At 41.4% G+C, this 69770-nt stretch overlaps 7 protein-coding genes across 9 annotated transcripts in view; 3 read left to right on the forward strand and 4 right to left on the reverse strand.

The window, feature by feature from the left end:
- The first annotated feature begins 828 nt into the window (after positions 1–828).
- cdcp1a (CUB domain containing protein 1a) lies at positions 829–13755 on the forward strand. Its single transcript, XM_036539441.1, has 9 exons — positions 829–984; positions 6012–6224; positions 6595–6951; positions 7190–7555; positions 8865–9056; positions 9394–9765; positions 11179–11535; positions 12212–12299; positions 12715–13755. The coding sequence occupies exons 1-9, from the start codon at positions 912–914 to the stop codon at positions 13217–13219; spliced, it is 2523 nt and encodes an 840-aa protein (XP_036395334.1). The 5' UTR covers positions 829–911; the 3' UTR covers positions 13220–13755.
- A 3336-nt stretch (positions 13756–17091) lies between these two features.
- clec3ba (C-type lectin domain family 3, member Ba) lies at positions 17092–19967 on the reverse strand. Its single transcript, XM_036539647.1, has 3 exons — positions 19684–19967; positions 18875–18973; positions 17092–18043 (listed from the first exon to the last, which is right to left on the reverse strand). Exons 1-3 carry the CDS (start codon positions 19778–19780, stop codon positions 17643–17645), a joined length of 597 nt encoding a protein of 198 aa, XP_036395540.1. The 5' UTR covers positions 19781–19967; the 3' UTR covers positions 17092–17642.
- A 3057-nt stretch (positions 19968–23024) lies between these two features.
- LOC118784820 (palmitoyltransferase ZDHHC3) lies at positions 23025–41175 on the forward strand. Of its 3 annotated transcripts, none has more exons than XM_036539256.1 (7): positions 23025–23080; positions 27053–27381; positions 27889–28013; positions 28970–29066; positions 29430–29511; positions 30993–31123; positions 40745–41175. In XM_036539256.1, exons 2-7 carry the CDS (start codon positions 27079–27081, stop codon positions 40955–40957), a joined length of 951 nt encoding a protein of 316 aa, XP_036395149.1. In that variant the 5' UTR covers positions 23025–23080; positions 27053–27078; the 3' UTR covers positions 40958–41175. The 3 variants fall into 3 exon arrangements, with proteins under 3 accessions (XP_036395149.1, XP_036395147.1, XP_036395150.1); XM_036539254.1 differs by having other exon boundaries at positions 23046–23364; XM_036539257.1 differs by lacking the exon at positions 40745–41175 and adding an exon at positions 34181–34874 and having other exon boundaries at positions 23046–23364.
- A 2578-nt stretch (positions 41176–43753) lies between these two features.
- Positions 43754–52183, reverse strand: LOC118785029 (protein-glutamine gamma-glutamyltransferase 4-like). Its single transcript, XM_036539554.1, has 15 exons — positions 52171–52183; positions 51752–51925; positions 51480–51496; positions 50668–50800; positions 50159–50277; positions 49372–49479; positions 48846–49020; positions 48287–48425; positions 47638–47741; positions 47193–47447; positions 46980–47047; positions 46646–46853; positions 45899–46068; positions 44653–44789; positions 43754–43892 (listed from the first exon to the last, which is right to left on the reverse strand). Exons 1-15 carry the CDS (start codon positions 52181–52183, stop codon positions 43754–43756), a joined length of 1959 nt encoding a protein of 652 aa, XP_036395447.1.
- A 3656-nt stretch (positions 52184–55839) lies between these two features.
- On the reverse strand, positions 55840–60734 carry LOC118784854 (transmembrane protein 42-like). The gene is made up of 3 exons (XM_036539303.1): positions 60445–60734; positions 58801–58947; positions 55840–57580 (listed from the first exon to the last, which is right to left on the reverse strand). Exons 1-3 carry the CDS (start codon positions 60622–60624, stop codon positions 57437–57439), a joined length of 471 nt encoding a protein of 156 aa, XP_036395196.1. The 5' UTR covers positions 60625–60734; the 3' UTR covers positions 55840–57436.
- A 2107-nt stretch (positions 60735–62841) lies between these two features.
- Positions 62842–64125, forward strand: kiaa1143 (KIAA1143 ortholog). The gene is made up of 3 exons (XM_036539739.1): positions 62842–63038; positions 63428–63572; positions 63822–64125. Exons 1-3 carry the CDS (start codon positions 62931–62933, stop codon positions 64040–64042), a joined length of 474 nt encoding a protein of 157 aa, XP_036395632.1. The 5' UTR covers positions 62842–62930; the 3' UTR covers positions 64043–64125.
- Positions 64126–69203: 5078 nt separating this feature from the next.
- gpd1l (glycerol-3-phosphate dehydrogenase 1 like) overlaps positions 69204–69770 on the reverse strand; it is a 13652-nt gene continuing 13085 nt past the window's right edge. The window contains exon 8 of the mRNA XM_036539014.1: positions 69204–69770. This exon is cut by the window's right edge and continues 177 nt beyond it. The gene's annotated coding sequence lies outside the window, so the exon portion shown is untranslated.

Here is a 69770-nt window from a genome sequence, read left to right on the forward strand (position 1 = left end):
ACTTAATTGTTTTGCAACCTGAAACATTACCACCTAAAGGAATTTCTTATGTCTTAAACTTTGTTGCCTTCATTTTAAAAAATAGAATTTGTATTATTTGGTTATGGTTTAATAATGGTTTAATGCACTTTTATCTCCAGCAGCTAGCTGGTACCTTGTCTGGCCAACTATTGAACCCTGGTTATACAGTAATTCTAATATTGTTAACTCTTGTATGGCTTTTTTGCATGTGTTGTACTCTGCCTCATTTGTAAGTCACCATGGATAAAAGCATCGGCCAGATTGAATAAATGTAGATGTAAATGTAAATGTAAATTGTTTTGCCAAGTACATCACAGTTACAGTAAAGCCTTTTGCTGAGAGAGATAGGGATGTCTTAAATGCATTGACTATTTTACTCATTATTGACCATACACAAGAGAGTTAACAAATGCTTTCACCCGAAAAAGCTTATTTTAAAAAAGTTAAACTAAAAGTCATAGATAAAACTTAACTAAATACAAAAGCGAGAAAGGGTAGTCGTTGGAGATTTCATTCAAATGTGTGGGTCTCATACAACGTTGACCTTCTCTCTCTTTGCTCCTCAAGATGTGTCTCTTAAAGAAATTATGTAATGGTTTTAGTGCTGTTTTTCAGCGGAAAACACCTCTCTGGGTGGAATTAATACGTTTACAATGCCAGCGCCTAGTCAATCTCCTTCGGGCAGGTAAAGAGACACGCCCTTCTCCACCTCTTCACCTGAAAGCGAAATACGACGAACCAGGAAGTTGGACGAACCCACTGTGTCTCATAGGCATACGACTGTGGTAGTCGGGCATAATACTTAGGCCGTGAGTTGGACGTGTGCCACTGCATTTTCGTGAGTCAAGAAGATTTTCTTCACTGTGCCTCCTTGGGATCTGGAATTAAATATGCCATTTTCGATTTCGCACAGCGCTCTGAAGGTTTTCGGAATAGTCCTTTCAGTGCTTTTGCATACTTCAGGTAAGGAAAACTCAACGGCAGATACTAGACAGTGGGCTCGCGTGGTCAGACCTTTCTTGCCACTCTTTGCGCTTTGGCTAAATAATGTAGTATATTTCCGGTTTGAAACCGAAAACTTTTAAAGGATGCAAAAGGGTTGAATGTCCTATTACTATTCGAAAATATTGGTTATTGAGTGCCCAGAAAATTTAGCGATGATACGTAGGCTATGCTCGTTTATTTATTCCTTAAACATAAACGTTTTGCAAATAGTTATTTACACATCCTTAATATTTGGGAATTGTCAGTAAGACGTTGTGTACGCGTGTTTATTGGAAAATATCTCACGGTAGTGTATGTACTAATTTGAGTTTCTCATATGTTTACAGTTTTCTTTATTACACTTGTGGTAAATTTGGACCCAAGAACTTGATATTAAAATAGATTTGAGACTAAACACATGGATAGATATTAAAGAGATTCAGTTTGTGGTGTGTTCACAGAAGGTTGGGAGGTTACAGCTAGCCTACTGAGGAAGCGGGTCTGTTTTATTAATCACTTTTTATTTCCCTGCTAAGACTCTCATATAATGCGACCCAAGGGAAGTGGAATCTGTTCAAAGGCAAACTGTTGATCATGAGCTGTTTAACTCAATGGCCTGGTATTTTATTGTTATTTATTTACAGACTTACAGTGCTTACCACTGCTGCACAGATTTTTATGGTGTTGAGATAATGTACTGGAGTCAATGAGATTATTAAAATATCAGTGAACATGTATAGCATTTACTGATTGTGAGTAAGGGATACGATCATTTTGAAGTCCACGTATTTTCTGGATTTTACAATCTCTGAAATGAGAGCTGCGAAATTTGGGCAGCGCTTTTCAAACAGACAAAAATGCCATGTCTGAACGAGCAGCGAACAGCGGCCAAGACCTCGACAGCATGCGTCAACAACGGTTGGCATTTCTTGTTTGAGGACGGGATGCTCATTGCTTTTTTTTGCTCAGAAACTGGAGCATTCTGACAGAGTTGCTCAAATCAGACTGAAGCTTTGAATTTGATTCATTGACTTTGATCTCATTTACAGATGAAAATGTTTTTGTGTCACCATTGCAAAAATGACAGCAATCGAGAGTCACACAAATATAGTTTTTTGTGGGCTGATGTCTTGTTTGTTTGTGTATAAGGGTACTGCTGGCATAGTGTTACTGTGTCCAAACAGAGACTTGGTGAGTTAACTTAATGCACCTCCAATCAACAAGCATGTCATGTGTGCGTTTTGTACAACTGAACCTACTGTATATTTGTACACATACCTGGCAAAAACCAATAAAAGTATTATTTAACAAATCTCCAATCAGGAATATCCAAAATAGCTTTATGTGGAAGAATATTGTGAGTGTGAATGTTGTTCATGGGAACCTACTATTGTTATAATTATAATAACTAATGTTATAGTGCACAATGCTGAAATAAGCAAGAGGCCTCTCCCACAATGATAGTTAGCTGCTTGCTCCTGTAGTCTTTGGGTCACCGTGCCTTACCACAAGGACACCTGCGAACCAGAACCCTCTCTGAGTGGTTCTGTAAAGTCAAAACAGAAAGATAAAGAGAGAAGTCACGTTGGGTGTGTGTCCCCCGAGTCATGTATGCACTAAAAGGAAAACCCTATATAAGGGAATGTTTCTAACTTTATAACAGAGTTGACTGCACTGCCTGTCCAGCGTGCATGTGTTGACTCTCCCTGTATGGGCACGAGAATAAAGCTTTGCTCCTCTGAATCAGAACAACTGCTCTGCCTGAATTATTTTCTCAACACTTTATGAATAGGGGACATAGTTTCGCATATCATGTTACCACACTCTCTAGTATCAGATGGTGCTATAACCTTAAGGGCCATTAGCTTTGTAGATCTGCTATGTAGGAGTAAATGGCAACTGTAGTCCTTTGGCCTGCTGACAAAGAAAATATTTAAAACCATGGCTAAATTTGTTGAATCATTCATGCCTACTCATATTGTTTGCTGGAGAAAAGCATTAGAGCAGTGTATAATCCAGGTCACTGAAAGTAACCAAGTTCACTGGAGAACAGACTAATTTGGGCAGGCCCTGTTTCCAGTGTAAACGTTGAAAGGAGTGTTTTAATCCCTCCCATGTCATCATGGGGTGCTGTGGTGTTTACTTCTCATTGTTAGGTCAGCCATGTGGGTGTCTGCTGTGGCTTTGTCCTCTTACCTGTTGGTTGGAGAAAACAGAGAAACTAGAAATATGTGGATGCTCTGTGTCCACTGTGTGAGGTTAGTAATGGTTCCCTGCTGTAGGCAATGAACCTTTACATGGTTGTAGCTAGAGTGCAGTTACTTTAGCTTTAATTATAAAACTCGTTTCAATATGAAAACCAGCCATAATTGGTTTTTGACTCATTACTGATAGTTTACAGAGAGAGCGTGTAACTCATTCAAAACTGTTGGAAGGAATGGGCTAAAAACTGTAACTGTACTTCATAACAGTATCCGTTGTGAAGATGTGGCTCAGTCTGAATACAGTTGCATACTCATGCTTAGTCCTGCTGGTGTCTTGTAGAAACAGTAGTGTGTGTGTGTGTGTGTGTGTTTGATTACTACACACGATCTCCTGTCCAATTAATATAAGGTTTGTGATCGTCTGAGACATTCAATATTCTTGAATGTAGTGTATCAGGGTGAAGCAATTATTTGATATCCTACAGTGCTAATAAGAATTAAAAAATCATCCGCAGAAGTTAATTAGCCCCATGTGTGCATCTTGACATACACTCTGATTTGTAGATTCTCGATTTTTAGTAAAAACTGTGGAATGCCGGTTGGCCTGAAGCCTCTGAACTTTATGAACTCCACCACAATCAGGGATGCAGATGTGAAATCTTAAGGTAGGGAGTTCAAAATTGTCAGCTGCCCAGGTGGTCACTGAAGGCCAGGATTCACATCTCTGACTGTTTCTCTAATAGGTTAATGTCTGGAAATGCTCTTCACAGTGAATGGGGATGTGGTCAAAAGCTGGTAGTTCCGTGTTTGATTATATGGTATTATAAATTACAAATGAAAGGACTTCATTTTTCATATGTGACACAGTTGGGGGGAAGAAGAAAAAGTGGAAGACTTTCAAGATTATTGAATAATTTAAAACTGGAAAAATGAGGTAATTCATTTTGTAGAATGGGATAATAGGGGTGCATCCTAAATTAAGCCACATATACATAATTTTCCTGTGCGTCAGTATGTTTTTGAACAAAGCTGACAAACTGGAATGTTGACCTCAGTAAAGGTGTCTCATCAGTCTGGTTTCTGAATTTGGAATAAGGTAATGAAACCTTGGAAAAGATTTGAAGTGTTCACATGTTCTGGTGTTGAGTCTGGCTCTGTCTGTGTGATGAACTATGTTTTCATGTGGGTGTTCTCCATATGCTCAGTTTCCCCCTTACATTCTAAAGGCTGTCTAGGTGAACATCTCTAATTGTCCCCTGAATATGTGTGTGTGTGTGTGTGTGTGTGTGTGTGTGTTGATGGCTTTGTGTCCCCTTCAAGGTTTGGTCCTGTTGTCTTATCCTCTGTTTTTTCAAGTAACAATTTGGTTATATGTGACTTGGACAACAGGTCTGTGTTTGAATCCCTTTGCATACAGGCCATGGCTTTGAGGAAGTCTGAATAAGCTGGTATGATAAGATTCTGTTTTAATGTCAAGATAGGAGGTCTGTATATGTATTTGCATCAGAGGTGTAGTTATTTCATTCTTGCTTCATTTTGCAGAAATATGTCTGTCTGATTTACTATCCAGCCAGGAAGCTCCAGAGTCATTGATTACGCAAATGCGCCTCTTGCATGACTAACCAGCATTACTCAGTTGGCATGGTTCAGACTTGCATGATAGCTTTACCACAGGTTTAGTACAGTTTTTCTGTGGAAATAAAGATAAGATCACAATTTTTGTGGAAATATAAAGGGAAGCCCCTGTTTATTTTCTGAGACTCACATGGACCTCTGCTGCTAGCGGCATTGACTAGGTGAAAGGTATCAGTCCTAAAAAGTCATCAGTTGATGTTCTATGAGAAAGTAAAACCAAGGGAAAATGTTTAGGCTGGACATACCAAGCATTCATAGATCATACTTCACTTGATGTGTGCTTAATATATCCAGTCCCTTTCCCCTCATTTATTTTCAGATATGCATGGAATGATTCAAGGACAATTAATTTTAAACTGCAATAATATATATGAATAGGTCTAAATGAAAAATAAGCTTCTGATGCTTTTGCAGATAACGGGCCTGTGTGCCCCTTAAGCTGCTTGTATTACAGTGCACCAGCACTCCTGGTCTGTTCTCCTTCAGAGCGTCAGCCAAAGATCATCCAGCCTGAGCCAGAACTCCCAGGGAAAGAAGTGGTGAACTCTAGCATATATTTAAAAAATCGCACCTAAATCCCTGGACATTTTCTCGAGTCTTCTTCCTGAGTGCGCTGAGCTATGCCAGCTGATACATGAAAATATTCCTATTCATTTCACACCAAAGTACAATTTTGCAAAGTAGAATTCTGGCCTGGAGAAATGCTCCTCTTGTTCTGAAAATCTTGAGGATGGCACGGGAATCTCCCCATGCCAGATGTCATTTATTGAAATGATGCAATGCAGACAGACAGGCAGCACTTTACAATCTTCAGCAGTGGTCACAGAATATTCTCATCTTTCTGAAGTTGTGTTCATCCAATCAAGTGAAATGGCATGCAGATGCATTTTTAGGCCTTCGGCTGTTGGTGTTATCTAATCCTACTTTCCATTTCCTGGTGCCTCTTTACAGCCTACACAGTGTCTCATCTGTTTTTCCATCGAGAATGATTGGAAAAGCAGAATGGTCATCTGAGGGAAGTGATTCAGAGAGATGTATTTTTGCCTGCACAGAGTGGATGTTATGGTACAAGTGACAGCAATATTGTGACCAAGGCATGTTTGATAATCTTGCTGAGAGAAATGATGAACAACTTAGCTTTGCTGTTTTTTTCTTCCCTTTGTTCAGAGAGCAGAACTCTGATCCTTGCTCCTGACCAGGGGACCACCATCACCATCAGCAGGAGGGTTTCGGGGTCAAACTGCACAGTGTGTACCATAGAGGGCCCCAAGCAGCAGTGCTTCACGGCGGTGACCCTGACCGGCACCCGCAAAACAACTGTGGAATTTAAATGCTCCCACCCAGAGCAGCTCTTCACAGTGGACATCCATGTGGACATTGGTGAGAGCTCCCGCCAGCAGCACAGATGTGGCTACATGGACACATACTGCTTAGGGCACTGGTGTGGTGAGCAGAGGGGCATGGGTTCAGATCTCCTGTGTCACCATCTCCAGTATGTTGGAGTAAAGACACAGCTAAATGAGTGGTCTAAGGAATATGCTTATGATGCAAAATATCAGCCAATCACAGTGTTAATCTTTTGCTTTCTTGTGATACCATGTAATGCTTTCTAATGTATGCATAGTGTTCGTACTGCACTATACTGTACCTCTGTGAGAAATGTAGCTTACAGGATGCACTGTGAAACACATTAGTATATTATGTAATGTATGGTTGAACACATAATTGACTCATACTCCTCCCTCCCCAGCCTGCACAGAGAAATCCTGCAGTAGAGACATTGTCCAGAGGGAATCCTTGCCCTTCCTGGAATTCAACCGCACCTTCACCTGGGACCTGAAAACTGATCATTCCCAGTCCTTTGAGGTGGCCTTCTCTGAGGTGGGAATGAAGCAGATCCTACCATCTGAGAAGTGCCCAGACCAGCACACCTACACCTTCACCGTTTACCAGGCAACCGGGCCAGCCACCATCGGGACCTTCTGCCGAAATGGCTCCATCACCACCATCCTAGCGCTCTCCAAGGCCAGGCTGTTACTGGAGGTGCCGGGGGGGAGGAAGTTGGACCCTGCAGTCTACAACGTCTCCGTTGGGCCAGAGATCAAAAGTGAGCCACAGGGATTGCTCAGGTGTAGCTGATGGGAACTTTGACCAGGAGTGCTCCACAAAGTCACACTTTACAGAGCTGCGTGTGATAGTTTACTCCTCGTTTATTTGTCTCTGTGCACAAGTATTGAGTTTTTTATTTTTTGCAGGAGAGGTCCCAGTTTTTGCTCTTTCCATGTAGGTTCCCCAATTTGCCCTTATTTAACACTCACCCCCACACCACTCTTTTTGTTTTACAGCGTTTGCCGTAGTTGAAGTTGCGCTGCCTCACGGGTCATCAGCGTCCGAGTTCTTCTCTCCCAACTACCCCAACAGTTTCCCTGATGATGACCTGATGTCTTGGGACTTTGAGGTCCCGCCAAAGCACTTTGCAACTGTGCGCTTCCTGAATTACACAAAGCCGGAGTGCATGAAGAAGGATGCGGTGGTGGAGTACCACAGACCCGGAAAGTTCGCCATTGTGAAGGAGCTGGAGGACCCACAGCCCAGCGGCAGGCAGGGGGACTTCTCCCTATTCCTGAGGAACTGCGAGATGGAGAGGGGGACCAATGCGTCAGGCCTGTCCCTGCATTTCCAGGTCTCTGTGGCCAGGGGCAGCCGCCCAGGTATTTATAACAGTGCTGAAATGTGCTGTTGTGGAATGTTGATTTAGTATCTATATAGTTACATTCCTGACCCAATGAATACATGTCAACATAAATGTGCTGCTGTGATGCAAGAAAAATTTCATACTTGTCTGACAATAAAATATCATCATCATCATCATCATCATCATGTAACTGTTTGCTTGTGTGTCCCTCACATATCAAGAAAAAAACTGTTGAGTCATTGTTTTACATTTACTGGATGTAATTACTAAGAAATCAAAACAACCCCTATCCCTGTCTCTTAGTAAAGTGCAGTGCTGAATGTAATGGTCAGAGAATGAGATCAGTAACCAAAAGAATACTCTAATCTCAAATCTAAGATAGGGCACTGCTGTTTTATCTATGAGCAAGGTGTGTGATTTGCTATGTTTCAGTAATAATGGACAATATGCTCAGTGGTGTATAGGTAGTGAAATTAAATACAGTATGTCATAAATAATTCATTAAAGAGCACCCAGGGCGGTTCTCTGAAAATGGGTCCGCATTTAACTTCACTGCAATCCTTCTATGTCAGTTGGAAAATAAACCTCAAACAAAGTGCTGTCTTGGATGTTCCAGACGCACATGAAGGGAATGACCCTTATAGGATGGATATGAGAGTGGTCAGCCGAGTGCTCTAGGTTCTGCCTCGTCATGAATACTACGTGAGGATTTGCACTTTTGCTTTGTGAGTACACTCCAAATCCCGGAAGGCCCACAGAGGTGTGACTCATCTGTTAAGTGAAGGATTGTAGTTCCTAGGTCTCCTATTCATGTCCTGGGGGAGTTCCCAGAGTTGAGCCATCACAGAGTCAGTGGGTGGTTTTTTTTTTTCCTAAACTTTTACAGAGATCTTGTAAGGAAGCACATCCGCTCTAACTTGATGGCATCACATTTGCTCTTCCCCCTCTTTCCTCTGCAGCATGTGACAAGCCTTAGCTAGTGCTTAGCCACACAGGATTCCCCCTGAAGAGACATGACACTAAGAACATTTCAATATATCCATCTGCCTTTGATGGACAGATTCAAATAAAAATGTTATTTTCATGTTCCCTGATAGAGCAGATAGAAATTGAGGATATGTTCAACTCAAAGCCCAGAGAGCAGACAGTAATTCAGACCCTGATTTACAGTTGGAGCACAGTATTTCCAAAGCAAGACATGCATGTATGTTCACCATGTGTAATTCGGTACATGTGTGAGCATGTGTGTGTTTTGCTGCATGTGTGTGTGCATTTGTTCACTGTGTCTGTAGTTGACTGTCTGCATGTTTGCATGTCGTTTCCAGAGTTTTGCACGGTAGACCTGCAGAAGGAGAAAGGCCTCGTGCTCCACATTGAGAAAGACGCCAAGTCAAAATGCGAGTTGAAACAAGACTCAGTCATCCAAGAGAAGATCACTGTGTCTTCTGGGAAGGTGACTCTCTCTTTCCAGGACTGTCTGAGCAAAGACCTGAATTTAACCATCAGCAAAACCATAGGTAACTATCTTTTCTGTATTGAGTGTGTTTAAACCCACACATCACATGCAACTCTTTACTGAGACTAACTTATTCCCATCTGGACTCACAGTAAGCCCGCCACTGTACGAAACATGTCTTTGCCAAAAGAAAACTTGCTGTTTTTTTATAAACATCTTTATTTCTTGTTAAGAGTGAGGTATGAGCTGAGTGTATAAGTTGATTGGACTTCAGTTTATATGGAAAAAAGAATATCGTCCCATTAACTGTCTTTCTGTTAAAGTTATCACAAGAATTACCTGCTTAGATATGGCTAAAGATTTCATTACATGTCTGTTGTAACTTCTTTTGCCCTCAGAATGTTTGCAGTGGGAGAAGTGCCCAGTGGGCCAGGTTCCTCTTGCTGTCCCCGCCCTGGAGACATGCCTGCCCAAGCCCTTACGCAAAATCACCTGGCATCTGCAGGCCCCTGATGGTGGCACTGTGGAGCTACTGCCCTCTTCAGGCAGCCTCCGGCAGTCACTGCCCAGCCAGCGGTGCAACAGCAGCGTCTCTCTCACTGTTGCTGAGGACAGTGGGGTCACCGTTGGAAGCTTCTGTCCCCTTGGCCCCATCAAGAAGGTCCAGATCCATGGCAGTGTTTCCATCACTGTTACCCCAACAGGCAGCATGGACCTCAGCAAAGCTTCAAAGCCCTTCTTCAACATCTCCTTCAGCAAAGAGATTAGAGGTACAGGGTCACACAGCATGGCAGTCTGTGGCATAGCATCGTCATCACTCATCACTCAGTCAAAATTACACCACACTAGACAGTATAACTAGTTAAAATGCTTGTAAAGATGTTGAAATAAGTAAGAATTGTTTGGTTATACTATATGATTCCCTCTTCTTTCTTAGATGATTTTATATATCACTACTGCGTAGCCCTGGTCATTTCATAATTTCATTTACTCTTGTGTTATATTATTGGGGGCGAGGTAGAGGGAGTGATGTGCGGATAACACAGGTGAACTCCAATGACTTTGGTCAAAAATTATTTTATTCTGTGGGGAGTTTGAACCCGTGACACCCAGCTTTCACCACAACGCTGATACCTGCAGGTAACTTTAGATTAGGTGACATTTGAGTGGCCAGAAGAGGGCTCCTACTGGCAATTTGTTTTGCAGTGTGAAAATTGTGAAGAGAGAGTGAGAGTGTAGAGTGTTTACCTGTTCATTTTCAGACATTGCCCATGCTGAGATTAGCAGGTTTACCACCTCTCACATGTTCCCTGTGATGCTCACACTTTCTAACAGTCTCAAAGCATGAGTGTCACAGTGAATGTGAGAGCTAAAAACCTATCGACTGTGTCATCTTTTTGTGTTTGTTAAAAATGGCTTCGACTGAGTGCAGTTGTATTTCTGTATTTTAGATGTTTTAATGTGGCAGGACATAGGTAGATTTCACAACAAATTTTAACTTAGCATTTATATTAATCTTATTTGTAGAACAGGCACATGTATGTATACTTAAAAAACAATGAAATTAAAAGGTACTGCCAAAACAGCCAGCGCAACTAGAAGTTGTGCCAGATATATCAAACAAGCATTTGCTGATTCTCTGTTTAAATATTTTTGTGCAAAACCTTTGTTTTTATTTTCAGTGAGGTGTTTGTGTCTGTGTAAATGTGGGAGAGAGCGTGTGCTATATGTATTAATATATACACTGCTGCACTGATGTCTTATAATGTAATATATGTACGTACATGTTGTTTCTACTGTATGTACAAGAGAAGATCACAGTAGAATTGCACTACTACATAAAGAAGGAACAAGATAAAGAGTGACGTAGGTATAGTATCCAAGGCATATTGAACAAGTGTGGAGAAACATCATCGGTAAGATTAACAATGTCATACTCGAAGGTGATAATTAATACTTAAAAAGAAGAAAGAAGTCATGGAATTAAACAGAACTGACTTGTAACTGAGGTGTCATTGTCCTTGCTGCAAGAACGAGGAGGTCACTCCCTTGAGAAGTACTCTTCAGAACCTTAGTCTTAATACTTATGACAGAATTCTCATTTTTCTTTGTAGATTGTAGCCCTTGTGTGACTGTGTGACTGCATTTGCACACATCTGACAAGTTTCCTGTATCACCCACAGAGAGGTACATCTTCACAGTCTCCCCTGAAAAGGACACCCCGACAATCCTTGGCACACCCGGCTGGCCGGCCGGGATGAAGTCCTCCTCAACGGTCTCATGGCTCGTCTTGGTGCCCCCAGAGTACCAGGCAGAACTGCTGTTCACCGACATCAGCCAGCCCAAGTGCAGGAACGGTCACACCAGCATGAAGGTGCAGACCCTGGGCTCCAAGGAGGAAATGTTCAGCCGGCGCGAGGATGAGAAGGCCGAGGTCAAGCTGACCGTCCCGGAGAGCTTCTACCTCAACATGTCCAACTGCCAACCTGAGTATGGAGAATTCTACGTGCTGAGTCAGATCACCCTTCAGAAGAACACCAGTGAGCACCACTACTGCTATTGCTATGCATTTTTCTATATCTGTGTATCAACCACAGTGTAATTATTCTAAGCAGTATGTACAGTTTTTCATGTATTTTGATTCTACCATAACAAATTTGACCATTATAACTATTTTCTTAATTTCCCCTAATTGGGTGGGAACTGAGATAGCAACAGAGCTCAGTTTCAGTTTTTCATTAATTTAAGTCCTTGCAAACATTCACCTTTAATGATACACTGTTGCCTTAATAATAGTGTGGCACCAGAGTCATGAATGGCCGTACTGTGATGAGATATAGCATGAAAAATGTAACAAAAAACCTTCTGCCATAAAACTTACTCCTCACTGCTGCCCCCACAGCCTAGCTGCTTAGTTTCTCTGTGGGAGATGAGGATCGGCCCCACACTCACCTGCATCATTTATCTGCATGCGTTTTTGGGACATAGAAGGACTTTTTGGGAGGGACATGCTTGCAGCTGCAGTCACTGCATATTACACTCTTACATTCCTTAACATAGTATTACAAAGAACACATGTACAAGCATGCATACATACCCACATGTAATTACCATGTTCAGTAGTGGCACAGAGCCGTCATTCGTTTAAGGATACGAGGAGGGACTGGTCAGTGATGGTTGATGGTGACATACATGCTCCTCTCTTCCTCTCTGCAGGCCTCCTCCTAGGCATCATCTTGGGCACCGTTGGTGCGTTGCTGCTTCTGATGCTCATCATTCTAATCGTAGTGTGCGTGGTGATCAGGTGAGCATGGGATTTGAAAATGCAACAGTGGAGGGAGGCTTCATGAACCCCAAAAAATGAGTGGAGAAGTCATTTCACCCACTAGTTTTGTTAGTAGCCATCTGCTAGTAAGTGATCGGCTGCTAGTTTTTCAGCTGGCCTTTGCACGGGTTACTAGTTATTTACCAGTGTGAGAAAGGCGGGCAGAAAAGGGGTTGACATTTGACGCCCTTCTGCATCAACTGCACCTTAAGATAACATGAGGAAAAACTTCTTTTTAGACACATTTGTGTCCACTGTGGTTGTCAGTCCAGGATTCAAGGTGGTTGATGTAAACAAAACACGTATCCCATCAGTATCAGTAAGCAGTATGAATAAGTTTCTGGGCTCTCTGCAACACTGTGGTGCACGTCTGGTTTGTTTATTGTGGCTGCAGGAAGAAGAAAAGGCAGATGGCTCATGCAGTGTCTATCTACAACCCCAATGGGAACACCTATTTGCCAGGACATCCGCGGTTCCCCAAAACAAGGGCAGACAATGAGTCTCACATCTACGCCTCCATTGATGACACCATGGTGTACGGTCACCTGCTGCAGGAATCCAGCTACCCCATTCCCATGAACAGTTATCATGGGAGGCCACAGGTGGACATCTACCGGAGCTTCACTGGACCTGTGGAGGCCCCGCCCCCACCCCTACCCCACGATCGGGTCATGAAGCCGCACACCGAGATAGAGAACCCCGAGGTGGATGTGTACCGTCCCTTCGTGGACCCATCTGAAAGTGTTCTGCCTGTCCCCCACCATACTGTGAGCCATGAGGACAGCCTGGGGAATGAAGCCATGGTGGACAATGAGCTGTACACCAGCAATGGAAAAACCTCACTGCCCCACACCCTCAATAACAGTGAGCAAAGAGCAGAGCAGAAGCATGCAGCATAGGGGGCAGCCAAGGGTGGGGGGTGTGAGTATGTTGGAGGTGCACAGGAAGGGGTCAGCACATTGCTGTCATTGAAATATGTCTCACTGCGGCAAGTGGCAGGCTACAGCGGCATGCTACAGTGAAGAGTTCCATATCTTTGTCCAGGTGACATTCTGTTAAGATTTGGAGCTGGCAATGATGAAAATATTCCTTTCATTTTCTACCCCACCTTGCAGGGCAAAGTCTGTGCTTTTGTTCTGTACCACCACCAAAATAATGGTACCCCACTCGATTGTCTCAGAAACATACATACTTTTACAGTACACCATGGGTTTTAATAGGAGGCAGGAGTTTCTTTGCAATTTCCATTAAATCAGAGAGGACTTTTACTGCCCCCTAGAGGACAAATGTGACTGAGGAAATGGGGGAAGAACTTCTGCGTAGTTTTTCTATATTCTTACAAAAGGTTCTCGTCCTTCTAGCTCCAGCAGAGAGTCTACTATAGAGAGTTGCTCTGAAATGTCTGAAATGTCAACTATATTCTCTACTACCTCACCCCCTGCCTTTTAATAATATTAATAAATAATTTAGAATATCTTCCAATAGCTTTTAACAACTGTGGAATGTATTTATTATTCACATGCACACACATGCACAAACTGTAATATTTATGAGTAAGAGAGATTACAGATTTCATGGAATTTTATAGATTTTAAATGAAACGCTCCATCTACTAGTGATGGATTTGTTTAGACCTAATCAGTCCTGGTAGCCAGTAAGGCAAAAGTCCAGAAGGCAGCTTTGTTAATGACAAACAGGATCCACCCTTGCCAGAAACCTACTTCAAGACTTGATATAAATGAGAACAGGGCTTTCTAGCATGAAAAAGTGGGACTGTGCTTAACTAATATTTGGGAGTGTACTCTGTGATTCAGGCTGTTTCTGCTGGTCATGTGTTCCTGCCAGCACACTCAACAATTCCCATATTAAGTGTCTGAACATGTTGGTCACGTTGAGCAGTGGTGAAGATGTGATGTGACTTGAGAGAGATGTGATCACCAGCTTTGGATGAAGAATGAATGTTTATGTGAAATGTTAGAAAAGACTTTTTATTTATATGCTTGTGTGAACAGTTATTAAATACACCCAGTTTAACAAAATGTTCAGATGTTACAAAAGTGAGGTCAGTTATTTGGAAAAACCACATTGCACATTTATTTTACCAAAATGACTTTTTATGGATTCTGGGTGTGCCATGAATTTATTTTATTTTATTGGCAATGGACTTCATTATTTATTAAAGGACTTGATTCAACAAAAAAATGTTTCCAAGTGGTCTTTAGAGACCATTAGCAATTTAAGAGAGCATGGGTGTGGGCTATCAGGCGTTTTCCCTAGGCCATGAACTCAAGCATTTCCTGAGTTAAATTTGCTTTTCATTTCCTGTAAGTTATTATAAGCTCCTTGAAATGTTTTAAAATAAGTGGTGCCTATAGTATTTCTGTAGGAAAACTGAGATTTAAGTTAAGTGCTCTGTACCAGAATGATTGACGTTTTTCATCAATTGCAAATGTATTTAAAGCAAGTGCAACCACAGATCCCAGGACTCACCCTTCTGATGAAAACCTGACCTTTACTGGTGTAGTGTATTTATTGTGCCCCTTTGATGCAGAGAGAGACAAACATAGAACCACACAAAGTGCTCCCAGGATGAGGGTAATTAGCCATTATTTCCTGTTTTAATGTTGTGTACTTAGTGCTGTAGTATATTTTCTACTGCAAATGTTTCACATGAAAATGTTAAGATGTATAAGGCTCACCGGGAAAATGCTGCATGTTTGGAAGTAAGAGTAATCTTTTTGCCTGTAGTTTGGTTTGAGTTTAAACAAAGAAAACATGCTTACTATGTTGCTCCCACACCAAAGTGTAATGAAAATAATAATAAAAAAAATTTCGACCAGCCAAGTCTTTGTCTGGTCTGCGCATTAAAACATTCTGCAGATAGTGTCTGAACTTTTTGCTGACTGTATTTCTCACCATACCCAGCACCTTGTGAAGACCTTTGGATTTGTATCAACTGCTTGTATGTATTTTGTTAGATTTCACTTGCATTGTTTGACTGTTGTGGTTAAAATAAATGACAGTTGTGAGATACCTAAAATCTGTCCATGAAAAATTAAATTCCCCAGGAAGGCTAAATTCAAAGCTGCCAAAATTACATTTATTCATTTGGCAGATGCTTTTTTCCAAAGCAACTTACATAGGTTACAGTTCTTAACAATGTTATCCATTCATACAGCTGGATATCTACTGAGACAATTGTGCGTTAAGTACCTTGCCCAAAGGTATAGCAGCAGTGTCCCAGTGGGGGTCGAACCAGCAACCTTTCGGTTATGAGTCCTGCTCCGTAACCATGCTATGCTACACTGCCACCCCAATTATTGATCAGAAGTGAATACCGTGCTACTCAGTTGAGTCCAGTTAGCAAAACATGCCGTATTGTTTCACAGAGGCACTGATTATGATTGGTTATTCGCTTAGCCGGTGCTCTTTTGTAAAAAAAAAAAAACTGTCACACCTTATGCTTTATTCATTCATATTTGCACCTGTTTTTGTTTCTACAAATTATAGTACTTTCCACAAGGCATATAATATAAAAAGATGAATATACAGTGCCAATGCAGTACTCTTGAGACTGAGGTTGCTTTAGACGTCACCAATGGTGCCTTTGCATAATATTGCTCAGCATTTGCCTTCTGATCTCACCCCGGGATTGAACAGAAGTTTCACCCGTCTGTTGTCCTCTCCCTTTTATAACACAGCACTGAGCAGTGGGGTCCCATGAGGTAGAGATGAAAAAGCTTTCAGTCAGGTCTGACTTTGTACCATGGCTTTACTATTTATATCAAAATGGGGGTTCAGGTAAACCAGTCTGAAGTGTTAAGACTGACAGAAAGCACTAAGCAGGGGTGTGTACCTTGTTGAAACTCAATGTGTGCCCTGTTCAGACAGTAAAGGTGCATCTGAGTACACATCTGAATGTGAACAGTATTCTTTTGAAGTGTTAAGATTTTTATGTATTTCCGTAATTTTGTGAAAATTCAGATTTCTTAAAGATTACTAAGAAATGAATAAAAGAAATGGCTGAATGCCATATTTGTAAACATATCTGAAGAAGAAGTGAAACCACTCATATAATAGTATTTTATTTCAATTGTGCTAAAACAAGAAACGGGTGTTTTTCTCTTTTAAACATTTTATTTTATCATTTAAAGGATGTTAATGTGTTTCTTACAGTTAGATGAGGCTATATTTCATTGAAATGTAAGTAAGAAACAATCTGAAAATATCCTCAGTCAATGCAAGAAAGTAAATCTACTGACAGCAATACAAGAAGTGTAAATGCATGTACAGTGAAAGTGCTATACCTAGCAGTATTTTTAACACGAGCCTACATAAATATGCAGTAATGGATTGTTCTTAAAAATAAGAAAGTAATGGGGTTTATCCATATCACTTACCCCTTCCAATATATAGTGCCACATTTGGCTATATATTGATACACATATCAAATACATCAGATGATTGACAGACCTTGTATGATGTTTCATTGTTATGTGACATAGGAATACAAAGCGTATGTATTTCTAAAGTATCATAGACTACACTTACATGTGTATGATTACAAATTGTAAGCAGTATGTAAACATTCGCAAGAGTACTGAAAATATCTCTTGATCAGACAGAAGTTTCTGCTAGAAGTGCACACTAACTGAATTCACTCCATGATCATCTCACATTGTTTTGGATGACTTCATTCTTGCTGAAACAACACCAGATGTGCAGTCCTCTGTGTAATGGAATTTATATTCATGTGTTAGTCTGCTGTGAACTGAACACCCTTTTTTTCTTTCCTCTTTTTTCCTAACTTAAGTGCCCATCTCAGCACAGATGTTGCAAGCTACGTGGTCAAAATCTATAAAACGAAAACATGCACCTGAAATTTGTATTCTGCAATATGTCAGTGTTAATTTTGTTGCTATCCTATCAAATAAATGAATGAATTAAAGTAAGCATAGGATAGAGGGCAAGTACTTGAGTAGTTCCAACAGTTTTTGGTTCTGTTCTTGTCAACTAAATGAATGGTAGTATTGTGGACACACTATGCAAACAAGATGCTGACTTACTGCAAAGTTATGATGCTCCCTCCTTAAAGCTAAGTGGCATGGTCATTGCATGCCCTACCTAAAGAAAGAATGAGTAGCATAAAAAATGATGACCTGTAACACTAGTGGCAGCCCTATGCTTTATAATGTAAAATCCAAGACTTAAGAACTATACTTTTCAATATATGTACACAATGTATTAAAAATATAGTCCTTACCCTCAGGATTTTTCACATTATTATTGATACTTTTTCATTGGGGGTACGTTTTGAAGTGTTTAGACGATGTTGAATTCACAGACAGACGCCTTTTCAGCACGGCAATTCTCGTCGAACCACTTCCCATTGGCGGTGGTGGAGAGCACGGCGCAGTTGTGGGCGCGCCCGCCGACCGGCTGGTGGGTGATCTCCGTCTCCCAGTTCTTGAAGCGCACGCTGGAGCCCGTCTGGTCCAGCCAGCTGCCCTCTGTCAACATGTCGTTGATGCCCAGCCACACGTGTTCCTCAGGCCCGATGCTCCTGCGCACGTAGTCGTAGAGTTGGTCGTTCTCGTCGCCTGTCAGCGGAGTACTGAGGACGCCCCCTTTGGCGATGCAGTCCTCGCTGGCAGTGTGGTACGGCTTCTTTTTGCCGTCTGCCAGGAAACACTTGCCGTGGATCTTGGTTCCCTTCAGGCAGACTGAAAAGAGAGGGACATAGCGGTTCAGACACCTTTGCTCATGACCAAACTGTCAGGATGTATGGTATGTGTGAGCCAGAGTTTCCTACATGAAACTCCTGAAACAGAAAACTAAGAAAAATGCACTGCAGTGCAGACCACATCTGCCACTAGATATACAAATATAAATCACACTGCATGACCCCAGAGGACAATGGCACAACGCCTAATGCTGCGTCCAGGGCAAAGAGACTTAACTCTTAACTGTCAGAACAGGAGGAACTTGGTAACAGCAAGCACTTGTGGGCCTCATCTGTTCTTCCTCACCCCATGAGCCCACACTAATAATGTTGTATCTTCCCATCTGCTCTTCAGGCTAAAACAAAATGTTCTCTTCAGGGTTTCATAGTAAACCTGCGGCTGGGTTCCAGGTGATGCCCTAGCATGAGAAAGGCCCACTGAGTAATGCGAAACACTCGTCAACATTTTCTGTCAGCCATGTCCTCCTGCACGACCATCATCAAACAACCACAACCTGGAAGTCATTATAGCTGTCTGCTTCAAGGTCTGTACAAGAAACGATTTACTGCAGCAAGACCCCCCCCCCCCCCCCCCCCCATACACACACAACCCCCAGCGGCCAATTACTTTAAACCAGGGAGAAGGGGGCAGAGGTAGTAGGGAGTGAACTCAGCATGTGACCCCGGGTTGTGGGGTCTAATCCTGGCTCTTACAATACACCAGAGGTTCTACATAACCCAATTCGCAAGACAAAAGACGACTAGTGAACACTGATATTTTCACTTTTCTCCCATTCTTGTGGGAGAAACAGGGGCCTGTGCAGGACAGTACCTGTTTGCAGGGCTTGCTGTTCCTTCAGCAGGCTTAGCTCCTGCAGGATGTCATCGATCTGTTTCCTCAGCTCCTCAATGGCAGCCGCATTCGCCCCTTCTGGAATAAAGCAAAACAAGGTGGATGAGGAGGTGGTCTCCATATATAGAAATACTGGATCTGACCAAGGAGTTTTAAATAGACCTTGATGATCTGAAGCAAAATGCATCTTGAATCCTTTCCAGTTTGCCATGCTGAATGGAGGTACACAGTTAACTTGCCTTATGTTATTCAAATACAAGGAGCTTGTCATAGCTTTAAAATTAGGACGCACAACAATCTGAACTCAAAGTCACTCTTACTTTACTAAGTAATTACTTTGGTCTGTGAGATTAACACTCGAACTCGCCCCAGTATCTTAGCTGGAAGAACTCAGAAGGAGTATTTCGAAGAATTTACTTAATACACAAATAACTATATAGGTCTTGAGTCTTTGTCGATAAATATTTTTGCTCCGACAATAATCTGCTATATATTTACAGTTCGTTTATTCTTTGAATACTCAGTTTCGTAAAAGCAAATCTGATCGAGTAAAAGTATAACGCAACAATTTGTGAAGTACGAAGTACGGAAGCTATTTTACGCGCTTGTCATCGAAAACCTCATTACAGTTAGTTTTTTTTTCTTTTTTCTTTTTGAAATCAATACTATTTCCACTGTTTGTGGACGTATACTGTTCTGAGAACCCCAACTGGCCACTGCATTTATTATTTCAAAATTATTCTGAGTGAAATTTACCATTAAACGTACATAATTAAAATTGTCGCTACCTTTTTTCCCGTTTCTTCTCTTGGGGGTATTTTCTTGGCACGAGACGTGCACAACAAGTAGAAGGAAGAGCAGTAGTCGCGCACTTCTGAAATCCATGATGAAACCAGACAATATGCCGTTTCTTGCTGCAGAGACCTATCTTTATTATCCCCTCTAGGCAGAAAGACACGTGTAATCAAAAACGTATGCTCAAAGAAGTCTCCGAATCCAGGTTATGTTACCTCACTCTATGCTGGAAACTCCGATTTTACGCCCTTAAGTTGATCAAAGGCAAATTCCAAAAAACTGCGCCTGCAAAAAAATGTTTAGTGCACTCCCCGCCAGCCTCTTTTAAAGAGGGTGAGGTGGGGGGGACCACACGTTATCACAAGTGGTTGTTAACATTTAACCCTCTTTAAGGCAGAGCGATAGGAATCCGGTTTTCGTGCTTACAGATGCATACATGCTTTGGCTCCTCGATCTTCGCTGCTACTAATAACCCTTTAATAGAAACAAGTGGTATATTGAGTGAACCCTGTTAAAACATCTGATAAAGCTCTCAAACCTGTTTTTATGGTAAGGCCAAGCATGTCATTTCCATTATGCCCACCACCATAAAATTGGCATTATTTACTCAGCATATTCCCCGCATTTGTTTATCTGTGGTTTCACATCATGTAACCTGCTTCACAACAGCAGGGTCACACCCAGGCATCTATTAGCCAAAGCAATAATTTTGAGCATGTTCATTCTGTGAGAGCTCTTTATAGCATCAGTGTTCTCCTGATGCGCAGCACATCAGTCCATTGCAAAAGAGAACAATACAGATTACATCATAAGAAGGACTGCGAGGCGGAGCATCAAAGTAGGTGGATCACCACAGTGCTTTTCTCATTGGCAGTAACAGTAAAAAAAACTTAATTCTTGATAAAACTTCCCAAATCTCATATTGATGCACTCTGTCATAACTTCGGCAATGGGCATATTTTCTGCATCATGAAATCTACTGATAAAATTACAGCTGAGCTAATTTCAACCACAAAAGGAACAGAACATAAGTTAGTTCCTATATTTAGACTTGTGATAAGTTCAATGGCCTCCCTTTCTTTTTGGCCAAAACATTAAATAGTGGAAAAGCTTCCAGCCTTGCGTCTGTTTCTTTTCTTTGTGTTGGATGCACCTCAGCCAACATGTTGGATAATATCATGAGCATGTGTGCAGACACATGCTTCTGTTGTCACGAATCTAATGCAGGTGTAGTGACTGAAAGTCACGTAATGAGTACATGTGTGCAGAGTGTCACAAACACATACCTTTCACACCCTATGCAATTCTGTAGTAGTACGTGCTGTCCTATCAATCATCCATGTCTCTCCCTGTGCAGAGTATGCAAACACTGTCCTCAGTGGTGTATCATTTCGATTGTCAGCACAATAACAAATGTTGTCATTACCATAGATGCCAATATTCTAATCCTCATGTATTTTTGAAATATGTTGATCTTATCAAAAAACATTTTATACCACAATGTCCTTTCTACTGCAAATTCTACTACTATTATGTGTACTTAGAGCTTTGTTCAGTTTCCATAAAGGCATTTAGAAAGGTTTCTTTTTTGGCCTGTCTCCCACATTACTCCATCCTTCTTTTGGTCCACTGTATTGAAAGTAAACAATTCCATTTTCACATTGGCCTATTGCCTCTAAGCAAAACACATTTGTCTTTCATTTTGTTTTTCAGAATGAATAAGGGGAGTGGATGAGATAACTTCCTCTTGAAGTCTGGATAAGCATAGTAAGTTTGCAGGGAAATTTCTTATTCAATAAAGACGGCACATGAGCCTAAATATAGAGACATGAATCTACCAAATGCTTTACTTCCTTGCTCCTTTTCCTCTGCCATGTGCACCTTTGAGATCCTGTTTCAAGAGGACTGACACGTACAGGAAGGTTATTCGGGGTGAATGGCTTCTTAATTCTGATGGAATGTTTCTGTTGCAATTGTAAAAATATTGTTACAACTAAAAGACTATCTAATCAAGGCCCTGTTTTGTCCCACTTAAAAAATGAAAGATCTGCTCTTGATTCATGACTGTCTCCTCTTGGTGTACTTCAAACCATGATGGTTCTTTACATAAAACAATACAATATTTCTTAATATGCAAAGAAAACTATGCAGTGCATAGACCAACATGGGCCAGATGCAATAATACAGCACTGGCGATTTTGCAGAGACAGTAGAGTCATTATCACTCAAAATCCCAGCGATCAGGTAGGGGTTCTGAGACTGTGGACAAGACAATCCTTAGACTTTCTGTTGACACAACACTCAAAAAGCATCTGATTCTGATGTGATCTTCCATAATGCCAAACCACAATAATTTCCATCCTAAGAATTGCTATCCAAATCTGTGAAGTCTAACAACCTCAACATTCTTGACATTACCTGTATCAGTACAACTAAATTCATTCCTGAAAATCTTACTTTTATTTATTTGTTCTTAATACTAACTAGGCAAATCATAGTCTCCAGAGGAGAGAGGTGAAACAGCAGAACGAAGTGGTGTAAAGGAGACTTAAACCAATTTAGATCATTTAAGTGAATGTTTGGAGCAATCAATATCCAAGTCCGAGTACAATCATAAAGCACCAATTAAAGTTACATGTATAGTTTTTGAGGCAAGTCAAGCCTAAAGTCATCGTGACTTGAATCCACATCTCTGGTACGGCTGTCTTTAAGAGTAAACCATTTACAATAACTGGAACTATTTGAGTGTGTCATGATGACTCTTGCACATGAATACACACTTCTGCTAACTGCTTTCTTCCTCATTCAGTTTCAGAATGATGTCACTTAATCCTGCCCCTTCATTTCACACATGACAATGCATTGTTACATGTGCAGTTACATGTTAGCTCTATAATCTTTAAATGCAACTGTCACGGTATACCACATAGGCGTACGTAAAGAATACTCCACGTATATTACACACATTTGTTTACCTGCAACTATAAATAAAAATGTTTAAACGAAAACGTTTGTTTATGTAACTTTAAATTAATATTATACAGCAAAGAACATCAATAGTAGCAGGCAACTTAATTTTCCAACAAAGACAGTTGATCATGTTGCGAGAGAGGTAATCTTGGACCCTTTTCCGTGATCAATTCTCCGGCATTTCAAAGATGTGCTCATTTGTATCCTTCACAGTAACCATCCTACACTGTATGTTGACGTTGTGAACACTTCAGCTCAACTTCGAGAAGTGTCGAGCACCTTATGCATAAAGAAGAGAACTGCAGGAAGTCTCCCCTCTGGAGCGCATCAGACTTCCTGGTTCTCTGTCGTTTAATTGGCCAGAATTTGCCAGATAATGCAGGAGGTCGAGAAACGTACTGCATCGTCGGTTTGAACACGGTAATAACGGACAGGAAGCAAGCTAACTCGTTGACTGTACAATGTGAGAAAGTGTGTGAGTGGATACGGAACAGAAGTAGCTATCTAGATCGCTTCACCAGCAAAATCCCATTCACCCAGCTCGGGAGAAAGGAGGCGTGACCTGGTTTGGAACAGAGGAGGGTGGTGGTCCCGGAGTCAGTGGGTGGTTGACATAAGGCTCAAGGGAAGAGGGGGACACTTCAGCTGCAACAAAACACTCGTCGGGGCTGTGCGCAAACGCACCATCGTCATCCCTGAAAAGGGTGGGTGTTTTATGATTAGTTATCTGTGCAAGTGTGTTTACCAAAAAATCTAAAATGAGTCAGCTTTCTTGATGCTTTAGCTTGACTCTAGATAGTTTAGCTGTGGCTAACATTTCGGCTCTGTCGCTAGCTAGTGATAGCTAACTTCTCGGCAAGCTGGCTAGCAAACGTTTGACAGCAGTGAGATGCCTCTGCTTGCTAGCTGAATTAAATAGCGTTAGGTTTGTGGCTTTCTGTTGTATCAGGCGAGAAATACCTTGATGTAGGATCATACTCCTAGCTTACTTGTACGCCAAATCGCTGCTTAAATTTGGGTAGCTAGCTAGGTGGCTAGTGAATTCCTGATGGGTCCATGTTTATGTCGAGTGTTCAGTGTGGATTTCTAACTAGATAATAAAATACTTAACGATCGTATATGTACCTTCATTGATGTATTTATCTACTGTGATATGATAAGCATGCTGGCCAGCTAGTGTTGATAGAGCTTGATTTAAGGCCAATAAACCGACGATAGTCCTGCCAACAGTTTTCAGTTCAGCTGTCGTTGTCGTTCGATTTTGTTTTGTAGCTGAAGCCAAGTTGTTTGACAAGCTAGCCAGTTGTTTGGCTGAAGGTTCGCTTACTAGATAATTTGGCCTGTAGTATATTAGCGTACACCAGGTAAATCAGCCAATACTGATCACCTGTTCCGGAAATTCGAAGGGAATGTATCCTAGCCAGTTGGGCAACTAAATAAATTTCTTGTTTCCCAATCAGTGGTAATGCGGTTTTGATTAGACCTAGGTCTAACGGTGAGTGTTTGTGCTAACGTCCTTATCAGTCCATCCGTCGTTACATTGTTTTTCTTTTATGGGATCTGTGATCCTTGGCCTCTCCTGCGCTGTAGGAGTCAGACCAGCTAAGGACACCGAGTCAGAGAATGCAGTGCTCTGTGCTGCAATCTTTGATTGATTCTGATGCAGTTGCCGTGGGTTTAGAATAGCAGCAGAAACCTGAATAGCTTTGATTGATTAGGCTAAATCGATGTATTCTTTGTCCCATGCATATAAATCATTCAGGAGTTGAGGTAGCTACATGAGTGAATGCTGAAAGGTGCAACGGTTGTCACCCCGGAAATTCAAACCCCCAGCCATGCCTAGTTTCTGTGTTTGAAGTGGTGTTATGACTGTGGGCTTTGTCACCGCTTACACCACGGGTTGTGAGCTCAAGTGGAGCGAGTCGGTTAATTAGCTGCCTTCCAACCAGGTCAGTCTTATTTAGGGCTCTCGTCTGTAATTAACCACATGCAGAGAGTGTGCGTCCCTGCTCCCACACAGAAGGAAACCCTTATCTACTTGATCCACAGCCTCATCTGCCGTTGTGCGCCGCCCAGAATCCATAAATATTGATGCAGGCTAGTTAATTAATGTATTAATGAGATGCATTTCTCCATAGAAGAAAATAAATCTGTTAACTTGATACATGAAGTAAAGTAAGTGTGTGTGTGTGTGTGTGTGAGGGGGGGGGGGGGGGGGGGGGGGGGGGGGGCAAATATGGCACTGAGCCACTGTTAAGGGGGTATGCCTTTGGTGTAAAATATATCTTGACTTGTCACATGTTTCAGAAGTTATGTTTTGGAGAAGGTTAACTAGGTGTGTCCTGTGCAGGGATGCAATGGAGGAGAGAGAGAATGATAGTCTTTTCTACCTTTCTACATACAAAAAAAAATAGGATAGGATGATCTTTTCTGATGCATGGTTCACATGCTCATAGGAGGAAAATCCCAGGTTGCAGTCCAGACCCAGCTTTGAATCTGAAATTTATCATTTTTTTGACAATGAGATGCGGGAGGCAATTGGCTTTGTTCTGCCAGGGTAAAGCAGCTCGTCACCCAAGGTCCCTTTGTTGCACCTAGTGACTTGCCAGGTACCTGTGAGTGGCTGAGGTGATGTCCAGCAGCTATCGTCTATTCAGCATCTGCTTTCCTGGTGCACTGTGGGAGGTCTGCAGTAGATGTCTTGAGGTCAGCAGGACAGGCTGCTGCTGTTATAAACTACCTTGGCTTGGACTAACTAAAGGACAAAGCACTAGTGTCATGAGTGTGTGGACTCCATAGGCAGTGAATGACAGTACCTCATTTCACCAAGAGGGGAAAAAAGAGTAGCTGTGGCTGTTGAACAGTGCCTGTCCAGTTTGAATGTGTGTCTGGTTTCGCAAAAGGCTGCATCAGCCGTGTGTGGTTGGAATTTGTCATGAACTGTGAGGAATTGTGAGCGCCTGGCACATCCTGTCAGGCTGTCTGTGACAGCAGATGGTCCGTCTCCGGCTCCTTTGAAAGCAATAGACAGCATACCATCTCGCTGTCTCTCTCTCTCTGTGGGAAGCCCTAATATGTCGGGCAGAGGCCTCCAACATCTCAAGGAGTGGCAAAGACCCTTCCCATCAGGACACAGGCTGCCCCAGCCATGTACATGTAAATGTGCAGAGTGTACAGTAAACCTGTGAGGTTAATTTCAGAAAAGTGAGCCCTCTACTGGTGAGGCAGAGATGTGCAGCTGTTGTTTCCCTGCTGTTTTAAGCTCATTTGAGAAATCTCATTAGAGGAGTTATAAAAGTGAAAGGTATTAAATCCTGACCTCTCAACATAACCAGATTAGGGAGGTGAACCTTAAGCCTTATTTATATTCCTTGAATGTGTGAATTTCTGCTAATGCATTTTGACTTCACAAGGGCACCATATGATCATCATAAGATTACATCAATAACCAGCACAACCTTACTGGTCAGTTTTGACCTGTTAACCCTTAAAAAGGGCCACCACATGTATAGGGAAATGTGCCAATGCAGAATATCTAGAAAAACATCATCCCCTACAGTTATCTACACTTCACAATGATATGGTTAGGAAATTAAATTTATTTGAATAAATGTTGTGTATGATTATACATATATGTTGTATTTGGACTCATAATTTAGATTGAACTGGATTAGACAGTTTGGATCCTCAACCCAAAATTCATTCAGTTTTATATCGGCATTGAATAGTTCAAGTACTGAAACGGCAAAAAACAAAAACAAAAAAATAACAATTATTTCTTGGCAGATTTTATTAGATGAAAAAATACCAGCTTTGTTCTTCGAGTCCCTCACCTCAGATAGGAACATATTTTCACTGTTGTTGAAGTGTGTGCAGTATGTTCACATTTGTAACACCAAAGTATGGTGTCCACTGTACCCTCTGGGAAATCCTATGAGGCGGCAACAAAGCTCCCATTGTTCTGCTGCTCTCTAGGTGTATCGTTATGTCTGTGGAGGCTGCATGAATTCTGCCACTGTTCATTCTTAGGAATGTGCAAGTCCAGCACCTGTCTGTGCCTGTGGTATCAATCTGTACATTGTGTGTCAAATTTGAGTATGAAATATTGATTGTTTTTGTGCTGATGACATGGAATCCAAGTGTGTGTGCGTGTGTGCATGTGTGCGTGTGTGCGTGTGTGCGTGTGTGCGTGTGTGTGTGTGTGTGTGTACAGGAACAAGAAGCTGACCTTCTCCCTATCTCCCTCTTCTTTCGCTTCCTTTCTTTATCTTTCTTCTGCTGTCCTTGGTTTTCTGATTTGTTTTGTCTTGCGATGTATGTCTCTCTCTGTTCGTGCGTCTGTCTTGATATGTCTGTTGCTCCATCTATGCCCTGTGCCCACCCCCTTCGCAGCATGCCGATGGAGCATCTGTGGTAGGATGAGGAGCCCGGCGCATCGCTGCAGGGACATCGAGAGGCAAGCCGGCTACCTGCAGCCAGAGCACTGCGCCCCTCCCCCGCCCCGCAGCCGGCCCGACGCCATGTGGTTCATCCGCGACGGCTGCGGCATAGTCTGCGGGGTCATCACCTGGCTCCTGGTCTTCTACGCCGAGTTCGTGGTGGTCTTCGTTATGCTGCTGCCTTCCAAGAGCCTGGCTTACAGCCTTGTCAATGGAACGCTCTTCAATGGCCTTGCCTTCCTCGCACTGGCCTCCCACTTCAGGGCCATGTGCACAGACCCTGTGAGTTGCGAGCGTCCTGGTAACAGCTCGGATGTGCCTCCCACTGCAGTGCATCATCACCCACCCACACACACACCTACCCTTTCTTTTATCCAATGCCAGTTCGATTTGTGTGGTTAAGGGGCTGGTTGCATTCTTACAAGAATATAAAACCTTGACAAATGGATTGGTTGGTTGTATTTATACGCATTTATAGAACAGCTTTGCAAGGTCTAGTTACTCGTATGCTACATAGGATCAACACATCTCTCCTCTGGGGATTTATTTTTAAATAGTTTTTGACCATCCCGTGGAAAAATGAAAGGTAATTTGGTTAACTGTCAATAGTTGCAGAGAGAACATCCTTTAAATATGTGTGATTACTCATTGCAATTGTTTTAATGTAAATAACAAAAAATAGATTGTGTCATGATTGAGAAACTTGGCCCTGCTTTGTTCTGTGGTTCCTGTTGTCTCAGTAACGGTCATATAGAAAATGTTTCTTTTCACTTTCTGTTCTTGCAACAGGGAGCTGTGCCAAAAGGAAATGCCACAAAAGAGTTCATCGAGAGCCTTCAGCTGAAACCAGGCCAGGTGGTTTACAAGTGTCCAAAATGCTGCAGCATCAAGCCTGACAGAGCGCACCACTGCAGGTACGGCGAGCCATCCAGGAGAGCTCCGCTTACTGCAGTGCCGCAGGGGGCCTTGTTGAGGGGCTTGGGACAGCGCTCTGCAGCCATGCTTTTGTGACAAAAAAATGCACAGTTGAGACATAACAGCCTTCTCTGTAATAACCATTTGGCAGTTTAGAAGTTCCTGTAACTTCAGGTTGGTTGCAGTAATCACTTTCAGATCCTGAGAGGATGTAACACTCCTGGGAATTGAGTGTTTTTAGCGCGAATGTGTTTTCAGCCAGTTGCTGTTTTAAGTGCTCAGAGAGGTTTATGTTAGAGTGCTAATAATTCAGAGACCTCCCAAACTGAGTGTCTAGATGAGGATTTCATGACGTTAAGTGTAATTAGATGTCACTGTGGTCATCTGACTAAATGCAGTGTTATTCTTAAGTCGTGATGAAGAAACAATGATTTCCCCAAACATTGGGAAAGATTTGCTGCATTCCCTCTTTGTTCTGGTGATCTTTTCCAAAAGAAAATATTCAAATAGTTGATTTTAATTGTGAAACATTTTATATGCCAATATATGTTTTTTATTAAGTGTGTGGAAACTCTTTATGGATGGTACCCTTAGCCCTTAAAACAGCTTACCTTATTTCTTTTGTCATTTGGATGACCACTTAGTTACACTGAAGTTGCAGTGTAAGATAATACATGTCCTAGTTAACATGACATTGTATGGGTCACTTATAGTAACAGGGAGATAAGTTAAATGTTCTTACAACAGTCATGTTGGCTGAAGGATCAGCGTATGTGTGTTCAGATTTGGTAATAAGCGATTGACACTGAAGATACATTGATAGCTTTGCAGGCCATAGGCCCAGCTGGGCATCTGTGAAGCAGTGCTTTTGTCACCTGGGGCAGTTCCTGATTTTTTTTTTATTTCTGTCCCTTCATGCGTGCATTATGATGAGACATGCCCCTTGTCTCTACAGTGTCTGTAAACGCTGCATCCGAAAGATGGACCACCACTGCCCCTGGGTCAACAATTGTGTGGGAGAGAACAACCAGAAATACTTTGTGCTTTTCACAGTGAGTACTACTCTGTAGCCCCCCCAAACACCATTTATTTACACTGCCATAATACAGTTTCTGCTGTCACACATAAATATGTAGGCACCCTAGTGTTACACACCAAGACAATGATGGACATCAGATTTCTGGCAGTTACTAGCTATGGTACTCAATTGAACTCTCCTCTAGCCTGGCTGAAATATTACTACCCCATAGCCTTTAACCTCTACTATACGAAAAGCAAATTTTTGAATAGAATTCATTTGAAAGTAAAGTAGTTACTGTATGTTATGTTACGCCTCATTATTTTAGGTATATACAACAAACAGAAAAAACATCAAAGAAATATAGAAAATAACTGTCTAACTCTCTATGCCCCAGATGTACATTGCGTTGATATCTCTACATGCCCTGGTGATGGTGGCCTTTCATTTCCTGTACTGCTTTGAAGAAGACTGGACAAGTAAGTCATGAACACAGAGTTTATAAATGTCAGTGCGAGTATTTTTCTGTGCAGTGTGGGTGAACTGAAGTGGATACCAGCTGAACCGCCTTGCCGTGGTTTTATCAATGCTTTCTGGTTTTCCTGGATATTTTTTTTTAGACACATTTGATACATTTTACTCAGCTGACCCCATTTTTGTGGACATGCAAGTAAAAACTTAAACTGAAATGCTCTGTGAAGTCCATTCTGACCACATCCGCTTACATTACTATGGGTTATGAACTTTGACAGAAATGTGTAAGACCATTTTAAGGTTTTCTGACCTAGTGTGTGAGAAACATGTTGCTTTTCTGTGTCAGGACATGTTGTCTGTTCTGGTACTGTTCACATTTTCTACTGTTTTCTACTCTGTGTTCAAATACTTAAATGGTATATTTGTTTTCTATCATTATTCCTACGAGAATTTACACAAATATTCCCATGTTTAAATTTTGCTTTGAAGGGAACATATCTATGTTTGAATTCATAACTTTTTTCTAGTTGTAAAGTGCACCAGGACTGTTGTCACAAACATTATCCATACATTGCCTGGCTGGTGTCATTTAACATACAGTATATCTAATCTGAGCTCAAAATTCATCTGAGGTTCTTGGGGAAAAGTCTGAAGGTATTAAGTTCCATTTACGTTTTACTCGGTTTATTTTGACAGAAGTTTCCTTGGTACCTTGTCAGTAAACAGCAGTTAGGCTTGCATTGTGGCATGTGTGTTCCCATTTTGAAAAACCTGTTCCTATCAGACTCCTGCTTTATTACAAAACATTTGCAATGCTGACTGGCCTCTGTAAGCTCTGACTGTATCCATGCAGCCCAAACAGGAGAATAACCGTCATAAATTTGATCTAGTAATGAACCCTAGCAGCCTAAAAAGTAGCACAGAATGTACCTGCCAAATGTTATCTAAATATGGGGTTGTGTTTACTCACTGACTACAAAGACCCTGTTAAGTTACCATGATGCTTATCAGTTGACCTGACAAGCGGGAAATTTGAAAAGTGATTAGAAAAGTCTTTTGTGCATCCTGAAAATTACTGCGACCTGTAAACTTGAACAACTGCACCCATATATGTGGTTTGTGTAAAGATGCTTCTTTCTACTGAGCTGAATAGGTGGACTCATGTGAAAAGCCTCTGAAAACTACATAATAACCAAAGCTAATTAATAATGTCTGTCTGATGAGGGTTACAGGAGCTGGTCAGCATTCTGCTTTTCCTTGGTACCTGTGCTGGGTTATGTTCCAAACTGCTCGCTCATTCCCAAGCCCCCACAGCAACACTGATCTTGGATCAGCGGAGTGAGAGTGCATGAAACAGTGTTGCTAGGCAGGGTACAGGGGTGGTGGGAGAGCAGTTTGAAAAGTAGCCCAGGCCCACTAATGTGTTTGGCTGGATGTGCTCTCTGGCGCCCCCTAGTGTAAACGTCTGTGTGTTCCCCCTCCCCAGAGTGCAGTACCTTCTCGCCTCCAGCGACTGTCATCCTGCTCATCCTCTTGTGTTTTGAGGGACTCCTCTTCCTCATTTTTACATCTGTGATGTTCGGGACCCAAGTCCATTCAATCTGTACAGATGAAACAGTAAGTGACCAGACTCCACCTTCCTCAGCCACTCCTGTCCCTGTCACATCTGGCCTCTGACACCCTCCTGCCCTAGCCTCATACTTCCACAGCTTTCACAGGTCACGTGAGACAGTGTCAGAGTCATCAGTGTCTTTGACGGACTACCAAAATCTGCATATACAGAGTATATCACATCACTGAACAGTTCAGAAACCATGAGAGAGAAGCCTTACTGTGTTGTTATGTTGTGGTCTTTTTGTATTATTGTATTATGCTGTCAGGAATCATAGAATGATAACAAAGCACATTGCTATCTTGGAGGAGAATGCTTTTATCTCTTTAAACAGAATTTGTCAAAGTGTACTGTAACTGCATGGTGCCCCAGAGGGGGGTGCAGTTTGTCAGGTCCTGTCAAATAACATCATTTTAAATTTTTCTCTCTGGTTCTAAAGATTTTGTGACCTTGAAATTAGCTTGTGAATTCACCTAGTTGTGAGTTAAGGTCGCTTAACTCAGATAACCTCAGTAAATATCCAGTTGTATAAAAGGATGGCATGTAAAAGCTGTAAGCTAGGCATGTCTTTCTGGATGAGACTGATTAGCAAATGAAATGTCATGTAGGGTACCAGCCCACATGGCTGGTTAACTCTGAAAACACGCTCTCCCTCCTTATTATAACAACCTTGGCAATTGAGCTCAGTGCTTAAATAGTAGGATGATAGTGTTCAATTATAGGGAGGCTATATCCGTGTGAGGTTAGGGGAGGGTTGGATTTGGAGACATCCAGTGCTTGTGCCACTAAAAAGAGCAACTCCTCTTGGAAGGTTCTGAGACTATTGTGTGTTGCAGTTTTCCAGAAAACGAATAACCTCTCTGTAATTGATTTTTAGAGATTTTGACCGTTCTTCTGTGGTAAAAGAATTATAGAATTAAATGCTTTTCCCTTTCTTTGTTGCTTTGCCATAAATGTGCTTCTGTCAGAGACAATGACTGCAGTCATGTTGAACGATTCCTCGCCCTTCAAAGCTCAACATTTCTTAGCTTGGCTGTGATGCTGCTGGCCTTTGTTTGAACCAAAATAACTTGTATTTGAGCCCCAATGGCAGACACTTCACACAGACAGATTGTGGTGATAAACTAGGGTCTCGTTTAAATGGCTCCCTGCAGCTTCCTTGCCAGTCTGTCACAGCATTCCACCCTTTTAATATTGCCAGTGTTATTCTGATGTTTTATTGTGGGTAGCACAGCGAATAGGTGTCCAGACTGATTATTTTCCCTTATTGTGGGAAGATGTGGTATAGAGTATGTTGCTTTACTCTTGAGTTAAGGTAGGTAAAATGCCTGCCTTTGGTACTGAAAATCATTCAGTGTTCAAACTGTGCGTCTCTACGTGTACCATCATCTTCAGGAACATGAATAAGAGTTGAAGTTATCCAGACAAACAATGAGTTAGTTCAGGCAGGTGACTGAGGGTGCTGCTAAAATGAAAAATAAGGCAACCCTGCAGTCTTTCGGAGCTGTCCTGAAGAAAGCTGCTTTAGACGACCTGCCTCATTACAGCAGAAACACATTTCTGCACACAAGTGTCCTGTTAGCTATGAATGAATTTATGAATGGGCTGGGGTCGTGGCAATTACTGCCCTCCATTCCCATGTGTGTCCTGAAATCAGCCTTTCAGAGACATGAGCATTGCTAAGAGAGCAGAGTACAGAAGTGGGTGCCGTGGGGAGGAGATGGGCACAGGGAGCAGTGGAGGGCATTGCCCAGTCCCAGGGGCCCCCTCGTCCCTGCCAAACCGTGGTGCAGTGTCTCATATGACAGCTCCCCCCCCCTCCCTTCACATCGACTCGCCCTGGTGGATGTGACCTTGCAGTAACAGAACTTCAGTATTCTAAACCATTACCACGTGCAGCAGTCTGCAACCAGGCTTCAGAGTTGACACATGGTGTCACTGATTTCATTTTTTGCCTCTGTTCATGGCTGATCCTTCAAATACTGTGTTTCTTTTCTTTCCTTATTTTACTCCTGGAAATGTCAAAGGAGAGAACACTGGTTTCACAGAAATGTGGCATGAATGTGACGCCGTTCACCTCACCTGCATGATTTAGATCAGATGTCGTTTCGTCAGCATGACCTGTTTGGATCAGCCTTACTTGGGCTCTGTTGTAAAATAAGGGCTAGAAAATAGATGAGTGTATGGTGTATATATCAGTATGGACTTAATCTGTTCTTATTATGATTTGTGAGAAAATCATATGAATGCAAGGGATTATGGGTTTGTCTGTATACTGTAATCTGTCTGCTTGTTTTCAGTGTGCTGTTTTTAGCTTTGACATTGTGCTTGCTCTGCTTTTGTGAATTTACTGTTTTTTCAAGCATTAATAACTATTACTCTCTCTCCTTCCTAATTTCTTTTTTTCTGCAACATAAAGACAGGTGTCTGCTCCAGTGTTAAATGTTACATTTGCTTTTTCTTTGCTTTTATAAGCCTTCCATCATCTTTGGCAGAGGGCTTGCCATGCAGATGTCCATATACTGTAGATCCATACTCAAATAAAAGCTTTTGCACACCTTCCAGAAATTTTCAGTTGAGTTGTCTTTGGTTTGCTGTGGTTAGGCCCCAGGATAGGGATTATTATGGATTATTGGTGTTATGGGCTTTGTCCCACTTTGTCGCTGGCACAAAGTCATCATATATCATTAGCCCTGAGCTTAGCACTTTATGACACAGGAGGGAGATCAACGTAAGAATACTTTGAATTCTGTATATTATTGAAAATTCTTTCCGTACCCTTTCTGAACCAAGCATTGCAGTCAGGAACTTAATTCCTCATATATGTTGATATGGACAGGGGCTCCATAACAGAACCAGAAAGGAACACAGGGTGTGTTGTCTAGCAATGAATGGTTTTCAGCATAGTGTCCTGCAAGTGTGAGAGGCTAAGATGAATGAAGGGTTTGTAAAGCATGGGGTGGGGAGAAGGGGAAGGGGTTCTGATGACTAAAAATAAGTTTTATCAATAGGTTTGTGATTCCCTACATACTGAAGTGTTGGTTGTTTCTGATTATTTTCAGGGCATAGAACAGTTGAAAAAGGAAGAGAGAAGATGGGCTAAAAAAACTAAGTGGATGAACATGAAGGCGGTGTTTGGACACCCCTTCTCTATAGCATGGCTTAGCCCATTCGCCACGCCTGACCACGGGAAGGCTGACCCGTACCAGTATGTGGTCTGAAAATGTTGGACAGATCCGCTCCCCTCCCCAACTCCTCATCCTTGCCCCAATCCTGACAGCCTGTCCCCACCCCTCCCCCCGCGTCTCACCCCCTTGCTCCCATTAAGTGCAAAGACAGATGCGGGCAGGCACTGCTCCTCTCGCTGGCTACGCTGAACATGATTGTAACCCAAACTTAAATCGCTCATCCTCTGATACTTTTTTTTGTGTCAACCATTTAAAAAGCTGTATTGTTTCTTTTCATCTGGGAGCAGTTGCAGAGAAAAAGAATGACCTGTCAGATCTTCCTGTTTTTTGTTTAACCTTGTAACTTTTTTGTCACTCGTTTGTTTGCGTTTCTTCACCTGAAGCTGTTTACTGTATTGAGCGATTCCCTTTCCTTCTGTTCATACCAATGTCCCCCTAAACCCTTAATTTGAAAAACATACAGGGTGTTTATGTTACCTGATTATTCTGCTATAAATCACAGCAAGCACCATCTCTTTCGAAAGTGGTAAAGAGACAGTCCATCTGATAATCTTTGTGATCATCTGTGCCTAGAAAGGAAAAAATGGTCATTAGTCTGTACAGACTCCATAGCCAGATTTCTGGAATGAGGTTTTTGTTGTGGAACATAATGCATGGGTACAAATTCAGATTTTAGTCCATGAAAGAGATCTAATAGGAAGTTGGATGGAAAAAGGTCATTTTTATTCCTTGAGAACAAAGACGTTTGCTGTTTCAGTGTCATAGTGACTGTATAACATAATGTCATTGATATGATAATGTCATCTCAAAGTGGAAGATGATGTCATCCTAAAATGAACAATAAGTTTAAATAACTTCTATTGCACATTATCTTTGTGCTCTACAAAGCAACACCCTTTGGGATAGGATGGCAGCTGTCAGGTAACCTGTAGGTTGTCTTCATGGACTTCATGGGATGGCCTCTTGTTTCTGTGGATGCTGACACCTATTTGTGTACATATAGAACAGCTGGATTGTGCACAACATACTTTGTGATGTTCAGTTCAAGCCCCTATCCAGTATTCAAGCATTCTTGGCGTCAGAGCCAGCATCTCTCTGTTTCTGTTAAATGTGGCCAACTAGCATGCATACATTACACTGTAAAATTGCTTTCAGTGACTATATCCATTGTAGTCATTTTGTATGCGTGCCGTTGGCCAATCAAGGAAGTTCTGTGTTGGTAGGGTGATTGCGATTCATGAACACCCAGCTGTTGATGAGGTGCTGCAAGTGTAACAGCAGAAGATTTTGGGTTCAGTCCCTGCTTCTAAACAAGATTTTATGAAACATTGTCTCTGCTTCCTCCCTGACACAGATGGATTGGGGGTGAGGTCCAGTCCATTAATTGGCCTGTGATGCTGGCTGTTTATACTGACAAACACTTCCAAATAAATTCCGCCGGGAACAGTCACACGGATGAGCAGTTGCCACTATCTGTAGCCTGTAGGCATTCTTAACAAGTAGGACATTCTCCAATAACACACTGCCGGATGGTTGTGAGTTAGGACACTGAGTCAGAGCATCTCCACTCACTGCTTAGGTGAGTGCAGCAGTTCTATATATGTGGCCTAATGATAGTAATCAGATTGTTTAATCAAAAATATCCCAAGCACATGATCAGGTGTTTTCCCTTAATTACTCTGCACTGACAGCTGTCTGTTGGGGATTTTTTTTTGCCTTGGTTCTCCAAAAATGGCGCACAGGATGATTGAGAGCCTGATCTTTACTTAAAAGCAGAAAATTGCTCTCCAGCTTTCACTTGTGTATTCTTTCCTCATGTATGGAAATGGCTTGTAATGGCTTTATCAAGGCAGGGCTAGATAGTAAATCTGTAGCAGCTGGCAATGGTGTGACCGTTATCCCACTTTGGTCAAGGAGAGGAAGGGTGTAACTTCAGAACCTCTCTTGTCCTTCTCTCTGGACTTGTGCTAAAATCCCATCTTTGGGAAACACATTTAACACTTACTTGACTGGTCCAGATGAATGTGTTCAGCAGGCTTTTCATTTGAAGATCATAGTGAATGTGTCCGTTACTGTCTGACTGGTCTTAAGGGCAGTTAGACTCTATAAATAAAAGGCATCTACAATAGATGTTAATGGCAACAGAAGTCAGATCCAGTGGAGTCTCTCTAAATTGAACGAATACTGTCAACTGTATCCAGAAGCCTTATTTTTAATGATACAGGGGGAATAGTGGAGCATTTTGAACAGAAGAAAATTTTATTTGCCAAATTTCATTATTTTTTAAAGGGGTGATATCAGAATTATCTTAATTCTTTGTCTGTTGTATTGGATGATATAATGGGTTGTGAAATGTGCAATGCTATCTTTTAAGGGGAAACAATGATGTAGATACTGGAGGTATGATTGCCTTTTTATACACATACGTATGTACAGTATGTATATGTGACGGACTAGCTTTGTGCAATCATTGGCTGTCGAAATGGATGCAGTTCTTGGTGATAAGTCCAAATCATTTGTTGGTCGGTGGTGGTCGTTTTCAGATGTCATTTCTTTTAGATTTTTTTATTTGAGTGTGAGTGTGTGTGCGTGCATGCATGCATGTGTGTATGTGTGTTTTCAAGAACAAAAACTGAACTGTGTGTGGTTACACATCCAGTGGGGCTGTATATATCAAATGTGAAGTAGCAAGTCTGGAAACCGTCCACCCCTTTTCCTTTTTCACAATGGTACAGTCCTCCCAGCTGGCACTGTGCAGTAGCGTTGTGAGAGGGAGTGTTTATCTGCCTTGTCTTGGGTGGAGTGACCATGTGCTGTAAATCACTGACTTCTATAACTAAAACACTATGATTGGATCAGATCGGTGAATCACCCTTTCTGGGGTTCATCAAGCCTTCACCAAGTCCCATCACCACTGAGTATCATACTCAAATTCAAGATAAGTTCTGATGGTGTTTATAGAACAGGATATTATTGTGTGAAAAATACCATTTAAATATGTTTTAATGACCTTGTTTGGGGAATTACAGCAGTGTTCTCCTTAAAGTCATTAATGAATACACCACAAGTACTTCACATTTTGGAATGCATTTTTTCCTGATGCTGAAGCGGTCGATGAACAGAAAGGCGAAGTAACAACTTAAATTTTTTGTGCCAACTTCACTTGAATATATGGGTATAGGGTGCATACATGTCTAATCTTCCTGTTATTAGTGTCTCTTTCTCTGTCTGCCTCTTAATCTCTCATGAAACTTCTTTTATTTTGGCTGTTGTACAGTCTTTAAACAGTAGTTCCTGCAAATCTGAATCAGCTCTGTGTCTTTGGGATCAGAGCATCTGGAGGTTTAAGTCACAGTTCAGTTATCCTTCATGCCAACTCCTTTGAAAGGTTGTATTCACCTCAGAAAAGGGATGCTTTCTCAACGTACTATAATCAAACTGATCAAATCAAAAAAAGCAACTGAGTGTTACCTGTTTACCTTTCAGATTTAACAGTATTTCATCTGTTGAACAATTTCAGCCTGAAAAAATAAGTGCAATGTAACAATCAAGTTGTTTTTTTTTCATTCTTACTGCTGAATGAATTGATCTGTGTGTTTTTTTTTTGCAGCCTTCAAAGTTAAATTAAGCAGAAGAGAATGTGTAGAAATTTTTATTGTTATTGTTAATAATCATGTTTTCCCTGCCACATTTAATCTGACATCTGTCGGGGAGCTTTTCACTCAGTCTTAAATGGTGCATGTTTATATTTTGATAAAGACGAGTTTCAGGTTCATCTTGGCTGCTTTTCTTGACTGTACCACAACCCTCTGTAGATTTTCTGAAAGTGCTTTCTGGAGTCACTTGTCTCCTTTTGGAAAAGGGAACCTCTCTCTTCTGTCTTCCCATTTCCCTCCCCCTCCCTCTGTGTTAAGGAGGTCTTCCCAATGTTCGTAAATTCCTTTTTTTCCTTAAAAAAGCCGTCTTACGTTATTTCAGTTACTTTCATTTTGAAAGTAAATGCAATAAACTTTTTTTCCCAACAGTGTTGTCTTTTTCTGTCCCCTTACAGTGGTTACAGAACTTTTATTCAGCATCAAGCTGTGTACTATTCTCTTTTCATGTATTTTTAATGAATTCAATGAAAATTAAAGCACTGTGGAGTCTGAGATTTCTGGTGAATCCTCAACCTTCAATTATAGAGGTTTTATAGACTTATAGACTTGGGACACATAGCAATCTGTCACTGAGGGAAAAGGTTGCAATTTGCTAGTTAGATACTCACTGTCTAGTAAAGTGAAGCCTTTTCATCTGTAAGACCCACTGGGGTCAGAGGTGAATGATAAAGGCTGTGTGTATGTAGCCCTACTTTTCTACAACACAAATAAATGTTCGCTTTTCTAGGTACATGTTGTGCTATGCTGATATGAAAATGTTTTCCCACAAGCCTGAAGAAGTTTGATTTTACAAGACAATGAATTCCTAACCAACAACTGTAGTCCTTTTGCTTCAGATGATTCTTAATGCCATTGTTGATTTTTTTTTTTTTTTGAGGATAGACATGTACCATGCATCTATATTCTTTACTGTATATGTAGTATATTTAGGAGTCCATGGCATGTTGAGTGGGGAAACCCATTATTTACATTTACATTGAATCCATGTGTAGTGTTCTCTAAGGATTTTATGAGTATATATTAATGTCTTTATCGCAAATACAGATATTACTGAAGTATGGGGGGTGGTCTTAAGTGGATCAGCTCTCTCACATCTGTTTAAATTTCACTGCTACAGCAGGTCTTGCAGTGTGGTATTTTGAAATTGCTCACAACTGATGGGGTGAAAAAGTCCTTCCTCTCCTGAGAATTACTGGCATTCAGGCTGATGTCTGTGAGCAGGTGGCCTGCACTCTCGCACAGTCCTTTACCCTCTGTCTCTCTCCATCTCTCTTAGTCTCCTTATGTCTCTCTCTCTAAGCTCATGGTACATAGTTTCTTTCTCTTGCTCATCTCTGTGTCCCTTACTTTCCCTGCCTGTTTTCTGCATACATCTCATTTACTCTTTATGCATTTCACTGTCTGTTGATGGAAAACTGACATTTACCCTCGGCTGTTACTGAGTTACTGAACTGCTGCTGGGTGCATAACTGCAATAGCGACTGGTGATTGACTGGAAACTACTAACGATATCCTCCAGTCTTGTGTTTGGCCCTGGGGTTGCTTACTGAAGGGGATGCTGAGGTAAGGTATAGTGATGCAACAGAGAGGAAAAAAATCAGATCACTGCTCATAACAAACTGGATGCCTGGTAGCATGTGAAATAATTGCCTTCAGACCATTTTTACAAACAAGGGTGGATCCAGCCTTACCAGGAAACACATTTGTCCATAAACTGTTTTTCCATGTAATTTTCTATGACATTTATTTCAGGAAATTTCCATTTGCACTTTAGTCTTGAATATTATCACTGGCAGGAATTTGTCCTTGTAAGACTTAAGAGAAGGGCATTTGAGGTGTAAGAGCAGCTGCATAAGGAATGGGGAATTTTTTCAGGTATTTAGTCACTGCATTGTTTTCAGATCTCCATGTATTCCAGGTCAGACACCACATATAAGATTCCTCAATAGTCGTATTCAGTATAAATATATCGGTATATAGTGATGAGTTCTTCCATGCCAAATATGACAGCTTAGGTTAAGAATTTCATAACTACCACAGAAAGACCCCTATGTGGGTGACACCACAGACTTTTGGATCCACCCTTGTGCGGATAAAGAACTTCCACCACGTCATAAATTTTGGGAAATGTAAATGTTTGGAAACATTTTGTTTGTGAAATACATGTGCATTACAGCTAACTAGATCTGCATGAATGTGGAATGATTGTTTGAAAATGGCGAATGCATGTTGCATGCAAATGAAGAACTGAAACCTTGCATCAATCCGCTGTGTTCTATATCTCTAACATGCATCTATATTATTGCAGGGTGAAAATGGCTATTCAGCATGTGCTCTGACATTTCAAACAAGGAGCTTCTGACCTTGCTAGAATCCATAGTTAATGTTTGCAATTCATGTAATGAGGTGAAGAATTATAGGATGAATGTAAAATTCAGCATGTCAATTATGAAAAGAAATCCCAGCATCTGTACTACATCATCTCTAAACTACCACCTGCTTTTAACCAAGAAAAGTATAATATTCCCAACTGCCAATATAACACTGTGTGATTGTTGACTTTTTACCTGATTTCTTCATTTTCATGGAAAACATGAACAGGTGGTAACTTTAAGATGATTGCTCCTTTTTTTTTTCAATGACACAAGTACCATTCCAGAATTTTAAAGGTATCGCAGAACTGCTTCCCATCCATAACTTGTGAACTCCTGTTGTTAATTAACAGTTCAGGGCTGAACCATTCCACAGCTTACAGGGGTGGGGGGTGGTCTTGTCCTCACAGGGCATTGAACGTCTGAAAGGTGAGAATGCGACCTGGGAGAAGGTGCTCTGCTGGGAGGGCATGAAGGCAGCGTTTGGGGGCCCGCTGTCCCTGTCCTGGTTCAGCCCCTTTTCTGACCTCAGCTGTGAGAGACGACCTTCATCCAGTGTCCACACCACCCACCCGGGGGACATCATCGAGGAAGATGTCATCGAGATCCCTCTGCAGTACTGAGAAAAATGGCAGGACGCCACATTTACCAAAAGTGCCTTGCATCAGGACCAGTTCTCAGATCCACTTGCTTATGGCTGTGTTTAATGATGTCATTTTTGGCCTTGCTGAAGTGTGGATCATAACACTATGTTTGAGTTTAACTCATAGCAGATGTGGGTTATAGTGGATAGGGAACTATGCTTGTAGCCAGATGGTTGCAGGTTCAAAAGACAGGTGGGGCAGAGTCACTGTACCCTTAAGCAAGTATTATAAGCTGAGTTGCTTCAATAAAGATCCAGTTACATAAATAGATAATATGTAAAACAAAAAAGGAAAGCTATGAGAGTCATCCTGGACGAAGGTGAACTTTTAATGTTCCCTTTTGTTCCTGATACATTTATATTTCTGCTGTGCAGTAACATTACCATTGCATATCAGAATCGTTCTGACAATGTTGTGTTTCTTTGTGGGCTGGGGTTTGTTGGTTTTCATTACATGGGAAATGGAGTGTTGCTCCTCTCACTGTATTCTGAACCTTAGTCTCTGTGTGACATTTTGTCTTCTACTGGACCAATTCCATGATGCCTTATTTGCTCAGTTGAAAAGGAAAGCGTCTATCTGTGTAGTTTCTGGAGGAGTTTGCATTAAAGGGTACCTCAATGCAATACTGTGAAACCACGAAAATGCATTTTAAACTGAAATGTCTTAAATGAGTATGCCATGGTGCATTCGAACCTAAACATGCACTTGAAGTTTACTGAATGACCATTGTTGCATTGGTCCGTTTACTACAAGCTGCTGTAATATGTTGAAGTCCCTTTTTAGGGGACTGGGTCAGTCTAGGCTTCTCCTGCCTGTAGGGCATAGAAATATGGAGGCAGAATGCTGTGATTAGGTGGTTTAACCTGAAAAAGAAGACTGGACCTGGCCCTGGATGCCACATGTACTTGTTGAGCTGAGATCCTAAAACCTCAATAAAGGGAACATCTTTATCGCGCTGATTCTTGGAACTGGTCTTTTCTTGAAATTGTGTGACCATTTGTGGTTTCAGACAAAGCCAAAAACCCTGTGCGTTTTTTTGAGTGGGTTTGGTCTTCACTAGGGAACTTAAATGTATATGTCGATGTTAGATGGTTGACACTGGTCATTTAATCCTGGCTTGGCCCAAGAGGTTGGTTGCTCCTTGGAGGGAGAAAAACAAACGATACACACAGAGACACACACAGAAAATAAATTCCAACTTCTCTGCTCCACAGGCAGTCCTAAAACAAACAAACCTCTTCTTCAAGTATGCACACCATGTACATCGTGAGTCAGCGAGGTTGAAGCAGTGAACCATATGTGCACATGTAGTGCATAGTGGGAGTGTGAGGTAGGGACAGCTGGAAAGGGCCTGGTCATTTGAGGTTAGGTGGAAAAAATACAACCGTTTCCTGTTGGGCCATGGGGGAATCCATCTCCCAGCAAGCAGTGTGTCGGGATGACACTGCTAACCCTGCCAGAGAGGACGCTGCGGTTATTAGGAAATGGTGTGGAAAATATAATCCCTGTACATACACGGATCGGAAGGTGGGACATTAACAATTTATGGAGCTATTTATAACATTCAGTTGCTGCTGTGAGAAACTCCACACTGCGCTGCCAACAAGCTGTTGGATATTGCCGTCAGCGTTGTGGGTAGGGGAATGTACAGCACACAGCAATACAGCAATGTATCAGCACACAAATTATAAGACAATGTACTGTGTATCTTCTGTCCCTTTTACATGTAACTTGAGAGGTAGTCAAATTAGATGATGGACATCATGTCTTCATGCTTACATTTTACTTAGTTATGTGAAAGGCACGAGGATTGTACAGGGATATATTAGTACACACCATATTTACGTTGTTTGCCATGCAAATTCTCTTCATCTTGCCCAGTTTTCTTTTAACATTGCTGTGATGTTATTGTAAGCATGAGAACTGAACTACTGTTGAGCTCTTACACCCCCCCCCCAACTATTAGTAAGAAGGATTTGTAAAAGGCGGTTGTGGTAGATTAATGCCCTGCCAGTCTAGGATTTAACAGCAGCTTGAAGACTTATGTTTAATCAAACAGACAAGACGTTTGGTTATTCTAAATGGGTTTTATTCGTTTTTGAAAAGCCAACAGATCAACCAGGCTAGAGAACATAAATACAATCCTATTCTCCTGTTCGGCTCATTGATCCACCTCCTGATCCTGAAGCAATTTGTAAAAATTGAAGTCTGTAAAAGAATATATTTTTTAAACAGAGCAACAAATCAAAGCATAATCAGACACTAACACACTTCCACACACAAATAAAAGTTGTATAAATGCCAAATTCTACTCGCACCCTACATAAAATGGTTTATGTGTAAATCTTTATGGTTTACTTCCACACAAACCCTTGGATTTTTTCCCCAGCCCATGACTAACTTTCTTCTATGAAATTTTGAATAATCATGTAAAGAAGCTTAATATTTACAAAGTAGGTGTCAGTATTCACATTACCTCATACCTTGTACCTTATCATGTCTTCCACATGTTTTTATTCATTATCATTTCCTGCATTGTATTATATTGCCATTCATTTATCTCAAATTATAACTTGACATTGCTGTGTTGGTGGACTACCAGTGAAGCATGTTGGTCCAACAAATACTTGGGAATTCATATTTCTATGCATTAATAACATTGGAACAGAACAACAGAAATAAATCTCATTATTCAGAAGATCCTCTGGAGCACCACTTCTCAATAACTCCTCAAGAAAACCCTCTGGATGCGGTTGCCTGAAAGAGGCATATGATTTAATCAATATCGACCACTCCCTCTGCTGTGATCCCGCTGATCTGGTCAGAGGTGATCTTGGCAATGATCTTTCGCCTGCCGTTTCGGTACGGGGTGCAGACTATCTCTGACCGGAAGATCCGTCCAATTGGCACAGTCCTGCAACATCAGGACAAGGGATGTTTATACATACAGATCAAGCTTATCAAGTATGCAGTATGATGCACAGAATAACAGGAAAATATCCAGTAGAACAACATGACAAAGAACTTATTTGGTCTATAGACTGAATTATTGCTGCCACTCTAAATTTCAACCTATTATCGATATACTACAGAATCACACACAATGTGTGAACACAGGACATGGTGCATTTACTGTGGGCACATGTCTGTGCTCCTAATGTTCATTCTGCTCAGAGGACAGCCCATCACAACTACTCCCTTTATATGCAGATCAATCACAGACTTGTGTGAGAAATTCCTATTAAAGTGCTAGGACTGTTGTCTCTGATTCATGATCAAATCATCAGAACTGGTGCTAAATGATGTAATGAATGCCATTCTAATCAAATCTAATGTAATCTAATCTAAGACATTTTTATCAGAACGGTGAGTCTTCTGAAAAGATTTCATGTTTAAAAAAGAAATGTGTGTAGACTTAAAGGGAAGTGTGGAGTTATAGCTGGGGCACTGAAAGGTGTGGGTCTAAACCCCAATAGGGTCATTGCAGCTGCACCTCTCTGTATAGCACACTAGCCATTGCTTCTGTGAAAGAGTTGAAAAAGGTTTACAGATCCCTATGTAAAAAGTATGCAGTTTATTATGTATTTTTTTGTGAGGTGCTACATATAAAAGATAAGTGAAAGCAAGTTTTAGTTTTTGTTTTGCTTAATGAGTCCAGAGTCTCTCAACCTTACCCATGATAAAATGTTGCCAGTTTGAAGAGGCCCAAGCCCTCAACCAGCAATTTGCAGTTCTCCATGGCGACTCCTGTGGTATTCTTAAAGGTGAACCTGCCACTGAAGGGTTCGCCCATCTTGGCGGTGGCTGGCAGCTGCCGAAGAACAGCCCCATATTGCAGGTATTAGAGACACTTACACCTTCTCAGACTGCGATGGATAAAGCACCAGACTTTGAATAGGAAGGTTGTGAGTCGGAATCCTTTGTGGGACACTGCAGGTTTACCCTTCATCACTCCATCGAACTATGCAGCAGGATAAATAGGCTACGCCACATGCCCAGGAGAAGGGTTTCTGCTAAATAAAGAAATTATAATTATGTAAACCCACTGCATGCCCATTAATGATAATAAGTGATCTCACACATTTCCTCTGAATGCAAGTTCATGAGACTGACTTCAAGACTATGTTGTTAAAAGAAAACCTAAATAAATGTATATAAAGCAACTCCTGTGGGGCTTCATATGGCTAAAGTCCTGTTTTCAGTGGCTTTGTTCTAAATACCAGAGGTTCTCACTGTTATATAGCACACCTATTAATAACAAACAGCAAATATGACCGCAAAGTGGCTATAATGTAGGGCAAAAGTTTGCTTGCAACCAAACAGGTCTCCCCTCCATATGGCTGTTGCTGTGAATGTGTTTTTCCTGCTGTGCTGCAGTTTTTGAAGTGCCTCTGTTTTGAATGGACAGATGTTACAGTGGTAGTATCTGTGTCAGTGGTGCATGTGCAGTAGTGGGTAGTTTTAACCAGAAGGTTGCAGGTTGAAATCCTAGAAGCCCGGTAGGGACACTGCTAATATCCCTCAGTAAGGCCATAAACCTGAATTGCCTCTGTAAATATATCCAGCTGTAAAAATGGATAACATGTGAAAAAGAATATCATAAAATCACCTAGTGCAGAGTGTATCATAAGCAAATGAACAATAACAATAATGTAAATATCTCTACTATTTTATGGATAGACAAAATTGGTCCCACGCCAGCTTTTGTAAATGTGGTCTTGACTATATTTTGCAGAACAGTTCCTGTAAAACTGATTATGCCTGGATCTAATGTATCCCAAGGAGCCCAACACTGTACATATAGTTATTGTTATTGCATACTGCATATACAGCATATTCATGGAGTGAACCAGATGGTACAGTACATGGCTGATATATTATCCTGTATTCTCCAGTGCACTCTCCCTCCCCCCATCTTACATCCACTGTGATCGGAGGGAACTCAAAGGCGATGACAGTGTCGTTGGTGCTGACAAAGTGGGGATCAGAGCTCTCCGCCATGACGGTGACCCGCAGGTGCAGGTCATCATTCACCTTTGACAGCAGCGGCAGGTATTCAGCCGCTGGTATCTCCATTGGAACTGAGGTGCCTATAATCAGACGACAACAACATCAGCAAAAGTACACAGGAGTCAGAGGCAGCTGGGGCTGTGCATGATGTACTATACAAGAGCCCCAAGAGAGTTCGCTTTGGAACAGGACAGAGCCAGCTCCATGCAGTCATTTTGGCCAAATATCAAATGAGGTGATTTTCAGAAGGCTCTCCAAGAATGTTTTCTCCTGTGAGTTTCCATTCTCAAGAAAAAATTAGAATGCATCAGGCTCTTTAAAAAGAACTCCCCTAAGCTAGAAATGTGATCAAAATTTTCTCACTCTCTAGCCGTCCCTGACACCGTTTGAATGAAAATGTTTGTTAAAAATGACCACTACTGAGTTATACTACTGCCTGAAAAGCCAGACCAAGTGAGGTCTTGCATCAGTTTCTGCTCGGTTCTGATAAGGCCCATTTCTCATGAGGCCTGCTGCGTGAGGTTTGAAAAATAGTTTTTGCCATCAAGATGTATGGAAAGCGACAGGAAAGAATAACACTCCAGGATCACAATCAGAGGATGAAACAATGTGACATTTCCCTCAGAATGTCCTTTAAAATGACTGACAATAACTCACTTGTCTGTGCCTGGATGGTCACTTCCTGCTTCAGGGCCTTGACTGTGGCGACAGCCTTGCCGTTGTAGGCCTGGAGTTGGGCGGCTGCCGTGACGACGAGGGTGAGCGGCTGATGGAAAAGGCTTTTGAGGCAGATGCTGAGGCTGATGGGAGACCCCAGATGAACCAAGCTGGCCGACTGAAAGTCCAGCTGCACATACTGAGGCACCTGGGTGGGCACAACCATGAGGGGCCGTGATATGTTGCACGTGCCAGACAGGCTTTGCTAAATGCAGTAAAATAACGCTCTACTGCGTCGGTCCATTTGGCTATTCTACAAACTGTATTTAGTCACCTCAATGGGAATCCCTGGAGAGGATGTGGCATAGGCTTTCTCCATCACCTTCCTCTCTTCAGGGCTGCCTGCACAGTGGAGACAGGGACACAGCCACAGCAGAAACATAAGAGAGCTCAGTTGATTCCCCTTGGGTGAGAAAGCAGTGTGATGATATAATCATAGTATGCCACTCCCATTGTCTGTATATTAATATGATGCTACTCTCCTCACCTTCTGGGAACTTATACTCCAGCGTGATATCCTGTCTGCGGTCCTTCCCCAGCGCCTTGGTGCTGATTTTCTTCCCCACTGCCCTCTGGTTCTCTGACACCTTAGTAACCTTCTTCCGGCCTGAGCCAGGATCCTCCATCCTCCAGATTACCTGGTCTGCATTCACTTCCGCAAACAGGAACTTGGTGTCATGGGGTATGTGAACTTCACCATGCTTTATGGCTTTGAGAGGAGAAGGCCCACACTGAAACATACCTGGGTAGGGCAGAAGAGGGGGTATCAAAATTATGGAATTACATGCACCTCCCACCCACCAGCTTGTGTGTTCCTGTGTGTCTGAATGTGCACGTGTGTGTGCGTGTGCGTGTGTGTGTGTGTGTGTGTGTGTGTCTGTGCATGTGTGACTGTTTGTGCATGTGTGTCTTTGTATGTCTTTGCGTTCCACCTTCACTCTTCTCCTGAGGAGTCGAGTCTATGGCCTGCCAGCCATTGTAACCCTGTGGCAGGTCTGGACGCTTCATCCACACCTCGTTCCAAACATGAAAGTTCCTAGAGACAAAGCCAATCAAAACCAATCAAAATCCTCCAAACCATCCCAATTTTCCAAGATACATCTTAAAAAATCTCTAACCATTACAAATATATTCACGTTAATTAAATGCAAAGAATGAATTGTGGAGATACAGTACATTGTCTACTGCACTTTTACCGGCTGCTGGAAAGACAAAAGAAAATTCAATGCAACCTCAATTTATCTAACTCTCAATGTAAAATTACACCTCCTGCACTTCTTATCCATCAGAGAGTAAGATCCTGAAAACAGGTAAACCATTCTTCTCACAATGATAACAGTAACAGAATGTGTTGTGTGTTACAGTTTAAAGATCCTTGCTTTAAATACAACATGCACCAGCCTGAGTCTGTTTTTCCAATAGGATCTGGTTTCCCAACAGGGCTCTCCCACCCCCAAGACAATCCCCCTAACCCCAGACCCATACCTTCATATTTTATAGATATTGTGACTGAAGCTTGTTTAAAAAGACCACAAAGAACATTTATCTTCTCCTGGGATCTTAATGGTGAATTATTCTGACCAGATGGAGTCGGTGGTGATGTCGTTTAGCTGCTCCCCGCGCTGGTTGACGTAGACATCGATGGTCAGGTTCCCCTCTGTGTCGTGGGCGGAGCTGAAGTTGGTCACACTCCTGGCCGGGATCCCCAGACACCTCATCACTGAACGGAGAGCAATGCAGTCAGACAGGGAGAACGTGTTCCTACCCTACCTTCCAAAGGCAAAACAACAGTGCTGAAATGTTGCCAGATTGATGCTGAAATGGGTGTTGTAATAATACAATAGTTTCCATTTTAACATTGTGCAAATGCATTGGGGTGCTGAGGAACTTGGCTTGTAGACAGAAATTTCTTAAAAGTGATTCACATTTGAGGCAAGGCTGTTGCCTTAAGCCCTTAAGCCAGGTGCTTAACCTGAATTGCTTCTGCAAAATTTCCACATTGCAATAGGTTTCTCAGAACACAGTTTCTCTGAGGCAAGTGAACAACAACAACAACAATAATAATAATAATTTGGAAGAGGGCCAATTTTTTAACACACCTGTGCATACCCTGCCCCTCCGGCCCTGCACATCTACACACCTGTGGTGAGCACTCCAGAGAACACCCAACACTGCCCGTATCTCACAGGAACCTGGGACTTCCCGTACCGCTGCAGGATGGCCGAGCTGCCTGTCCATTCCATTGGGGACGTCCCCTGAGGGTAAGTCCCAGACCAGTTTCCCACCAGGACACCTCGGTCATCGTTAGCATTCACCTGCAATATCAGAATGGATTCAAAGTGGAGAGGCATCAAACTAAAATCGATCCCTAAAAATAAAAGTTACAGACAGATAGCTAGCAAGAATTCATATCTTACTAATGATTCCAAACAGATTCATAACAATTTGTACAGATTCGAAGCTAAGGAACAGATAGCTGCCAATATATAAATCACTAAGGTGCTGAGTTACTAATTCAGGAGCCCTCTTTCTTTCTATGTTTAACTGTTAAGGTTTGGAAATGTTGTAATTAATAATGAATGTAGCAACAAGACATGCCATTTGCATAACATAACTACAATATTCCTTCAACATTCGTGCTGCAGCCTCAGAGTCTGAGAGCTCACCAGTGCGGACATGACCCTGGCCACCCTCACAGGGTCACGCCTGGCTGTCTGCCTCAGACCTCTTCTGTCCAGCAGGTCCATGCAGATCTCCAGCACCCCCTCCTCAAACTGGTCAGGGGTTTGAGACAGAGAGAGACACTGTCAATCTAGCAAGAACCAGAACTTCCCCCAACATCAATCCGCATGGCACACAGCTCCTGTAGCCACTTCACAACACACCTATCCACCTGGAGAGGGAGAGAAAAACAGAGAGAGAGGCATACATCCGCACGCAGATGTACCACACTGTGGTACATGCTAGTGGTGGGCGAGAATATACGGATTACTTTCTAACTTTCCATGGCTCACAACATTAAATATTCAAATAACTGCACCATGCTTTTCTTCCTCTACTCCACGAAACACTGGTTCTGTGTAAGTGATGACTCATTTTCTGTATTCACTCAAAGTTTCAGGCAGAATATGAATAATATCAATGAAAGATCTCATTTTATGCAAGGTTCTGGGACTCTCATTGATGAAAGAATAAAACTATTTTTTTGTTAATTACTCAGCATTCATTCTTTTTGACACAAGTAAATGATCAGTGTTCGATATTTAAAGAAGTGAATATTCAGTCTCATCCATCCATCCATCCATAATCTCTCTCATAATTCAAATGAGTACACATTCTTGCTTCAGTCAATCTATTGACGAGCAGCGAGGGAGGGGGGTGTTATTGGTGCGACCATAATGTTACATAAATTGTGAGGTGATGCTTTTATGAAACAGTGTGATGTTGTGATACCTGACCAAAGTTCCATGGCCTTCCTGCGATGTCATTGACATTCCCCACATAGATGTATCCTGTGTCATTAAGCACATACTCCTGACAAGCGTCCTCATCAGGCAGGTACACATCATCATCTAATGTGGGGGGCGGGAGGAAGAGTCTCAAACATATGCAGACACACACACACACAAGCACACACGCACACACACACACACACATGCACACACGCACACACACACAAAGACACCCACTCACATGCACAAACACACACACACTCACTAATACACACACTCTGTCTCTCACACATGCACTCACACACTCTTTGCCTTTCCCCCTCTCCTCCTCTCTCTCTCACACATGCACATACACACGCACATAATTATCACAGCTCCTTCTTTTACTGTGCTTTCTATAGTAAGTACTGAGTCACATGTGGAGCACTCTTGATGAGTATAGGAAGAGGAGGAGGTAAACAATCCTCGTAATCAACAGTGAAAGCACTGACTGCAATCACGCACATTTACCTTCACACCAGGGGTTGAACAGCAGGCAAAAATGACTGTCCTCAGGCGTATACGTGTAATCATCTCCAATCTTCACGCTGAGGGAATACCTTCCCACAATGGCATCAGGAGCTGTCCTCAGTTCAGCTTCACACTGCAGCAAAATCAATCAGGCAAGTCCGACCACAGCGGCCCACAAAGACTGAGGCCAGGCACCTCTGAGTCATCAGTGCCTGTACAATAATGTCTGTTTTTCTTCATGACAGCAAGACTCAGAACAGTACATTTGGTGTTGCATACTGATACAAATTCCGCATTAAAATACACAATATATTCCTTCATTACATAAATAGATTTTTTGACAAATAGAAAAGGTTTACTTCCACCTCACACTCTGTAATGGGAAAATTCATCTCTGTACATGAAGCAATTTAATTATAGATCAGATTTGACTGATTCAATCTAACAGGAACAGCCATCAAATTTAATTTGATTCGTATGATTAGTCTACAAACTTGAAAAAATAGACTCATTAGCTGATTGAATGATACTCAGATCTCTCCACAATACTTTCCAGTGATTTCTCTTTTCCTTGATGTGTGGGTGATGGGATTGGTGTGTGTGTGGGTGAAGGCAGTGGGTGTGTGCCATTATCTGGTGCTGGGTATGTGGATAAGGCAGTGGGTGTGTGTGATTATCTGGAGCTGGATGTGTGGGGGATGGTAGTGGGTGTGTATAGTTACCTGGTGGTGAGATGTGTGGGTAATGGTTGCACTCCAACGCCCTGGTTTTGGGTCTCGTTGTAGGGGAAGCAGTATCAATGTCTCCTTTGCCTGCAGGGGGTTGTCACCTGAGAGAGAGGGGACTCTGCCAGATAAGCCTCAGTGTACCTGATAAGTAGTGTGTAGTAAAGATTTAATTCTACTGTGTTGATTATGTCTGCTGGCTTTAATTCAGATTGTCATGACAAAGCCATGGAGTGGTAAATAGGATCTACTGGGACTAAAAGCCCAGTCAGAAATGGGGCTGAGGCAAACAGTAGTTGTTTACTGAGATGACGATGTGTCCAGGCTGGCTGTTGTCCCTGCTTGTGATGGCCACTCACCCAGGCTGAGCTGAATAAGCACCTCGTCCTTGGGGCTGTAATCTCGGGTCAGGCTCAGGTTGATCTTAAAGCCCTGCCCTCTCCGGACTGTCAGAACCGGGGTCAAATAGTCAGACGTGCGGTGTAGCTCCTCATTGATTCCTTTCTGGAAGTCCACACTGCTGACTCTCAGAGCTTCAGAAACACACACACATACACAAACACACAAATACATTCACAGGAACAAAGACACACAGAGCACATTATCAATGTAAATGCTGGTAGCTACCAGGTCAACAGTGTGCCATACTGATAACTGATAGCAACATAATGAAACTGCAGTGATTTTTCACATGAGCTTGTGTAATATCCCACTCAAAGAATCTACAAATGAAGGCACTTTTATAATTTATCAAAAATAATGAAAATTTAGGACTTACCTATTTCAGACATTTCGCTTGTGGTATGATAGGTCCTAAAGACAGAGTCCCTGAAGTGAATGCTGGGACCTTATATGACAGCATTTTTATAGCTTATTAGTTGGAGAGGAGCCAATTTATGCAAAAAAAAAAGAAAATCTCTTGCCAAAATAACCTCAGGCCAAAAATGTATACGCCTGATACAATGTTCTTTTCAAACATGTTGACATTCATTGAATGTGCTAATACAAATGCTTCAAAAGATGATAAATTGAATGTCTTTGCTCATACGTGCTTGAGTGGTTATCTGAAAAGCCCCCAATAACCGGTTTGAACAATCTTATTGTGCTAAATGTTTAGATGTAGAACAAATCTTCTCTTATGGAAAACAGAAATTTAGAGAAATGAAGGGATTGCCTAACTCTTCAGACCTAGGAGTATTTATACAAAATCCTTCTGACCCATTAAACTTTGGGTTTCACATTTATTTGGTGACAATAAGGCACTGAGGAAGGCAAATCACTGAAACATCCATGCATCCAAAGAACAACATAAAATACATTGCAGACAACAATCAAGTGAGTGCTGGCCTATCTGGCTAATAGGATTGGAGCTTCTCCTACCACAGGTGCATTACCAATAATCCAAATGTATTAACATTGTGCCAAACAGGAGCAGTGACTGCCATAATCTTTGGTATGACTTGGCCATTAATTGAATCCTCCACCTTCCTGAGGGCAGGCGATATAACACTAAGGCAACTGAACATGACGTGACTTGTTTTCATACTAAAAGTCCCACAGTGCACCAAGAAGACACTGTTTGGAGGATAGGCACATTTCCTTGAGGGCATCTGAGCAACTCCCAGGTGCATAAATGAGCCACAGGTTGATGAGTGTGGTGTGACAAAGGGACTCTGGTCAATCTACCCACCCCTACACCAGAGGACTCCTATTCATTGCCAGCAGCTGACACGACTGGGTTTGAACCCGAGTAGTACAGGTCAGCCTGCGCTTGGAACAGACTCCACGATTGTCTGAACCACTCAGAAGCCCTAATTTTTAAAATACCTATTTCTGTTTGTACATTATAATGAAATTACCAAAGCAAATTAATGACTGGAAAATAGCTGTAACCTTTGCATGCATACATAAATAGGTGTAGCAATAAAAAATTACATGCAGCCTTTGTATGCATACATAAATGGGTGTAGCAATAAAAATTAATTTACCCAGTAACTGCAAAGTGACAACTTAATGCCTGTGCAAATATGCAATGCACAGGAAAAAGTACAGTATTCACACTCACACTAAGGTGTCATTGTGCTCTACCGCTCAGTGTGTGCTTGTTTTAGATATCATTCTGCCATCTCAAAGAACTTACCTTGCAACACGGCTTCCTTGGAAGGTCAGCCCAAGCACACCTGTTAGTGCTTGCTCCCCCTGCCAAAACCACAGACACTCAACCCTCAGGTGAAAACAAATGACACACTCAGGCTGCCGCTGCTTGCCAGTAAAGTTTATTCAAAGCATCCTCAGTGTTCTGCCCTTCTCAAATGTACAGCATGACGTGAAATTCAGTCAGAGTCCAGTTTTAAAAATTGCTACAAATAAAAAATACACATATTTACACTTTTACAAATGCAAGTTTTCAAAACGGGTTTCCACAGCAAGCGAATGTTTAAAGGGGTTGCTTCAAACTTAGCATGACTTGAACAAACCCTTCCAGTTCTTGCCAGTTTTTTTTTTTTTTTTTACATATAGATTTCTTGTTGAAGAAGAATGCTGATCTCACTCAGGCCTTACTTAAGTGGGGAAACTGTTACTGTTGCTGTCCCTTTTCTGGCAGCAGAGTTGGCAAACAGGCAGGTCACACCATGCACAGAAGAAGGTCTTTGTCAGTTAACAGTGGGCGGATCAGAACTTCTGCTCTCTTGGCATCGTGAAGCCCTTTGTGACGCCATGCTAAGCTTTGAGCAAACTGCCTGTCAGGTCACTATGCACCTCCAAATCTCTGCTGATCCACATGCACACCTTGCTCTTTGGAAGACTGATGTTGAAGCTCCTATGCTGCTTATATTTAAACAAACACACAGAAAACATATGGGGAGAGTATAAACAAGCACATCAAAAGTCTATACTTGATTTAAAAAGGGTTTATTATTTTTCCTTTCAGCTGAAAGAAAGTTCACAGGATATGTTCTAGCTGATTTTCAGGCATGATGACACACATGGGAGAAAGTACAGGGGACTCATCCACTGGGAAGTTGGTTTGAGGATACAGCACCTTGTCTACAACCTCTAGTCTAGATCACAGTCATGTTGCTAGGGAAGGTCAATTTAGAGACAACAGCCTGCAGTTTGGGAAGGGAATGACTTGTTTGAGGATCCGCCCTCTGATATTTGGAGAAACAATGCTGTCACCTTTCCAAAAATGCTCTTTTGGAGGAGGGTTGTGTTTATGTGTGTGTGTGTGTGTGTGTGTGTGTGTGTGTGTGTGTGTGTGTAGAGGGGGGGGGGGGTCTGCATAGAGCCAACCTGAAAATCAGACTGCTTTATGAACTCTGTTCTTGACATTCTGTCAATGTCAAATGCCACCAGTGTCCCAGAATTCTCAGCTGTGTGAGACAGGTGGGTCCAAGACCAAGCCCAAAAGCACATACTGTATTATCAATCCAGGAAATAAATGCTAGCCTGGATAGCTACACATGGAAGGAACATTTCTTCACCTAACATTTTTTATTGCATGCATATATATGTATGTATCAAAATAATGCAAATGCAACTAACATGTGAATGCCAACCCCCTTTTATGATTTTGTGTGTAGTTAAATCCCCACCCAACCCCTTCACAGTGTTCTGGGATAATCAATATAGCGCCTGATGACCAAGCATGCATGAAAAACATACAGGATTCATGATGTCACCTTCTTTCCCAGTATGGTGACTTTGTTAACAAAGGCTCACAGACTATAAAGTTGGTCCCTCTGAAATGATCCACCTTTGCCAAGCACTTTCTATGTACCACCACAAGATGCCCCCTTCTCTCACAATGGCTGTTCTGTATCCACACCTTCATATCCATTAATTCAGTTGCAATGGGTAATTATAGAATCTTTGCAATCAACACAAAATTTATTCCTAGCTTTAGTTATAAAATGTCCACAAGTTATGGAGCATAGTCCATGCTGAAGCTGTTTCTGCAGTGGTTCCCAAACCGTGAGTCAGGACCCAGCATCATGTGATAGGATTGACTGAGGGGTATTACACAAACTTTGCACCGGGTAGCGTATATGCAGTGATAATGACAAACATTCAAAATAACTTTAACGGCATATCTGAATGCATTTGGCTAGATTTTCATATGGAGTTATTCAAAGACAACGTATTGACTCACTACATATGTTGGCTTGAAAACATTGGGAGGCCCTGCCATCAAAGAATATACAGCAGCCCTGAATAGGCAACAAACAGTTACTGGAGTAAGTAAACCCGTACTCATTTTAAATAAGAATGCAATACTATTCAAATATTACAATACAGAGTGGACAAATGAAATGACATATCAAACATGATTCAGCACACTTCCTAAGGAAAATGTATGTGGAAATACATTGTATGCCTATTTCTATAGATAGCCATTTCCATTATTTTAATCCATTTAATTATTTTAGAGCTCTACTGTGTTGTTGAAAGAGTATGTGCTTTCTTACCCCAAGAAAAAGTTTGATTTTTCACAGCTACTCTCTATTCTTTGACTGCATACAGTATGTCTTGTAGTAGTAAACAGAAAGTCTTTTATGTAATTGTGTGGCACACATTGGCTAGTTGTGGCTGGATTCACTGGTGCACAGCAGTGAGATGTGGCAGATAATCTACATTCTGGGATCTGCATGACAGGAAGCACATCTGAATCAGTGAGGCTGCACTCCAAGCCAATCCCTACACCCTCACTGGCTAACTCACAGGAGTGAGCTGCCCACCATATTGAGTGTGTCCTAATGCTGTAGGAGGTAAATCTGAGCCATAGGAGGGTGTTTCACCCACAACTGCCTGCTGAACATGTTTGTGATAGTGCTGGGTTCATAATAAGAAGATTACCCACTGATTATCCACAACTCTTTGCCTTACAGGCAAAGACAGCTCAAACCACTAATTTGTGGCTCAAAAAGCGAAGAAATCCAAAATAAGAATGTTTATAAATTACATGTATATTGCATGATGCACTCTAATTTATGAAGCAAGCATAATAATTTGTATCTATATGTCTTGTTATGGAAATAAAGTAGCTAGCTAGCTGGACAAGCTAGCTAGCCACAGAAGCAGATATGCACCCACTATTACAGCAGGCTGGCTAGCTAGCTGACAGTTAATTTATCTTCTTGGCTATATAACAGTTAGACATCCAGCTGTCCAGGTATCTCACTAGCTAGTTATACAAACTAGCTAGTTAACTCACCAGCTTGTTACACCTATGGATGGTACCAATCAGAATTTCGCTCGCTAACAATAAATGTTAACAAGGTGCTGGTTTGCAGGCAACTGACTGGCAGTTAATAATCACTTAGTTTAGTTTATCTCTTAAAATGCTTGCGGGGACTGTAAATCTAATGAGCAGGGCTTTTCCTCTTCAACAATTCTGTCATACACTGTTGCTGCCATTGTTTCTACACACTGAATAAGGATGGAGGATGTCTCAATGTGAACATTTTAAACCTCCTGCCTTCCCCCACCCCTGTGGCCCAATTCAGTGATGTGAGAAAATGTTCATGCTATGGAACCCTCCAGTGTAGGAGATGTGCAAGAGGAGGTGATTTGGAATGCAGCCTGAGAGTATTGCACTGGACATGGGGCGTGGGGAGCAGTCCAGTTTATCTCTTGCCTTTGATAATACAATGTTCGTAATGTTGAAAAAGAGCTACATTTCCATATTTCCTGTTACCATGATCCCTTTTACAAATTTGTTTCCACTTTGCTTGAGTTACACTTGGACCAATTTTATTATCTGCTGTTCGGTGTTTCTACAGTGAACAATGTCACGTACAGTTGTAAAGTGCACCAAGTCTAACACATCTGCTTGAAATGTCCTTTCTGTTCTCCTTTTTTCATTAAACCTTACACAGGAGGGATGCGGTGGAACATTTCAGAGGCATTTCGACCTGACTGTATCCTCGACACTGCTGTGAAAGCAGTTCCACCATGAGAACCTCTTTGACTGTGATAGTGGTCAGTGTGCTGCATTTGTTTGCCCTGTCATCGGTTGCCGTGTCGGGTTGCCGGGCGGGCCCTCACTCGTCCTTCTTTGTGACGGCTGGCTGGGCATCACGAGGTGCTGATCTGTGTAGCACCAGGAGCCCTGAGAGGGTGAGAGATATACCCACCCACCAAAGCACAGCATGGGTTTCCCCGAATATTAGCTGCCCCAAGAATGCCTGCATAAAAAGAAAAACGCAAATTAGCTAATGCAAAAATGCCTGCTAGATATCATACTGACTGCACTCATCTTCATTTACTTCATTACTGGACTGAGGATTTTGCTTATAGCTGCAACATCAGCTGTCAATCACCTTCTCAGGCACCATTAACCCTCTTTTTGGTATGAGTCTTACCTATTTCCACCTCTATAAGTACACTGAGGATTCCATATAAAGGATTAAGGATTACTTGTTGCCTTTCAAGTAATCCTTGTCCTTGTCTTTAAGAAAAAGCATATGATGAAACTTGCTAGAAATAAGATGGTGGCTTGTTAAACAGATAACTTTAGATAACAAACTGCCAAAAGTATATTTTATGATGGTCACCATGAGTCACAGTAAAATGAAAAAAGTCATATGAAAATTCATTTCAGGCAAGCTTGCGAGCATATGTGTAGTGACCCTCATAGTGGTTCAAATTCATTCAAAAGCTCTCCAATGCACAGCTGATTCCTGATAATTGCAAATATTCAGAATTGTTGAGATGTTATACACGTAACTGGAGTATGCAAATAACAAGAAAGGGTAGAGTCAGTGGAGTTAAAAGAGAACAAGTTGCATACTATTCACCTAAATGGAGTATGCTACACCAAATATGCAATTTCAGTCAACTGCAGTAAATGCAGATGAAGTATGACTCAGCCGCTGGAGTGAGAGGAACTGTGCAATGCAGAGGGGTCAACTAAAGGCCTGCTTTTGCCAGGCTAACACAAATGCAATAATAATGTTGAATGTAAAATATTAATCTGAGTTTTTTCAAAATTATATGCTTGTCACAGCAAGTGACAAGCATATAATTTCGTTGACAGTAGCCTGCATAATGGGGCAAAGTACCAGCTCACCAGCAGCTGTACCACCCTTTAGCCTGTGCCAGTATTACTTGCAGAAAGGAAAACCAGGTTGTTGCAGGAAGTAGTGTTCAAAGGCCAGTGGGGGACACTATTCCCTCTGGATAAAGTAAAATAAAATCAAGGCCCCAGTGCAGCGGTGGGGACACTGTTGTACAATTTGGAGTCCTTTGGGTAAAATGTTAAACTTCAGGTCCCCACTCGCTATAGTCACCCCACATCCAGTGTAAGGGTGTTCATTTTGGTTACATCATCCTTTTACTTTCTCTCTATGTGATTTGACAAGCAAGGTGCTATCATGGAAACCCACGCAGGGGTGATGGTACTCACTGAGGAAATGAAGTTGGAGGCGGTAGTGGTCACAGTGGCTCTGGCAGAGGAAGAGGAGTACCTGAGCGCCTTGGCAAAGAAGGTCCACATCACAGCGTTACAGGTAAAGAGCAACCCCCCACAGAGCAGACGCAGGGGAATGTGCAGCTGGAAGACACGGTGTACTGTCACACATTCTGTTTTATTTCATTTTTGCATTTTTCATTTTTCTGGCAGACACCCAGAGCGAGTTACACAGGGCGAGTGCAAAGTGTGTCAAACATGCATGAGTACATGAAATGCACACTTAACACTGATACAATTAATCACACACATGCACACACAGTCACACACATTCACAAGCACACACACACACACTGACGCGGCCACACACATACACAATGCACAAATACACTGACATACATATATATATGATCATGAATAAATTCACTTTTGCAAACACATGCTTGCTATTCAAAAATGGTACCAAGAACGCAGATTTCATTATTTTTTAATGGAATTACATCACATTAAGCTTAAGGCAACCTGCCCTGCTCTCCTCTAACAATTTTATTAACACAGATATCCTAAAAATCAAAAATTAGAAAGACATATGTCAGTGGTGGTTGTTGTTATTAATTAGGATCATTAGTTCTCTTGCATTCATCGTAGGTTCTGGCTTCTGGCTTTCATTGGATTCAAGTGTTCCCGATGATATAAGAAGCCTTTAAAGTGGAGCATATACTTAGTGAAGTGATCCTACCATACTTTTAAACGCGTCAGCAACTTTCACGTCAGGGAGAACGAAGCAGTCATATCCGCTAATCATTTGCACTACATTTAATGGTTACATCACTATCATCTAATTAATCCTGTATTCGCTCCTTTATATTTCAATGTCAAATATCAGCGGATAAGTGATAATGGCAGTATATTTATATAAGGAAACAGTTCCACTTGCTAGAGTTAATCGGTTAATCGTTCAGCATCACCTTTTGCAGCATGCACACTTCACAAACAACTGTATACTTTTAAAACCATGGGTAAATGAAATGTTGCTTTGATTAATTCACAACAGCAAATATATATTCAAAGACTGTCAGAATAATACGCTTGACCTGCAGACGTTTTCTATGGATGTCATATTTATTGACGGAGAGCATTTGTCTGAACAGCATCAATCACAGGTGTACATGTTCGCCATCTGAAGGTCATTTTGGTCGACCTTAAGAATTTTATTGTAAACAGGGGTAGCTACGCAGGCAAACCGGCAAACACAACAGCTACCATCTGAGCACTGAACGACGGTTCATTAGTCAACATTTCCAACAAACGCGACAGAAATTCTCAAACTGACACAGTGTCACTTTAATATATGCGACACGACGCGAGCAGCCCTACGCGGAGATGCTTAAATTGTGCTTCCATCTGTCATCCTGCCTCCTGGCGCGGCAGGACACACCGTGCTCTCGCGCTGACGGCGCTGACGCGCGCGAGCCCCGGACCTCAAGGCTAAAGTGGGAATATTGAAGTTGCGTGCGTCACCAGCCAGCTACTTATGCGGCAACGTCTCCGAGAGAATGGGGGGACCTGCATTATTCACGGCCGCCCAAAGCCCTGCGTTTGTTAATTATTCAAGCAAATGAATCCGCGCTTCTGTCTTACCCAGTCGCAGGCTGTAGTTTCATCCGCTTGCCTAAATTTCCTCTCCTCTCCTCCCCATGTTTTCAGCCCGGTCTCACACACCCCTTTGAGGTAATCGGCTCCGAGGGACAGTTTTGCTGATGAAGACGCGACGGCTCCGAGGAAACCCGCCAGCAGTGCATAGATGACACCAGGGAACATCTTTTAAGTAGTGGAAAGTCAAAGCAATTAGCTAAGTAACAGAATCCTAATCCATCACATTTCTTTGCTGTATGTGTCTAAGTAAACCCGTACTTCCTACCTATAGCCGCTCGGCAGCTACACCAATCAAAACACACTGCGCCAGAGACGGGGCCTACGTAGAATGGCAGGAGAGGGGGGATTGTGGGACATGTTGTTTCTTTCCCGTTGTCTCTCACGGTGTTTCACTGTTCTATTTCTCTTAATTCAAAATCACTAAATTATCACGATCAAAATGAGAAACCCAAATAATTATCGTTTTTTTATCATTACATAGAATGGGGATTAGTTAGTAGGTATTCATTCACATGAATAAAACTGATAAAAATAGACTAAATTTGAGGTTACGTGAAGGAGACAGCGCAGAAATTAAATAGATGAGCTAATAAAAAATGACCTATTGAGAAATGCCCCAAAGGAAATATCTGTCCTTGAGACAAACTGCTTCTGTCCAAGGACACACACACGCACACACACACACACACCCACACACACACACACCCACACACACACACACACACACACACACACACACACACAGTGTATAGAGTGCACTGAAAGTATTGAGTAGAAGAGAGGGAGGAATTCAGAGGACAGTTGCATATGACTTCCTTAACTAAGACGACAAAGTTGCATGCTTACTGTTATATGCAAAACAATTGCCACATTGATTAACACCAAGAGCATTGTGTGAAAACATTGGACAGCATGTGGTTTAAAATCAGAATTTGTTTGTAGCATAACTGTAAATTTGCATTATTGTAGTCATTAAGCTTGAAACCTTACATAAACCTGTGAGTGTGTACATTATTGTGTTTACATATATAGTTCTTACAGAACTGATTGTGAGACCTTTGAGGCATGCAGTCTCAATTTCTGGGTGACAGTGTGATCAGTACACTTTATCTGTTTGAAGTTATATGATGCACATGTCACACATTTCCTACTGCTCTGTAGGAAGTATGTGACATGTGAGGGAATCACTTTTGGATCTTCTAAGCCAGCGTTTCCCAACCCTGCTCCTGAAGGCACACCGTCCTGCATATCTTCTATCTATCCCTGCTCTACCTACCTGATTGAACTCATCAGTGGCACTTTTGATTAGCTGAGCACACCTGATTTAGTCAAGCAGGAAGGATACATAGAAGATATGCAGGACAGTGTGCCTCCAGGAGCAGGGTTGGGAAACACGGTTCTAAGCAAATGGCCAGGTAACCAACCAGAAATACTACATCCCATGATGGGAAAAGTTGGGGTCTATTGGGAAAAGTCTGGAACTCTATCATAGAAGAGAAGGTGGAGATCTATGGATTACAACCTATTTGGCTGATAGGTGACAGGAACCATGGAATTCAACATCTTTTCGGTCTATTGTCTTAAAACTGCAACTGATTTGGGTGGCAGTGTAGCATAGTGGTTAAGGAGAACTCGTAACCAAAAAGTTGCCTGTTCACTCCCTGCTGGGACACTGCTGCTGTACCCTTGGGCAAGGTACTTAATCTTCAATTGCCTCAATAAATATCAGTTGGAAAAATGGATAACATTGTATAAAACTGTACCCAATGTAAGTTGCTCTGGATAAGAGTGTCTGCTAAATGCCAATAATGCAATGTAATGCTGAGAAACATAGTAATTAGTCCCATCAATGATTAAATACTGGGATGTGAACTTCCCATATGAACTTTTCTAAATGATACATTAGGCTGTAGATCTGATTCTTCTCTTGTTCATTGTGTAGCATTATATTTCATCCGCTCACAATTAGTATCCACCATTAAGCTGTAACAGTGTGGCTAGTGCCTGCTTAAATCTTTCCCCTCAGCGTTGTACAACACATTTTATCAGCAACATGACAAATTAATACTTCTATCGCCCCTATCAAGGATCACATCAGATGTAAAATGCTAATTATATTATTTATTTACCTCAGATGCACTAAATCATATCGTATTCAACGAATTCAACGGGCTATTTATGTAATTTTCAGTTTAGTATTTTATCAAAAATATATTTGCATTCTTGTAATAACCCAGGAGATCCATATATAAAACCATTGGTAGGCATTCTCGGGCACAAAGTACTACCACACCACACCTTACTTAAATACAAAAGTTTCAAATTCAACAACACTCCCGTAAATTACCATTGGTCGAATAATCTGCGCCTGTTGATGACGTTTTGTATAGCACTTTAAGCCGCGCGTGAAATTTGTGTTTTCCTGATCAACCGATGATTTTTTTCTTAGTTGGTTAAAACAAAGTAACACAATGAGCAAGAAAAGCAATGTATCTTGGATAAAACCTGCAGAGCCTTCATTTCTCAGGAAATTCAAGAATGACGTTGGTTTCAAGGAGGGACCCACGATCGACACAAAGGTAACCTAGCAAACGTTTTGGCAGATGTAGCAAGCTAGCTAACAGTGTTGCGCAGTGGTTTGTGTCAGTAGTTAGCACGCTGTAAAACTGTTGTTCATGTCTGCGATTCAAGCAAGTTACATAATTAGAATCTGGAGACACAGATAGTGAGTATAGCCTGTTAGCTAATAAGACGTGCTTCAGTGTGTGGCGAACCTTAGCTAACTAGCTAGACTAACTTCCAGCATCAGTATGTTACATTGGGTCAGCGGAGTGATTAACAACACGTTTTGTTTGTCTTGTAGCTACTCTTAGACAGTGATACGAACTGAATTTGTCAGTTCTCTAATCATTCTAGTTTCACTTAAGCCTTTAGAAAGCTATATGTTGTTTTACATGTGCCTCTTTAGAGACAAGAATTGCCCAAATCAGATGATGACAGCAGCGACAGTGACCGCGAGGATGAGAAGCCGCAAGTGGTCGTTCTGAAGAAAGGAGACCTGACTGCCGAGGAGGTCCAGAAGATCAAAGGCGACATTAAAGGTTCCAAAGAAGGTACATGTCTTTAGTCTTTCTTCGTTCCTCGCTCCTGTACTTAAGGGAAGCATTTGGCAGGTAGAAACACGTGCATCACCGTTATTTTTAGTAATATTTTGTCTGTACTGCAGACGTATTTATCATGGATTATTAAAGAAGCTCTAAGGCTTTCTTTTCCCATTACGTCGCTAGGATGCATTTAATGAAGCAATTCATGTTAAAATAGCTTGCTCAAGGAAATAAAAATTTCATTTTTGCTACCCACAGAAGAGGAGCCACCTGCAGATGGCAAAATCATGTTTAGGAAGCCCACAAAACGCTCCTCTGAGAAGTTTCAGGGCATCACAGCCAGCTCAAGCAAGAAGAAGAAGAAGGAGGAAGAAGACAAGATTGACAAAGGGAAGGAGGAGAACCCAGGCAAGAAGGTGAAGAACAGCAGCCTCCTCTCGTTTGGCGATGATGATGATGAGGAAGAAGATGAGGACTAGACTCAGGAGGACAGGGAGGTGCATGATCGCTGAGGTGATGCTGCTGAGGGGTAGAGTGAAGAGTATTAAGAGTATTGGGTTGGGGGGGGGGGGGGGCATTATTGAAGAAAATGGCTTCACTAATTTAGAATGTGGTGACCGTCATGGACCTCTGCCATGTTTTACTTATCATGTGGATATAGACCACGTCATGACTCATGACTCATGTCACCACTTTGTCATCTTTATTTTTAGTGTTTTATTACTCAAAAAACCAAATGGAATATAATGTATCCTTCAACTGCAAAGGTAAAAAAAACTTGTTATCCATGTTTAATTAGAGATGAGCAGCTTTATAGGGCAATTAGAAGAATGCTGGAACAAACCAGTGTTATTCACCCTGCTCTCCTCAGCTGCGAGTAAAAGAACATGACTCAGTTTGGGTCAAATGAGGTGTCCAGAAGTTGGGAGCAAAGACTGTAAATCATGCCACCTCTCTCTGCCCTGTCCAGACAGTTCCTAATTAGAAGAGGGGATCTGGCTGGATTTCTTCTTTGCATGTTGATGAGCTGGGTCCCAAAGGTTAATCAAGTTAAATGCAATGGCTGAAAAGGAGTGAAACAGAATTGTGATTTAGATTTATGTCCTTTAAGACTGTTTTATTCATCAGATGTGAAGGACTGGGATGGCCTTGGAAATAATGGCAGTGCATGCAAACAAACCTCAAGGGAAATCACTGGTCACGCTAGATGTGAGCGATGTGTGCTGCTCTTTGCATTGCCTCGCTCATTTGCTCAGGTGCTGTAATGCACTTAATCCTCACCTTACTCAGGGAAACCTGGAACATACAGAACTGGCACATAAGATTACAGACTACATAATATTATGTCAAAGATCATTTATTTGATCGAGATAAAAGATTTGAAATGCATTACTTGGAGGTATTTTCAGGCCTGGTGCTGGTAGATCCTTTGAAGTTGTTGCTGAAGTGACTGCCTGTGACTAGTTAAGTTTCCAGACCAATGTCAAAGAATAGAGACTATGATCCCAGTTTCTTGGGAAATTCCATTTCCACACTCATTAAACAGGCTACCATATCCTTCCTGACAGTGTCAGTGTCACATAATCCCTTGTCTCATCCCACCTTCTGTCCTCAGGACTTCACTTAAAAGGACAATACATTCTACTATTAGAATACTAGAATTTCTCTGTAAATTCTCAAGAACTGTCAAAGGAAAGGGATATTGTACCAGTGTTTTAGTAAAATAAAGATATCCAAGGAACAAAAGAAAATGTGGAATTGCAAGTAACACATATTTTAGGAGACTAATTGTTACTGAGTACAATTATCAGATTCCTCATACTTGCTGTTAAAAACGCCCAATATGTGCCAGCAGTGAAACTAATCATTTCAGTTATGTCCTGCATAGCCTGCTGTCTTGTCTACAAAAATATTGTTGCAATCAAGTTAAGTTTGGGTGGCAACAGTTATGGTGGTGTGCTTTTTTAAGACTACTAAAACAGCATTTTAGGCAGTAATCCTCATCATCAGACCTACATGTAGCTTGCTAGTTAGATAACTGTCACAATCAACCAAGTATTACTTGATTTGTGTTTCGTTCACAAAGATAGTCATCTGTGTTTTCTGTATCGTTTCTAAATTAGAATCACAGCTCTTCTAAGGTAAAAATCTTCTTCTGCACAGCTGTCAGTGGAAGAATAACATGCCTGAAACTTAACATCTTTGCTGCCTTGTATAGAATTACATGGATATGGTTACCGCCATAGTAAAAACCAGACCTGCTGTGGCAGACTTGAAAACAGTGGTTTGCCGTTTTTCTGGAGTGGCTATTCTAGAGGAGTTCTAAAAGGATAAAATAATGGTCAATAAAAATTAAGTATTGGAGTGTTTCTCTATATCACAATACAAATATTTCCCTCTTAAAATTTAATTTTCAAGCTTCCTTCAGATACAGTGCACCTGTTATAATGCTTTGAACACTGTGATAAGAAAGTAGTGAAGACTCAGTGCATAAATGGCTAGTGAGAGTACTGTAGGTTGATAACTATTCATTAGGTTCATGTCCTTAATAAAAATATCCTCCTGTACTCACAAGAAACCCCTCTGTGGCATGCATCATAGATTTGTTTCTGTACACCTGTAAGTTTGGATCAAATGGACATGATTATGCATGCCTTGTTTTTTACCATTGCATTTGACCAAGGGACACCTTTGTGGGTTCAGCTCATCAGATGTACATACATGCTAAAGCTTCTACAAAGGAGCTATTGGTTTAGGTGTTTAAGTTGTTAAACGATGCATTTAGTGTTCTTAAGCCAGACTGTGTTGTGGTATTGTATTGTAGTATGTGTGATGTTTTTTTAATTAATAAACACTGGCTTTGATTATCTTAATATGTTTTCTGTAAAAAGTGATCCCTTAACAGATGAGCCTCAGGTGTGAGAGTCTATGTCACATACTCCCAGCTGGAGGTCACTTCTGTAGGTGTGGAAGTTAGGGGGCATAGTGGGTCATATTTTCTACATGTCTGATCGACTGACCACAGCAGCAGTAGGGATAGATAAGTCCCCCCATGTCTTTTCCTGAAGGAAAGTGGGATTCCTCTGGCTGATCAGATTCTGCTTGGACAGTAGGTGTCTCCACTGTTCTTCTCTATCTGAGCAGGTCATATTAAAGAGAAGAAAAGGAGTTGAGTGATTTATTTGGAAGAAAATGAATAATAAATTTGTCATTACAGACTTAAGGGGGATCTACTATTTGGTTGTTATAATCACAGCAAATCAGCTATTTGGTATGTAAAGAAAAATACGAATCACCGCAAACATGTACCATGTAAGGATCAATTCCATAGGCAACCATACATGAATACAAAATACCTATCAGATAGCAGAGCCTCCTCATTAAAACACAAAATAAGAATTTAAAGCAGTCTTCACCATTAACCATCCACAAGAGAAAAATGAGTTTTTATTCCACCATTGAATATGATAAAGTTTCGCATAAATTGTCTTCATACATGAGAGCAAAATCTTGTGATGGACAGACTAGACATAGCTCCTACTTCATCTGAATGCAAGAAAAAAACCCAGGATAGCTTCAAAATGTACATTCAAGCTAAACAAAAGGCATCTTTAAGTGACCTTAATTCACATGATGAATTACCGCTGACCATGAGACAGCTGGATTGAAAAGACTGAGTGCCCTGTGAAGGTTTTTGCAAAAGTGAACCCGAGATGTCACTTTGGCAAGGGTAAACATGCTGGTAGGTAATACTGCATATCAGCCATTGTTTGAGAGATATACATCAGGGGAATAGTTTGTGACACATTTCTGCCTCCAGGTGGAAAGTCAGTCCAGAGCAATGGAGATAAAGACTTTCCAGTGGGCTTCTAAGAACACATACAGGACAGCTGGTATTCAAAAAGAGGGAACATTATTGTAACTGGAATCCCAGTTTTACAGAACAAAAACATAACAGCTCATTAAAATACAAACTGCATGTGAAAAACATGATTCAATAATACATTCCATTTCCTAGCTCACATCATTGCTTCTAACTTTAAATAATGGTTCCATATGCCTTTGTAAATAGACAAAGCAGGCAAAGGCTTCAGTACTGTCTGATGTTCCCAAAATACACTTGCCCAGATAACCAGTCTAACCACTGTGGATTTTAAGCAGGCGTTTACTTTCAGTGACCACTTCGTACAGGGCACTGATAAAAGCAAAAGTGAAGGACCAAGTGTATTAAAAGTAGAATGGATCTGGGCAGTACTGTGATAGAACACCAAAATGTTCTCAGCCAGGAGAGTGCTGAATTATATCCCAAAATGCTTTGTGTGCAAAGTGATACAATCCTGATCCTGAGAACACAAAGAAGTCCATTTAGAGCAGCCTGGACTACTGCTATGGCTTCCACTTCAAGAGCAGCTTAATATTTTACTAATAAAATATCTGCAAGGGCTCACTGAAAAATTTCAAGCCAAAATAATGAAAATTAAAAAACATTAGCGCTCTAACTTCATGGCTCGATTCAACAAACTATATCACTTAAGAAATTGGAGGTCTGTTTACCTGCCCTTAAATCTAACGCAAACCAGGTTGCATCATGTCATTGAGGATGCAGACTGTTTATTGTTTATACTATGGACTATAAAAAACATTTCAGTCACAAAAGCAGTTTTGGCTAAAGCTTCTAACAACTGAAAAAAATAATCCATAATATAGTCCAGGCCATAGTTTTGAAGTAGCACTCTGATAACAGACACCATTACTTCCCAAGATGTATCTGTCTATCAAAGATGCATTTAGCCATCCTGACGAGGCAAGTCATGGGAGGGAAGGGTGATGAGTGCTGAATTGTCAACATCTGTTCAGTCCCATGCAATATATAAACATATAAACTTGTTCCCTTTACTAAAGTAAAACATATTCATATTACTACTGCTGGAATCTGACATATTGTCATTCAAGAATTAAAACTATGGTACATGAAAGTGTTAATAGAAACCAACCAACTGTAAAATATTTTAAAAAGTAGCAAGGAGAACAGGATTTAAAAAACACCAACATTTATTGAAATGTTCCTGCCACTCTCCTGCTACTGAGTTATAAAAATGTTTGGAAAGGAAATAACAGGCAATGTGAGTGATTTCTGTGGAAATGTCATGCCATTATAAAGGATTTAGAAAACATGGGAGTGCATAATGGAGATGCTTCTGTGCTTGGATGGTTAATGCGGTGGCTGTTTATTTTGATTCAGTGGTGAGAAGGAGTTTCATTAATGCACCCCTGTATGTTACGCCTGTTCATCAATGTAAGCGCCGTTCTTCCACTGTTAACATTTGCTTCTGAGATTTTAATGAACAATCCTACAAAAGTTAGTCTGTTGAAGATGAATTACTTATTTTCTTACAGTCCCACTCGTTTCAAAACATTACAAAGGAGGATACTTTTGATATTTTAACGCTACCATATTTTTGGTTTTCTACAGTTTGTACAGACTTAAAAATAAGTACTTTCATAAAAGTACTCTTAATACAAATTAAATATGAAAATAAGGTTGTTTTAGAAAAAACAAAATGTAAAATTTAGTTTAAATTGTACAAAAGACTTGAAAGAGCAGCAGTGCCATCCCAAACACTCCATGCATTGCTCACAGCGTATTCCCAACAAAGCTACTATAGCTGCTGTCATAGTATATTTAAGATGAGCTAAAGAATGGTCAAAACTGCCTCTTGACCATTTTGTCAGAGTAATTAAATTGTACTTGTTATCTGTGACTTCCCTCAAATACATGTTCATACTTTAGCTGAAATTTGGTGTAGATAGTGATGAAAAAAAAAAAATTTAAATCCCTCACAAAACCTGACCTGATTTTAGGCTTCCATGATTAACCCACAAGCAGGAGGAATGGCACAAAAAGTTAAATGTTAACTGGAAAGCAGAGAGAGCCAAAAGAACCCCCTCAAATTAGAGTAGTGGTATTGTAGTCAGGGTGGCTGATAACCAGAAGGCATTACATAGGTACTATATTGCAAAACACACACAAACAAACAAAACAGTATTTGGTCGGATGTATGAAGCTTTTGCAGTCTGTGCCCTAAGGCCTGCGCTCTTGGTAGATGCTTAGTACATCTGACCCTAACTCATGAGCTAGTAATATGCATGAGCTAGATGTTCTGTTCACTACGGTAAATGATATTAGTGTAAAGGACGCAATTCAGG

This window comes from Megalops cyprinoides, chromosome 10 (assembly GCF_013368585.1).
Source record: "Megalops cyprinoides isolate fMegCyp1 chromosome 10, fMegCyp1.pri, whole genome shotgun sequence".
NCBI classification, from domain to species: domain Eukaryota; kingdom Metazoa; phylum Chordata; class Actinopteri; order Elopiformes; family Megalopidae; genus Megalops; species Megalops cyprinoides.

What these genes read in the sequence shown, in the direction of transcription:
- kiaa1143 (XM_036539739.1), top strand. Translation starts at nt 62,931, where the DNA reads ATGAGCAAGAAAAGCAATGTATCTTGGATAAAACCTGCAGAGCCTTCA. An exon ending in GACCCACGATCGACACAAAG is followed by an intron (nt 63,039 to 63,427) that starts GTAACCTAGCAA and finishes GTGCCTCTTTAG; the next exon opens with AGACAAGAATTGCCCAAATC. An exon ending in CATTAAAGGTTCCAAAGAAG is followed by an intron (nt 63,573 to 63,821) that starts GTACATGTCTTT and finishes TGCTACCCACAG; the next exon opens with AAGAGGAGCCACCTGCAGAT.
- LOC118784854 (XM_036539303.1), bottom strand. Translation starts at nt 60,624, where the DNA reads ATGTTCCCTGGTGTCATCTATGCACTGCTGGCGGGTTTCCTCGGAGCC. An exon ending in AAACTACAGCCTGCGACTGG is followed by an intron (nt 58,948 to 60,444) that starts GTAAGACAGAAG and finishes CGTGTCTTCCAG; the next exon opens with CTGCACATTCCCCTGCGTCT. An exon ending in CCTCCAACTTCATTTCCTCA is followed by an intron (nt 57,581 to 58,800) that starts GTGAGTACCATC and finishes CTTTTTATGCAG; the next exon opens with GCATTCTTGGGGCAGCTAAT.
- LOC118784820 (XM_036539256.1), top strand. Translation starts at nt 27,079, where the DNA reads ATGAGGAGCCCGGCGCATCGCTGCAGGGACATCGAGAGGCAAGCCGGC. An exon ending in GGGCCATGTGCACAGACCCT is followed by an intron (nt 27,382 to 27,888) that starts GTGAGTTGCGAG and finishes TTCTTGCAACAG; the next exon opens with GGAGCTGTGCCAAAAGGAAA. An exon ending in AATACTTTGTGCTTTTCACA is followed by an intron (nt 29,067 to 29,429) that starts GTGAGTACTACT and finishes TCTATGCCCCAG; the next exon opens with ATGTACATTGCGTTGATATC.
- cdcp1a (XM_036539441.1), top strand. Translation starts at nt 912, where the DNA reads ATGCCATTTTCGATTTCGCACAGCGCTCTGAAGGTTTTCGGAATAGTC. An exon ending in GGACATCCATGTGGACATTG is followed by an intron (nt 6,225 to 6,594) that starts GTGAGAGCTCCC and finishes CTCCCTCCCCAG; the next exon opens with CCTGCACAGAGAAATCCTGC. An exon ending in GTAGTGTGCGTGGTGATCAG is followed by an intron (nt 12,300 to 12,714) that starts GTGAGCATGGGA and finishes TTGTGGCTGCAG; the next exon opens with GAAGAAGAAAAGGCAGATGG.
- LOC118785029 (XM_036539554.1), bottom strand. An exon ending in CCAGGGTCATGTCCGCACTG is followed by an intron (nt 49,021 to 49,371) that starts GTGAGCTCTCAG and finishes CTGATATTGCAG; the next exon opens with GTGAATGCTAACGATGACCG. An exon ending in CTCCAGGGATTCCCATTGAG is followed by an intron (nt 46,854 to 46,979) that starts GTGACTAAATAC and finishes GTGCCCACCCAG; the next exon opens with GTGCCTCAGTATGTGCAGCT.
- clec3ba (XM_036539647.1), bottom strand. Translation starts at nt 19,780, where the DNA reads ATGGATTTCAGAAGTGCGCGACTACTGCTCTTCCTTCTACTTGTTGTG. An exon ending in GAGAAGAAACGGGAAAAAAG is followed by an intron (nt 18,974 to 19,683) that starts GTAGCGACAATT and finishes GCTTTATTCCAG; the next exon opens with AAGGGGCGAATGCGGCTGCC. An exon ending in ACAGCAAGCCCTGCAAACAG is followed by an intron (nt 18,044 to 18,874) that starts GTACTGTCCTGC and finishes CTCTCTTTTCAG; the next exon opens with TCTGCCTGAAGGGAACCAAG.